This window comes from Schistocerca serialis, unplaced genomic scaffold, assembly GCF_023864345.2.
Source record: "Schistocerca serialis cubense isolate TAMUIC-IGC-003099 unplaced genomic scaffold, iqSchSeri2.2 HiC_scaffold_1402, whole genome shotgun sequence".
Taxonomy (NCBI): domain Eukaryota; kingdom Metazoa; phylum Arthropoda; class Insecta; order Orthoptera; family Acrididae; genus Schistocerca; species Schistocerca serialis.
Genome location: NW_026047628.1, coordinates 1 through 72089, shown reverse-complemented (window position 1 = coordinate 72089; position 72089 = coordinate 1). Strand labels below are relative to the sequence as shown.

Below are 72089 nucleotides of genomic sequence, written 5' to 3'. Positions count from 1 at the left end.
TCTACGAAATACCCCCTCTTGACCAGGTCCCCAAAACTTAACTCGTAACGAGATCCCTTCGAAGCAAATTGTTATAACGATCGTCTATAAAGGCTTTGTACAACGATAAGAAATGTTACAGTTCATGGAATAACAACAGATACGACCAACTTGTCTTGTTTCTTCTGTTTTATTTAACGTAACTTTGTTCACAGTTTTATTTCGCATTCACCACTCATTCACACTCTGATGTGGAGTATATGCGAGTGCCTGAACCCTAACTCCCAAGTTCCATCGAAACCCTTTGATGAACAGTTTAGGTTGCTCGACACCAACAGTCAATGATAATGATACAGTTTTTCTCCTTATCATAAATTGGAGCCCACTCTCCGCAATATAATAATAATAATAATAATAATAATAATGTCTCAATACTGCGTCCCTCGTGAGATGCGTATAGATTTATCCCGGAATTGACCACACTTCGCTACTCGCGATTTCGTGCAACTAAATGTCCTTTTGTTACTCTGATCGTATACCGTAGTTATTTAAAACTCGCCCCTATATTTTTTCACAACGCACAATTAGCACTTCTTTACTTGTTTATTTCTAAGAGTAAACGAAAAAAATGACGCTGTATCATCGGCTTCGTCGATATAAAGCAAAACACCTTAATATGCCCAATTTTAGGATCGGCAACCTGAGTCACTGATTTACTAAATATTATTTCCAATAACGGTAAACAGGTATCGCCGTTATATTTTAATTGTATTCAAAAGCATGTTATTATTATTATGACCGACCAAATCGTAACAAATCGCGCGGCGTGCATTTTTAACGATAGCTTTACACTCGCCCAGCCTTTATTCATGCAATATTATATATAAATATACAGACAGGACGGAAAGATCGATCTCTCTACCGTAACCAATACAGGCAAATACGCTATTCAAGTTCCGTTGCATCTATCTTGACTCGTATTGTTACAAAAAATTCCAAAGAGCGACCGATTGCAGCGTTGCCCACATAGAAGTCGGCATGGTGGCTGTTGTATTCAATCCCGATGCAATTTCTGTGTTTCATCGTCAATGTGATATTCCACGTGTCACGGTAAACTTGGAGTGGTGCAACGGAAGAAAATACGTCACTCCCACGAAAGGTTGCAAACCAGAGACCGTTGACAGGGTTACTCGCCTGGACAGAAGACTGCATGGTGCCTGTTGTAATCAATCCTGATTCACTTACAGTGTTTCATCGTCAATGTGAAGAACCAAGGGTGACAGAAAAGGTGCAGTGGTGCATCGGAAACTGTTGTTGCACTCACAGGAAAGGTTCCAAGCAGAGATCGTTTGCAAAGTTACTCGCCTGGACAGAACTCGGCATGGTGCCTGTTGTATTCAGTCCCGACGCACTTTCAGTGTTTCATCGTCAATGTGATATTCCAAGTGTTACGGTTAACGTGCAGTGGTGCAACGAAAGAAAGTACGTCACTCCTTCGAAAGGTTGCAATCAGAGACCGTTGACAGGGTTACTCGCCTGGACAGAAATCGACATGGTGCCTGTTGTAATCAATCCCGATGAAATTTCTGTATTTCATCGTCAATGTGCGGTTCCGAGGGTTACGGTAAAAGTGCAGTGGTGCATCGGAAGCTACCAATGCACTCCCAGGAAAGTTCCAATCAAAGAACGGTTTGCAGCGTTACTCACCTGGAATGAAGTCGGCATAGTGCCTGTTTTATTCAATCCCCATGCAATTTCTGTGTTTCATCGTCAATATGAGGTTCAGTGGGTTACGCTAAACATGCAGTGGGGCATCGGAAACATCAACTGCACTCCCAGAAAAGTTCCACGCAAAAAACCGCTTCCATCTTAACACTCCTGGACAGAAGTCGACATGGTGCCTGTTGTATTCAATCCCGATGCAATTTCAATGTTTCGTCATCAATGCGATTTCGAAATGTTACGGTAAACGTGCAGTGGTGCATCGGAAGAAAATACATCACTCGTTCGAAAGGATGCAATCAGAGACCGTTGACAGGGTTACTCGCCTGGACAGAAATTGGCATGGTGCCTGTTGTATTCAATCCAGATGCAATTTCTGTGTTTCATCGTCAACGTAAGGTGTAAGGGCTACAGCAAACGTGCAGAAGTGCATCCCAATCATCTACTGGACTCCCAGCAAAAGTTCCAAGCGGAGACCGTTTGCACCGTTATTTGCCTGGACAGTAGTCGCAATGGAGCTTGTAGTTTTCAATCCCAATCCCATTTCTGTGTTTCATCGTCACTGTGAATCTCCAAGGGTTACTATAAACACAGACTGTTTGCAGCCTTACTCGCCCTGACAGAAGTCGGCATGCTGCCTGATGTATTCAGTACCGATGTAATTTCTGTACTTCATCGTCAATGTGATGGTCCAAGGGTAACAGTAACCCTGCAGTGGTGCAATGGAATTAACTAATGCACTCATAGGAGAGGGTCCAAGCAGCGACAGTTTGCAGCATTTCTTGCTTGGAGAGAAGTCGGCATGGTGCCAGTAGTATTCAATCACGATGCAATTTCTCTGTTTCATCGTCAATGTGAAGGACCGAGGGTTACGGTAAACGTGCAGTGGTGCATCGGAAACTACTACTGTTTTCCCAGAAGAGTTCCAAGAAAAGAACCACTTGCAGCGATCCTCACCTGGACAGAAGTCGGCATGGTGCCTATTTCATTAAATCCCGATGAAATGTCTGTGTTCCATCGTCAATGTGATCGTAAACCTGCAGTTGTGGATTGGAAATAACTACAGGATTTCCAGTAAAGGTACCAAACACAGACTGTTTGCAGCGTTACTCGGCTGGACAGAAGTCGGCATAATGATTGTTGTATTCAATCTAGATTCATTTTCTGTGTTTCGTAGTCAATGTGAAGGGTTACAGTAAACGTCCAGTGGTGCATCGGAAACTTATTCTGCATTCCCAGAAATTTGCCATGCAAAGAACTGTTTCCAGCCTTACTCACCTGGACTGAAGTCGGCATGGTGATTGTTGCATACAGTCCCGATTTAAATTCTGTATTTCGTCGTCAATGTGAAGGTACAAGGGTAACGGTAAACGTGCAGTGGTAAATCGGAAACAGTTGTTTGACTCCCAGTAAAAGTGCGAAGCATTGATCGTTTGCAGCGTTACTCTCGTGGATTGAATTCGGCACGCTGTTGTATTCCATCCCGTCGCAATTTCAGTCTTTCATCGTCAATGTGAAAGTCATAGGGTTACTGAGAACGTGCAGTCCTGCATCGGAAGATAATACGTCACTCCTAGGAAAGGTTCCAAGCAGAGAACGTTGGCAGCGTTAGTCGCCCTGACAGAAGTCGGCATGGTGCCTGTCGTATTCAGTCCCGATGTAATTTCTGTGTGTCGTCGTCAATGTGAAGGTCCAAGGGTTACAGTAAACGTGCAGTGGTGCAATAGAAGCAGCTACAGAACTCCTTTAAAGGTTCTGAACAAAGACTGTTTGCAACGTTACTTGCCTGGACACAAGTTGCCATGGTGCCTGATGTTTTGAATCCCGATGAACTTCCTGAATTTCACCGTCAATGCGAAGTTCCAAGGGTTACAGTATACGTGCAGTGGTGCATCGGAAACAGTTTCTAGCGTTAAAAGGTTTTGCTTTTTTTCATTTAACCAAATATAACATTGATGATGGTAGTTTATAGCAATGTTTGCCGACAAGATAAATAATGCAACTTTTAACACTAGATTGCGTACTCACGGCAGTTCTCCTTGGCCGTTTTTTGGTACGACTTGGAAAGAGAGTTAATGAATGATCGCCGATGCGTCGGTTCTCGATTGTGTTCAGGAGACGTACAGATTGATTGCGCGAAAATAGTTTCTCAAATGACCTCTTAACCCGGATTGCTTTCACGCAATCAGACTCTTCAATGAAATTACCTAAGGGACCTGTTTGAATAATAATAAAAAACAATTGGAAATGAATGCAAAACAGTGAAATTTTGCAAAAAAAGTTGTCAGATCGGAAATTGAACACATTAATGGTCTCCCAAATACAATCGAGACACCGCGATAAAGAGCGAACCTGTAACAAAGTTCATTTAAACATAAACATTATTTGCGGTTAATTTAAAGAAAAGGATAAGCACAGATTTTCTGTACAGTGAAGCATCAATATATTCTCAAAGAACAAAGGCGTTAAACTCTAAACATTAACAAATTTACAATGAATACAAAACTTACATTTTTATGTTTTTCTCATACATGGAGGAGTCCAACAATGGCTGCTTTTGTATGTGTGATATTTTGTAAAAATTAAATGTCCTGGTGTAAGCGTAAGTATTTTTTATCGTCACAAGGTTTACAAAAGCGTTTTTTTTTCCTTGACGATAACGTGGTTTTTCACACTAAATGAAATATAACTTGTAGCGGTGCTACACAACACGTCTTAACAAGTCGGCGACCAAACATCAAAGGTAATGACGTACATGTTAACATATCGGCGACCGGAAGTACAACTAACTATAAAGACTCTAGAATTTTCCTAACAAATGATAAATTGTTCTTCCTTCTGTTTCGCAGCTTCTTGCTATCAAGCGCTGCGGCAATGATTTTAAATATCTGCGCCCAGCGAGTCATAGTGTTTAATAGTACCTTTTAAACGCTGGCCGCGCGTCTTGGTATAGGCGCACGTTATAAACAGATTTCGTTTCTTTACTCTCGCGTTGTCATGCTTAGTATCATTACAAACTACAGCTCGATGACTGTCCTTTTCTCATATGCAAAATGTCTGAAATCCAATAATATCACATTGCTTGAAGCGTGAGGAGGGACGACTCCGTCAGGATCATCGCGACTCACGCGTAGTCGTGATATTATTGCTTTCGTGAAACAAGTTAGTATTATTTGCAAAAATTTTTCACAACAGATTTTACACACTACATCAGGCAACGTGGTTAACATAGAGTATCAGGTAAGTATATTCGTACTACTGAAATTGATAGTAATTGGTCCATAGGGTAACTACATGACAATTGAACTGTGCTCTTTCTAATGTATTGTACAAGGATAACAAATGTTCATTTCTCGGTAAAAGATAATGAAATTAAGATAAAGATACACATACATAGATACATTATACATGACATAATAAATATTAAAAAATAACAAAGAAATAAATTAATTGACTTCGCAGGAAGTCTGGGTGCTGTGTGCACTTGTGGAAAAAATATGTTACAAAAAATTGACAGTCGTGTTTTACAATGACATATTACAGGAATACTTTTGTCCTTTTTCCGTCGAAGATTTCTTGCAGTAAATACGTATCACTTTACTTATTTGTGGCTTTCATGACCAGCAAAATAAATGTTTCACTACACTTGGGTAGGTATGAGTTGCACTGGGAGTGGTAGAACTTCGGGTATAAATGATAGCACTGCACTTGATTGGGGAAATTGATTACACTTTCACAGTGGAGGAAAACTAGGGCATCACTTCCACTGCGGAAGTTGGAGTAGTTGTCGGAGTGTGATGTTGCGTTGGAAATACGTCGTGGGTCAGGAACTGGAAGATTGGTTCTGCAACATGTTGAGACGTATGGTGGCGGTCTCTATTTCACTTGACACATGTCCGTGCTTCCATTTATGTTTTCGTACATGAAAAATACAAAAAAAAAAAAAAAAAATCTGTATTAGAATGTGCTTACTTACTAATAACTTAGTCTAAAAGAAAATTGGATTAGTTAAGGATAACAATTGTTTATGTACATAAGGTCTCATTCTCTTAGGAATGCTTAGTTCTCATATTTATCTATTTTTCTGGTTTTATTTGGTTTGACACGTTTTCGTCATTACTCGGCCTGGTCAGTAAACTCGGTAGCAATTGTCAAAATCGAGCTTAAGACTCTTCTGATTAGTGTCTTTATAATTTCGCAAGGTACATGAGTGCTTAATTCATTGCTTTATCATATTTTATTTTGAATGCATTTCAAACACATTTGGCATCCGCGCTCGTTGTGCAAAGAAAAATTGATTGTTGAGCGCCCAGCGTACACAGTGTTACGTCCGTTGGTCACAATCACGTGATATTAACTTGACAGTTCCACAACGCTAGCAGCAGTATCCTGAGAGAAGCAGAGCGTTTGGTTTCTACTAGCCGTGGTGCGAGTTTTTACACAGTTTTTCATCGACTCTGGATTACGGAAGCAGCCAGATGCGGCGACTCCCGCAGCTGTTTCGAAGAATGTGTCCGTGGAAAGGCGTACAGTACCGTTTGTGGTAAGTATAAAACTTATTCACTTTCACTCTTCGGTTTTCTACATCGTGGTTTCGAGGTACAAGTACTTATAACATTACTTCACACGCGGTATTTCACACGTGTCCTTGGAGTTATCACCTTTTCAGTTCACACGTTATTATTAATTCGTGTTCACATTTATTTGGCCGTCGTGTTAAGGTTCACACACACCACTTTTATACGTGTCCATTACTTACTTGTCTATAGTCGGTTCACACGCAGCAGCATATACGTGTCCATTTATTACTGACTGCATTATTACTACAAAGTACAGTTAACATTTAGTATACATATCATGTCTAAAAATTATTTACAAAGAAATATTTAGTCTCTGTGACTACAAGGCCCGGCGAAAAGCGTGTCTCTTGTTCGTAGTTTGTGCTTTCAAGGCACTTTAGGTTTACACTTTGTTCGAAATCTTGTTATTCTTTTCTTTTTACAATGGTTACTCTTTTATCAAGTTCAGCTCTTTTATTTTCTCTCTATTACGTCGTTAGTTTGAATACATAGTCAATGTGGCTTCGTTTACGTGATGAACAGTTCGTGTTCAAACTACCATTAGGGAAATTGGGAAGCTTGGTGTTCCCTGTCGTGCAATTGCACATAACAATCTTAATTGAACTCGCAATTTGCGGAGAATAAGCATAGCCCGTCGACAACCAATGTGTTACAACTATCCATTCGTATAGCCTGTATGTATCAATCATGCAACCAGCTTGTAAAATTCACTTCTCTACTGGATAACGTAGGATGGTAAGGGTACTGGTTAGAGGAAAACACAAAAGACTTTTATGGAGTGAAGAGATTTGAAGACACAGTGTTAATGACGTATGATATGATGAGCTTAACATAAATTATTATCACCTTAGTTTTTCATGACAAATAGTATAATTAAATCGATACAGTAGTTTCAGTGTCGTCTGCTCCAGCTCTCTAAACAATTTTCTATGCATATCTAAAATTACTTAAACCATGCTTTAGCAGTGAACTGTGTCTGTTAACTATCTTCTGTTCCATGTATCGTAAAATTGGTTTTCTAAAAAAAATTCGTCGTATCTCGAGGACCTGAAATAGATATTGCTAGTACTAAATTAGTTTATTTATAAATGATCTTGGTAAGTATTTCAGCTGCACTGTGCCGTAAAATTGATATGAGCGTATACGGTTTTCTCCGTATTATAATAAAATAATTGAGTTGCGCACTTCTTTCCTGCTACCTGGATCGTTATTGACTTACTTGATTCTTATATGCTAAGCTGCTGCTTTTTGCCTGCTGCGTTTCATAGGTGGTCTCATAAAATTTGTTGTCACACACTCCTTATGCATAACATAACATTTACCTCATTAGAGTAAGCGACCTTAATCAATTTTTTTTTTTTACCTACGAGCAATCATTCTGGTCTGAATGATCATTTTAATTTATTTCATTCAAGAGGAGAGAGCTTTGCTATACTTAAAACTAGTGGTAGCAGATGGCACTTAGCATGCCCCTACTATAATATTTATTCGTCAGCTCTTTCGGCTGTGGCCGTTCATGGCTCAATTAACTTAAAACTAACTTACATCTAAGGCAAATCTTGCTATCCTACAATAAATGTGTTTTGCTTCAGGTGCTCACATAAATTACTTATCTTGTTGTGGCAAGTCGACAGGGTGTTAGTCCTGTGCATTACTCTTACATACGTTGGTACTTCACACATAGTATGACAACTTATAGTGTGTGTATATTTTATTTTAGCAGCTTAACTTAACAGGTATTTTAAATGGTTGACTCGGTATTTCTTCAAGTCTGCGTGATGAAACAATCCTTTTATTCGTCCAGATACAGGGTCAGCTAATAGATAGCAACCAATGTGCGTGCGGCTTTCTTAATATAATATATGGTCCTTCATACAAGTGCTGCCACTTGCGGTTCTTATGATGAATCAAAGATGGTTTGAAGTGGGTCTTTAATAGCACCCATTCATTTATACGACACGATAAGACTTTGCTAATGTGTTTGTCATGCGCCTTTTTTCTTAGGTTGGCATGAGTGGTTAAAGATAGGAGAGCTTGTCTTAACTTGTCGTCTAATGTTATTTCAGGGTGTTGTAATTTTGGGATAGGGTCTACCCATTCATTCCTTTCTAGTCGTTTAGAGACTAGTTCTGATGGTGTGAAACCAGTTGATGTGTGAGGTAAATTATTAACAATCTCTTCAAAGTATGTGATGAAATCAATCCACCGTGTCTGCTGGTTTGGAATATACGTTCGTATGAAACGATTGAACTCTTTGAATACTCTTTCTGTGGGATTACTTTGCGGTCGGTACCGGGATATCAAAATTTGTCTGATGTTATTGGTTACAAGGAAATTTCTCCATCGTTTCCCCACGAAAGTTGATGCGTTATCAGATAACATGGCTTCAGGCTTGCCAAAGCGAGGAAAATAGTCTTTCTCAATACGTCTAATTAGTGGAAGTATATTAGATGACTTCATTGCATATAGTCTCACGTGTTTGGTAAAAACATCTAACAATACGACCAGATACTTCACACCTCCTCTTCCCTGAGGAAGTGGACCTGCATAATCCAAACTGACGATTTGGTTTGGTCCTTCTGTACGTATCGGGTTTAAAGTTAAGGCATTTGACAAGTTGAAAGGTTTCGCCTTTTGGCAAATGGAACAATTTCTTGATAATTGGTGCACCTTCTTGTGAAGATTAGGTACATAGCAGTATGTTGAAATCTTGTGTTTGCATTTTTGTGGGCCATAGTGACCCCAGGAGAGGTGAGTGTACCAAATGAGATGTTCAACATAATCTTTAGGAATACAGACACACCACCTTCCTGTCAACAGAGAAGTTTGGTGAAACAAAACTCCATTGTGTACTTTATAAAATTTTGACAACGAGTGATCAGGGTTGTTTTGAAGAAGCTGTTTAATTTCTAGCCAATTGCGATCTGTGTCTTGAAGAGTATTCATTTGACGGCAAAGACGCAAAAAGTAATTCCGATGTAGAGGATCTTTCATAAGAAGAATTTTGTGATTAGAAATCTGTTCTATTAATTCAGTAGGCTCCGGCAATCCTTCCGGCATACGAGACAATGCATCAGCAATAATGTTATTCTTGCCCTTTACGTAAATAATTTCAAAATCATACTCTTGTAGAAATAAACACCATCGAGTAAGCCGAGGATGATACAGTTTGCAAGAGAGTAAGAAGCTCAGTGCTTGATGATCTGAGTATACTCTGATTTTGTGACCATAAATATAGTAATTAAAGCGGCGAAAAGCCCACACAACGGCTAACCCCTCTAATTCGGTTACCGAATATGATCTCTCACATTCGGTTAAGACCCGACTGGCAAAACTGATTATTTTGACTTCCTCCTGCCCATCAGTTTTGTCTATTTGAAATAAACATGCACCTAATCCTTGAAACGATGCATCGCAAGAAATGCAGAAATCTAAACTCATGTTTGGATGACTTAGAATGTTACTCTTTAGAAGAGCTTCTTTGACCTTGTCAAAGGCTTTTTGGCTTTCAGAAGTCCACATCCAGTGGACGTTTTTCTTGAGCAAATTTAACAATGCAGTATTGTTCATTGATTGGTTCGGAATGAAGCGACGGAAGAATGAAGCTAATCCAATGAAACCTTTTAGTTACCTTTTAGTGCAAGGCACAGGGAAATTTTTTATTGCTGTTAACTTGCTGGGATCAGGTGAGATTCCTTGCGAAGAAATTATATGTCCTAAAACTTGACTTCTTTCTTGGCAAATTTGATTTTTGTAAATTTGCGGTAACACAAAAATCAGAGAATCTTTGAAAGATCTTTTGTAGGAGAGTTAAATGTTCTTCCCAGGAAGTCGTTGCGATCAGTAAATCATCAACATAGACGGTAACTTCCTCAAGTAACTCTGGTCCTAGCACATAATCAAGTGCTGCAATAAAAACACCAGAACTAATGTTGAGACCGAAAGGTACTCTACGAAAATGATAGGATCTGCCGGCAAAGATAAAGGCTGTGTACTTCCTCGGTGATGATGAGAGTTTCACCTGCCAATAGCTACTTCGGAGATCTATTGAGGATAAGAACCTCACACTATTGAATTTTTGTAGTTGTTCCTCCAGTGGTTCTGGTCTTGTGCATACTGGAATGATGATTTTATTAATATTCCTTGCGTCCAAGACAAGTCTGACGCTTCCATCGTGTTTGAAAACAGGTAACAACGGGCTACTGTAGGGAGAGTCGGACGGTTCTATGATTTTCACTTAAGCATTTTACGTATTTCTTGACGGCTTCTTTACGGGACTGCGGAACTGAATAGGTTGTTTTGCAAAAAGTATCATGGGGTTTCACTCTCATGTTAAAGTCATAATCTGCTATGATACCTGGTATTCTGGAAAAAATTTTCACAAATGTTGATAATAGGTCATGTAGTTCATACTTCTGTCTGTCGTCGAGTCCGTCTGTTTCCACAATTTTTATGCGTAGCTCACTCGTCGGCAGTTGGTAATAAGTCAGGGTCGTTGTTGACGTCACTGAACTCGTCAACCGCACGGTGGTAATGTTGCCTGTCAGAAAGTCTACGAATTTTCACTTTACGTTCCAGGTTGGTTATCCTGACTTTGGTTCTCATTAGATGTATGACCAGTGTCCTATCATCTAGTCTTAACGTGCACTTACCTTCAGATAAATCAATGATGGTACGATTTCTTTGTAGAAAGTCCATTCCTAACAAGCATGGCACTGACAGGTTCTTTACTACTAAAAATGTGCACTGTATACAGTCGAATTTAAATTGTATTGTTGCTTGTACTTGCAAGCTAACCTTCTGTACTAGGGAGCCTACTGTCCCGGATACAGTACATCCTTGTACAGGATGTGAAGGAATTTTTGTTACAGAGCACACCTTTTTATATACACACATAGACATAGCATTAATATTTGATGGCAATGATGGCAATGATTGGTATATCATAAATGTGAATCAGAGTTGACGCTTGTACTTGGTTTTCCCAAAGGTCGTTGTTTTCGTAGGTGTTCTATTCGTCTAACAGTTCGTCCTGTAAGTCTCTGTCGTCTTCGTATCTAATTACGTTGATATGTCTTTTAATGAAGTTGCCCCCCATTGGTTCCGCAGCTTCCCCGTGGAGGCCTAAAGAAGCTGCTAATGGTTTTCCGACTGGGGTGGAGCTGAAATGTCAGTTATTTTTACTTGACTAGTATTTTGCGACATACCAGGTCGAAAATTTGCGTTCGTATCCCATACGACTTGTGCATATCTTGATTACGTGTTATTTGACATCGCGTTTGGTGATTGGTTCGCCTGTGTGTAGAAAATGGTCGTATTTCCTTGGCTATTATGACTGGCGGTGTCAGGAAAAGCATGCGACGAATTGTCCTGACTATTGTTCCTGAACTGTTGGTTGGCTTGGTGAGGAAATGTCGCATTTTTCGGCTGTGAAAAATTCATTTGGTGAGAGGGAGTTAAGTGACTCGGCCGACTGTACTGTTGTGGTCTGTTATAATTGTTCCATTTCTTTCCCTTGTGACGATTTACATTATTCGTCTTATTGTTCTGGTACTGGTAATTACCGTTGTGATTTATCGGTGAATTACTGTATTGTTGCTGTGTGTTTTGATAAATCGGATTGTATCTATTCTGATGTGGATATTTGTTATATTGTTTTCCATTACGGCGGTTGAAACTGTTATGATTGCCGTAAGGCTGAGCGTTTGGTTGTCCCGTGTTATGTTGGTACGACATTCCATTGACGCAATTTGTTACGTGCTGCTGCGGAGCGGGCGGTCCATTATTGTAATTATTCCGCGCGCTCGCACGCACATCCTCGTAGATCATATCCAAATTGTCAAGTACAGAAAGAAAGGCTTCTGGGTCTTCTTCACTCACATTAACTAGTTTTTCTCTTATTGACACAGGAAGTTTTGACTTTAAGATCATGATTACATCTTTGGTTGAAATGGGCGTTTCCCAATACAGAATTTTACGTAGACATTTTTAAAAATAACGTCTCAAACCTCCTCCTTTGGTGTTGAAAGGTTCGGCGTTGTAAACCTCCTTTCGGAGTCTTTGTTGTATACCTGAAATCCAGAATTTATTCAAAAAATGCTTTTCAAAATCTGCATAGGTGTGACATTTGTCTATTATTTCTGTACTCCAAATTGATCCTTCACAGTGTACATAGCCTAAGATGAACTGTATCCGCTGCCTGTCGTTCCATGATTCTGGAAAAGCACCTGTGAATGATTTTAGAAATACCATGGGATGTATTTTTTTTCAGGTATAAAAGGCTGAAAAACTCTGTGTTTTAGCACACTCTCGTCTCGCATTAGTTCAACGAGTGTTAGTTGATCGGCATGACGACGTGACGTGACAGTTTCGTCACGCGTATTATTTACTGTTGGTGAGAATTGTACCTGACACTCGGGATATTGACGATTATCGTGTTCTGGCGGTAGCAAATACTCACTTTGATTGTCACATTGCAATTCCATAACTTGTCGTTTCAGTTGATCTATATCATTGCTTAGCTGACGTTTGCATTCCGGAAGATCGTGGCTAAATGACCGTCTGATTTCACCTAATTCACTGGTTAAAGTGTCAGCAGAAGTACCGGGAGCGGTTAAGATTTCTGCTGTAGCAGATTTAACCGTATCCTTTAGTTCAGCGTGTACCTTGCTGACAATGTACTGTTCTTTGAATTGCATCCACTCTTCAAATTCCCTATTAAGTGTATTGCTTATACTGGTGTTAACATCTGCGATCTTTTTGTCAATATTGACATCGGATATTTGCTGAGCAAGGTCTTCAACTCGCTCGCCAACGTGGTTGGCACCTTCTGTCAATTGGCTTACTCTCTTTGAAACATCACTGTAATGTTTCAAAGAGTCACTCGCAGTAGATTTACACACATCTATTTGGGAACTTGCTACCAATATTGGTCTCGGCGGATTCCACCATCGAAAGAACACTATCAATTTTTGCGTTTACGCTTGCGTTTAGCTCACTTGCGTAAGCAGTGGTAATGGCTTTAACTTTTTCCTCCATGGTGTCATTCTAATTTTTGATTTGTGCTTGGATGTCGGTAATAACAGAATTTATATTGTTGATTCGCACTTGAGTGTCCTCTATCCTTGATTCTAAACTGTTGAATCTGCTGTCACTATGATTTGCTAACTGACTGATTTACGTTTCAATATTGTCACTTTGGTTTGTTAACTGTCCCATTCGAGTGTCAAGATTACCCATGTGAGCTTCAATGTTATCACTCTTGTTGTAAGCTGTGCCATGTTTGCCTCAAAACTGGTTTTCATATCAGTAAACAATTTTAGAATATCTGACAGCGAGCATTCACGTGACTGCAACGCGGTCTGTGGCGCCGACAACTCAAGTGTCGCTTCGTCGTCTGCTGTTCCCTCACTACGAGATTCAGGTTTGTGTACACCCGCGCGCGGTCTAAGTTGCCCTGGTTGCCCATCAGCCATCGTAAATTTAAAGTTGTTACACTGCACGAGCTAGAAAAGATAGTTTTTTTTAATTATGATTTTTCACTTGTTAGGTGCGCCAAGGATTTCGCGTCTGATTTCTCAGATATTGCTTGCGCGTTATAAACAATTGAAACTCTGACACACGAAAATGCCAATATGGCAACGGGAGTGATAAAATAAATGAAAAACACTTATAGAGCGCGGAAACTGGCACAGATAGCGGCCAATGTGATTCACTAAAATGCACAACAATGGAAATTCTTGCTAACTATTTCTAACTATTGTAAGCGAAATGATGTGATAGAGGCGGATCCAATAGCAAAAGGAAACAGAAATTTGGAAATTAAACTGCTTGAGGAAAAGGAAAAAAGCGTAGAGAGTGAATGTCCCGAGCCGACTGAACGCTCGGTACGCAAAGCTTCAAACGTAATGAAAAATCGTACTCACATTAGTTGTCTTGCACGCTGCTATTTATTGCTGTTGTGGGTTCTTACTGCGATTTTCTGCATATGCGTCCCTTTTTTATCACTGGTTTTGACTTCAAATTTTCTCCAGCATGAAAATAAAAAGAACAAATTAGTTTTTTAGTCGGGACCCTGTTTGGGCACCACATCTAGCGTCAAAAAGGTTTTGCTTTTTTCATTTAACCAAATATAACATTGATGATGATAATTTATGGCAATGTTTGCCGACAAGATAAATAATGCAACCTTTAACACTAGATTGCGTACTCACGGCAGTTCTCCTTGGCCGTTTTTTGGTACGACTTGGAAAGAGAGTTAATGAATGATCGCCGATGCGTCGGTTCTAGATTGTGTTCAGGAGACGTACAGATTGATTGCGCGAAAATAGTTTCTCAAATGACCTCTTAACCCGGATTGCTTTCACGCAATCAGACTCTTCAATGAAATTACCTAAGGGACCTGTTTGAATAATAATAAAAAAAAAAGTTGGAAATGAATGCAAAACAGTGAAATTTTGTAAAAAAAGTTGTCAGATCGGAAATTGAACACATTAATGGTCTCCCAAATACAATCGAGACACCGCGATAAAGAGCGAATCTGTAACAAAATTCATTAAAACATAAACATTATTTGCAGTTAATTTAAAGAAAAGAATAAGCACAGATTTTCTGTACAGTGAAGCATCAATATATTCTCAAAGAACAAAGGCGTTACACTATAAACATTAACAAATTTACAATGAATACAAAACTTACATTTTTATGTTTTTCTCATACATGGAGCAGTCCAACAAACGATGCTTTTGTATGTGTGATATTTTATAAAAATTAAATGTCCTGGCGTGCGCGTAAGTATTTTTTATCCTCACAAGGTTTACAAAAGCGTTTTTTTTCTTGCTGATAACGTGGTTTTTCACACTAAATGAAATATAACTTGTAGCGGTGCTACACAACACGTCTTAAGAATTCGGCGACCAAATATCAAAGGTAATGACGTACATGTTAACATATCGACGACCAGAAGTACAACTAACTATAAAGACTCTAGAATTTTCCTAACAAATGATAAATTGTTCTTCCTTCTGTTTCGCAGCTTCTTGCTATCAAGCTCTGCGGCAATGATTTTAAATATTTGCGCCCAGCGAGTCATAGTGTTTAAAAGTACCTTTTAAACGCTGGCCGCGCGTCTTGGTATAGGCGCACGTTATAAACAGATTTCGTTTCTTTACTCTCGCGTTGTCATGCTTAGTATCATTACAAACTACAGCTCGATGGCTGTCGTTTTCTCATATGCAAAATGTCTGAAATCCAATAATATCACAAGTTGTGTCACTCTTAGCAAAGGTGCCAAGCATTGATCGTTCGCAGCGTTACTCTCGTGGATTCAATTCGGCATGCTGTTGTATTCAATCCCGTTACAATTTCTGTTTTTCATCGTCGCTGTGTTAGTGAAAGAGTAACTGTAAACGTGCAGTCCTGCATCGGAAGATAATACGTCACTCCTAGCAAAGGTTCCAAGCAGAGAACGTTGGCAGCGTTAGTGGCCCTGACAGAAGTCAGCTTGGTACCTGTTGTATTCAGTCCCGATGTAATTTCTGTGTGTCGTCGTCAATGTGAAGGTCCAAGGGTTACAGTACACGTGCAGTGGTGCAATGGAAGCAACTACTACACTCCCATTAAATGTTCTACGCAAAGTCTGTTTGCAACGATACTTGCCTGGACACAAGTTGTCACGTTGCTTAATGTTTACAATTCCGATGAACTTCCTGAGTTTCATCGCCAATGTGAAAGTCCAAGGGTTACATTATATGCGCAGTTGTAAATCGGAAACAGTTGTTTGACTCGCAGGAAAGGTGCCAAGCATTGATAATTTGCAGTGTTACTCTTGTGGATTGAATTCAGCATGCTGTTGAATTCAATCACGTTGCAATTTCAGTGTTTCATCGTCAATGTGATAGTCCAAGTGTAAGTGTAAATGTGCAGTGGTGCATCGGAAGAAAATACGTCACTCCTAGGAAAGGTTCCAAGCAGACAACGCTGGCACCGTTACTCGCCCTGACAGAAGTCGGCATGGTACCTGTTGTATTCACCCCCGATGTAATTTCTCTGTTTCGTCGTCAATGTGAAGGTCCAAGGGTTACAGTATACACGCAGTGGTGTAATGGAAGCAACTACTGCGCTCCCTTTAAAGGTTCTAAGCAGAGTCCGTTTGCAACGTTACTCGCTTGAACTCAAATCATCACGGTGCCTGATGCTGACGAACGTCCTGAGTTTCATCGTCAATGTGATGGTTCTAGGGTTACAGTATACGTGCAGTGGTGCATCGGAAACAGTTGCTTGACTCCCAGGAAAGGTGTCAAGCATTGATCGTTTGCAGCATTACTCTCATGGATTCAATTCGGCATGCTGTTGTATTCAGTGGTTAACGATATGTTTCACCTGTTCCAGTCCAGAAAACTTGTTTGTGTACTATATTGGGGGAACTTTGCTGTCTGCAAAGGTCTTTGTGCGCTCTTCAGCATACAGGGCAAGGTGGAAGGGATGGCAGCTGTTGAAATACAGGTATTGTTGGTGTGGTTAGTGAGTTTGATGTTCACTGTGGTGTGGATGGAGACGTCAGAGAGGTGGAGGTCAACTTCCTGGAAGATGGCATATTGTGTAGAGGAGGACCAGGTGAAGCAGATAGAGGAAAGGGTGTTGAGGTTCTGAAGGAATGTGGATAGGTTGCGTTGGTCCTGAGTCCAGATCACGAAGATTCATCGTCAATGAAGCTTAACCGGACTAGGGGTTGGGCGATGGGTCATTGAATATTTGTGGAATGACTCCATAACTGTAATATTCTAACAATTTGTATTCTAAGCATTTTTATAGTCATTGTATCTCAGTCTGGGAGTTATTCATTGACTTTCTGCAGTAAATTATAGGGTGACATTTGGGATTTCTCTGAAGAACCTAGAAAATTGCATACTTCTTGCAAAGCAGCATCAAACTTGATACCAAGAGAGTGGCCCCAGTTTCAAACAGAGGAGGGGTTTGACAGTAATTTAGCATAGCAGTCTTGATGATAACAGCCTTTTGCAGCTGTTGAACACAAAACATTGGTAATATTTTCTGCAACTTTTCTACAAAAATCATAATCACATTTCTCTGCCTTCTCAGGCACTGTGTGTTTCAGAGTTAATTGTATCATTGCCAGCGATATCTTAGTGAAACTCTTGTGAGTGGGTTTCAATAATCAGGAAAAGCGCCTAACACCAGCCAGATGCATGTCCAAAGATGTTGCGGAGGAATCCCATCACAGCACTGCGTAGCAAGAGAGACATCAGGCACACATTGAAATCTTGTGGTAGCATCATGTTTACTGCAACAAATAAACTACAGTGGTGCTATATTTTTCTTTGGTCATCAGCCTACACAGTTATAGATATGAAATGACAGGGGAAACTTTTACATGAGATCCCCTTCCACCTACTCCCCCCCAAGCAAAATCACCTCCCAAAAGTCTAGAAATGGCACTCATCAGCCATACACCATGAAGTGAACTGTCAATAACATAATTTTTAGCATTTTTATGCAGCGACAGCAACTGATATTGTTAATATAAGAACATACAGCCTACAGTTGCTGGTTAACTATAGCGTTTACGTAAGTTTCAACTTTAGTAATAACGTCTTCCTCAGAACAAAAATTTTTATTTAAATGTTTGCCTAAAACAAGCCATGCCCTAAGTCAACTTTATAAAACTTGATTCATAACCATAAGGTTTTGTTACTTCAATTAAACAAGCTGTAGCAAATTCACTTTAAGCCCATTGTATGGGCCTCGTCATGTGACTAGAGCCTCATCGTGTGACTAGAGCCCATACAATGGGCTTAAAGTGAATTTGCTACAGCTTGTTTATTAGAAGTGACAAAACATTATGGTTATGCATCAAGTTTTATAAAGTTGACTTAGGAGATGGCTTGCTTTAGGCAAACATTTAAATAATAATTTATGTTCTGAAGAAGACGTTATTACTAATGTTGAAACCTAGGTAAACGATAAAGTTAACCTGCAACTGTAGGCTGTATATTCTTATATAACTGTCAATAACCATCTCTGAACCACATCATTTACATTTACAACAGCTATGGCTTAAGTTACACAATCGAGTCAGTGCCCCCAACTAGACATTTCCATTTCAATCACATAAATTTTGTCATTAATATTGTCTTGTTAAAAACACAGAAGCAGAGTCTCTATTAAAAAGATATTTTTCCCAAACATGTTTGCAGAAATAAGTAAATTATTGTTGATGGCCTCTCATAAAGAATTTACATCATTGTACTATGCACCTGATAAACAAACGAATTCACAGTCTAAGCCACAACCCATTTCATTTTCTGTATCTCTTTCATTGTAACATTACTGGAAACTTATTACCTATAGATATACTCTCACTGAAGAAGCAAACACAACTTAATTGACTTTGCTTTTGCCTAAATGTGCACAGGCACAGGTAATTGTTGTGTGGAGAGCAGTTCTTGTACCAAGACATCAGATGACGGAAATTGGACTGATCTCTTCAATAACATACTGTTTCTCACTAGGAAGTGGCGCATCAACATGGAGATCTGTCTTGACAGTGATTCACACAGGGTGTATATGCAGAGGAGGATAAATTCCAGGATTATTCCCAAAGCTCCTAGTCAAAAACGCACTTTTTCCAGCGTGAAAATACACTTTTTCCAAGGTGAAATTACACTTTTTCCATGATAAGCGACAGTGTAGCTTCCTTCAGAGCAGTAAAAACATCAATTCTTTGAATGGTAAAGGCTTTATACACCAGCATCGAACTTTCCTTCCCGGAACTTTAGGGGAATAAATAAAAAAAAAAGAAACGCGTTATGAAAAGAGCTTTGATGTGCTGCACATACGCTGCATATTTTCGTATTACGAAAGTATAAATTCGAATTCCACCAAACACAGCACGTTAATTTCCGAAGCATTGAAATAGTAATCGCAGTGCGCTTTCGTAAGCCAATCATAGCTCATGTCACGTCATTTCGGCAGCCAATGACAGCAACCAGAGAATTGGATGCGTGATGTAGTCAGCCAATAGCAACATCACTGTTAAGTAGTGTAAATAACCAAACAGGAAAAGTTAATAGTTTAAATTAATGTACATCGTGTAGCTACAAGAAAAGCGAGCTTTCATGAATAATATTGATCTAGAAGAATAATAACCTACAAGAAAAGCTAAGCTTTCACATATAACATTGGTCTTTTTAGCGTTGTTACACTTTAAGATGTTGTTGTTGTTGTGGTCTTCAGTCCTGAGACTGGTTTGATGCAGCTCTCCATGCTACTCTATCCTGCGCAAGCTTCTTCATCTCCCAGTACCTACTGCAACCTACATCCTTCTGAATCTGCTTAGTGTATTCATCTCTTGGTCTCCCTCTATGATTTTTACCCTCCACGCTGCCCTCCAATGCTAAATTTGTGATCCCTTGATGCCTCAAAACATGTCCTACCAACCGATCCCTTCTTCTAGTCAAGTTGTGCCACAAACTTCTCTTCTCCCCAATCCTATTCAATACCTCCTCATTAGTTATGTGATCTACCCACCTTATCTTCAGCATTCTTCTGTAGCACCACATTTCGAAAGCTTCTATTCTCTTCTTGTCCAAACTAGTTATCGTCCATGTTTCACTTCCATACATGGCTACACTCCATACAAATATTTTCAGAAACGACTTCCTGACACTTAAATCGATACTCGATGTTAACGAATTTCTCTTCTTCAGAAACGCTTTCCTTGCCATTGCCAGTCTACATTTTATATCCTCTCTACTTCGACCATCATCAGTTATTTTACTCCCTAAATAGCAAAATTCCTTTACTACTTTAAGTGTCTCATTTCCTAATCTAATTCCCTCAGCATCACCCGATTTAATTTACTACATTCCATTATCCTTGTTTTGCTCTTGTTGATGTTCATCTTATATCCTTCTTTCAAGACACTGTCCATTCCATTCAACTGCTCTCCCAAGTCCTTTGCTGTCTCTGACAGAATTACAATGTCATCGGCGAACCTCAAAATTTTTATTTCTTCTCCATGAATTTTAATACCTACTCCGAATTTTTCTTTTGTTTCGTTTACTGCTTGCTCAATATACAGATTGAATAACATCGGGGACAGGCTGCAACCCTGTCTCACTCCTTTCCCAACCACTGCTTCCTTTTCATGCCCCTCGACTCTTACAACTGCCATCTCCTTTCTGTACAAATTGTAAATAGCCTTTCGCTCCCTGTATTTTACCCCTGCCACCTTCAGAATTTGAAAGAGAGTATTCCAGTCAACATTGTCAAAAGCTTTCTCTAAGTCTACAAATGTTAGAAACGTAGGTTTGCCTTTTCTTAATCTTTCTTCTAAGATAAGTCGTATGGTTAGTATTGCCTCACATGTTCCAACATTTCTACGGAATCCAAACTGATCTTCCCCGAGGTCCGCTCCTACCAGTTTTTTCATTCGTCTGTAAAGAATTCGCATTAGTATTTTGCAGCTGTGACTTATTAAACTGATAGTTCGGTAATTTTCACATCTGTCAACACCTGCTTTCTTTGGGATTGGAATTATTATATTCGTCTTGAAGTCTGTGGGTATTTCGCCTGTCTCATACATCTTGCTCACCAGATGGTAGAGTTTTGTCATGACTGGCTCTCCCAAGGCCATCAGTAGTTCCAATGGAATGTTGTCTAATCCGGGGGCCTTGTTCCGATTGAGGTCTTTCAGTGCTCTGTCAAACTCTTCACGCAGTATCGTATCTTCCATTTCATCTTCATCTACATCCTCTTCCATTTCCATAATATTGTCCTCAAGTACATCGCCCTTGTATAGACCCTCTATATACTCCTTCCACCTTTGTGCCTTCCCTTCTTTGCTTAGAACTGGGTTTCCGTCTGAGCTCTTTATATTCGTACAAGTGGCTCTCTTATCTCCAAAGGTCTCTTTAATTTTCCTGTAGGCAGTATCGATCTTACCCCTAGTGAGATAGGCCTCTACATCCTTACATTTCTCCTCTAGCCATCCCTGCTTAGCCATTTTGCACTTCCTGTCGATGTCATTTTTGAGACGTTTGTATTCCTTTTTGCCTGCTTCATTTACTGCATTTTTATATTTTCTCCTTTCATCAATTAAATTCAGTATTTCTTCTGTTACCCAAGGATTTCTATTAGCCCTCGTCTTTTTACCTACTTGATCGTCTGCTGCCTTCACTACTTCATCCCTCAGAGCTACCCATTCTTCTTCTACTGTATTTCTTTCCCCCATTCCTGTCAATTGTTCCCTTATGCTCTCCCTCAAACTCTCTACAACCTCTGGTTCTTTCAGTTTATCCAGATCCCATCTCCTTAAATTCCCAGCTTTTTGCAGTTTCTTCAGTTTCAATCTGCAGTTCATAACCAATAGATTGTGGTCAGAGTCCACATCTGCCCCTGGAAATGTCTTACAATTTAAAACCTGGTTCCTAAATCTCTGTCTTACCATTATATAATCTATCTGATACTTTTTAGTATCTCCAGGATTCTTCCAGGTATACAACCTTCTTTTATGATTCTTGAACCAAGTGTTAGCTATGATTATGTTATGCTCTGTACAAAATTCTACAAGGCGGCTTCCTCTTTCATTTCGTCCCCCCAATCCATATTCACCTACTATGTTTCCTTCTCTCCTTTTTCCTACTGACGAATTCCAGTCACCGATGACTATTAAATTTTCGTCTCCCTTCACTACCTGAATAATTTCATTTATCTCGTCATACATTTCATCAATTTCTTCATCATCTGCAGAGCTAGTTGGCATATAAACTTGTACTACTGTAGTAGGCATGGGCTTTGTGTGTATCTTGGCCACAATAATGCGTTCACTATGCTGTTTGTAGTAGCTTACTCGCACTCCTATTTTTTTATTCATTATTAAACCTACTCCTGCATTACCCCTATTTGATTTTGTATTTATTTTTTGCGTAAAAGGAAATTTCCGTGGAAAATAATACTTTTCAAAGAATCATTCGCAATATTTCGCCTCGACCTCTTCGACATGAGTTCGTTTCACCAGCTGCCTGAGAGCGCTAGAAAACAGGCGTTACTGCAGGTGGGCAGCTACGATATCTTAGGAAGCCCATAGACAAATATGGCATTAAGAATTCTTACATGACGTCATAAAGAAAGTAGGACATCGGAGGATACCTCAAGATCATGGGAATTTCGTAAACCGTACTAAAATGCGTAATTCGGCTTAAAGGACACATTCACATGTCCAGATGTACAATGAAATGGGCCACAACCTGATATTAAGCTTTTCAGTGAACTTTTCAGGTTGCAATTTTTCTTGGAGTACCGACACCATACTGTCTCATGTTTGGTTCTTTATTATGGCATAATGCCATATGTGACAGAAGATGAAAATGCGCACTTGAAATTCAGTGAGCAGTGATACTAACCAATAGTGTGGAATGACACATTTCGTTTCTCATAAATATACTGCAGCTGTGGAAAATATTAATAAAAGTCACATTTATTTAGCAAATCGACAAAAATAACTTTGTTGTTGTGTGAGGCCACTAATGCTTGACAGTAAAAAATGTGGAAATCAAATAAATTCAGAAAACTGAAACTAATAACATATTTTAGCCTTCCATAATTATGTGAATGTATTTTAATTCAATTGATAGCTCCCAGCCTCAGAAATCTGTTTTGTCTTCATTTGACATAATGGCTTCAAACGAAGATAAACTAGCAAAATCACTAAACGTAAACAAGGGTCACTATCCCCGAACCCATTATAACCCAAACTGCTCCGCACATGGGCGAATCTGTCCGCTTACGCGGGCAAAAACAATTTTTCTGGGTAGCATGACTGCTTTTTGCTACTGCTGCAGCCACACTACCAGTAGCCAGAAGCGGAAGGTACCGCTCATATGAAACTCAACTGCCCATGCGCGAGAGCCCGCTGGCAACTGCTCAAAACGAACTTAATGAAACAGTTATGACGTCACACTCATTGGAAGTAGTTGGTTGTTACGAAATATTCTATTATGTTCGTCCTAAAGCCTTTGACACATTTTGCTTTAGGCAGGCACTTGTGTGTGCACTGTGTTTTGTTTTTGTAAATGGCGCATTTCCTTTGCAACTTAACTTTTATTTTGGTTTTATTCTGTCGTTTACGTTTTATTGCTGCAGTATTATTCTGAAGTAGTGGAATACATTAAAATTCTTTGTGAGAGTATCAGTTCTTACCCGTCATAATTACAAAAATTTAACTCAAGACTAAAACAATGAAAAATTCCCAGAATTCCAAAAAATTCCAGGGTTTTTCCAGGTTTTCTCCTGGATAAAAGAATTCCCAGGATTCTCCCGAATTTCCCGATTATCCCAGAGTGTATACACCATGTTCACAGTGCCAGCCACTCCACCAACTGTTTATCTTCTGCAAGTCTTTCTGCACTTTGCTGCAGTCCTCCAGCTTCTCAGCCACCATACAAATAGTTTCAAATAGCTAATGAAGCTCCAGTTACACAGTATTTCATTCTGTTGCAGTTGCACGGAATTTCCATTTTTTTACCTTGTTTGACATTTTTTCCCACCTTCACTTGCATTGTACGGAAATAAAAAAATCCTTCATTCTGGCAGAAACAGCTGTGTCACACATGCCAGCTGAATAAAATGAGAAAAGGAAATCAAATAAATTGAAATAAATAATAGCCATGAAATCAAACTTACTGTACTTCAATTGCTGTTAAAAAAATTTTTACATGAATTTTTAATTTGGGGATAATTCTCAAACATACTGATGAACAGAGACTCATGAATTTCAATTAGAAAGAAAAGTTGTACTAACAAAATATTTTGTGTAGTGTAAGTCAACTTTTGGCAAATGAATCTGTCAATTTAATATGAGTTTCAAATTCATGCTCTGAACAGATTTCCTCTGAGTTATTTTCTTTACTAATCGCTCATTCAGTTTGAGGCAACATTAAGTTGGCAGCTACTCAGCCACAGATCTAATGGGAAAAGGCTCGAGCAATACTCTGTCCATCTTGATCGAGACCACATAGTAAGAGATAAGCTCCACTCTCAGCAAGTTATCCATTGCATGTACTGTCTGTTGGTAGAAACCTGATCGTCTGTCCTTATTTCTGCGGTCAATGGGACAAACATCTTCGCACAATGGAAAATCCATTACGTAATAATGACAATATTTTGAAAAGAGTAGTTGCTCCTCACCACATAACGAACATGCTGGATGTATGTTGTCTAATGGTGACGAAGGCTTGTTTGGCTGAAAGCTTTGCTTAGCAATCTTTTTGCTGTGCCTAACTGTGAATCAGCATCTCTACTATATTATGACTAGCAACTATTGTTTCATAATATTGTCACACATTAATCTTCCTTTTTTTATTGCTGTGAGATGACAAAGCAATCCAAGTACAGTTACGGGTACCACTATTTTAAACCAAACCACTGCTTTTATTGTTATAACCAGTGCTTGATTTTTAATGGTATACCGTACCGATACCTCTGATATAAAACCATTAAAGTAATGTTTTAGGACATTAATTAAAAAAAGACTCCCTAGTAGGACACAGGTCTTCATTTTGACAAATCAAGCACTGGTCATAACAGTTGCTACTTTTGCTTGTTCTATTTTTCAAGATAATGTCATATACAAAAGGTGAAAATTGAACATATCTAGAACAAATTGTTGTAAATTAGTGATCATTTTCATAGTCCATCATGTACTCTCACAGACTAATCAATCTGAAGTTACAGCCAGAGAATGGGTGATGTGGGGACAAGATCAAAGAAAAATTTGAGCAAATGACAAATAAGAAGTTGTGTGTCATTGGCTGAATGTGTTACATCTCGCTCACTATACCACACTCTAAACAGATATACAGTGAACCTTTGATGATGTTTCTAGTACAAATGAATATTCAGTTTTTCTTCATCCCATCCACATTCAGATTGCTGGAAGTTATGCAGTCAATAGACTGCTTCAGTAACATCTGACTGCAAACCCAGAATTTCATGGAATATTTCCTCACAATAAGAGAGAAATGGAGGTCCAAGTCCCAGTTTTGCAGAAATTTACATATGTCACTAATAGGTATTACATGAATTTTATCGCTTACAGAATCAGCAGACACAGGCATTACTGGATGCCCTTGGACAGTTCGTCCAGGATCAACGTGCAATGAAAAACGACGCGGCAGCCGCCTCTCCACCTGTAATGCAGCCACAACACGCAGTTGCACTGACCTTCAGACATTTGATGCTGCACTGGAAAGCTGGACGGAGTGGTCACGCCAATATGGATTCCATCTCGCCGCCTACAGAATTCAAGGTAACGAGCGGCAGCCATTTCTTTTGTTGTCCGTCGGAGTGCAAACCTACCGTGTGATAGTCAAATTATTTCCCCGACGCGACGTAGGAACTCTGTCCTACGAAGAAATTTTGTCTGCATTAGATGCATATTTCAAACAATCAGTCAATGTAGTTGCGAAACGGTATACCTTCTTTCCTACAAAACGTACGGCTGGTCAGACTAATCGGGAGTGGGTTGCAACCTTGCAAGGCCTTACTAGAGAGTGTGCTTTTGAGTGTCAGTGTGGACTCCCGTATTCAGATACTATGGTACGCGATGCAATTGCACAGAACGTTTCTGATGTTCGTATAAAGGAACAGATTTCGAAACTAGTGAATCCCTCCCTTCAAAAAAGTGATGGATATATTGGATCGGCAGGACACACTTGACTTTGCTCAGGAATCATTTGACACTTCGCCAGCCGTGTGTCAGGTTAACTGGCCCGCCGGTCGAGCTGCATGGAGCAGTAAACAGCCCTCGCGGCCGGCCGCGCTACTGCCGCCAGGCTCTCAGTCACGTGTGCCGCGCCGGCAAGCAAATGCAGTGCTCAAATCATGCCCGCAGTGCGCTACTAAACATTCGCGTGAGAATTGCCCGTCACGCCAAGCTATTTGCTTTTACTGTAATAAAAAAGGACATTTTCAGAGTGTTTACCAGAAAAAGTTCAGATCGGAAACTCAAAACCAATTCAGGCCCTTCGCTTCGCGCCGGAACCGGAATCGAACCAAGGATACTCAGGTTCGCGAAACTTCGCCCATGGAAATTCATGTCGTTCATTCCACGCCACCCAGTGCCACTCTCTCTAACAGTGACTGTGTTCATCCCACAAATAGTGTGCGTCGACATCGCCGGAACTCCACCCAAGTCGCAAGTGATTTTGTACCAGTGTCAGTTCACGTTGTGCGAGACTGTCGCTCGTGTCGTCAGCAGGACAATAAACTTTTTGTAGACTTGGATATTAACGGCAAAGTGATACCATTCCAGCTCCATACCGGAGCTGCACTTTCACTGATCAATTGAGACACTTACAAACTGCTGGGCACACCTCCATTGTGTGCCGCAAATGTTAACTAGCTATTCAGGTCAAGAGATCCTTGTGTTAGGACAGTGCAACCTTCTTGCGACATACAAAGGACAAACAAAACTTGTGTCATTTTATGTCCTTTGTTCTTCTTCTGCAGTGAACTTGTTTGGTTTCGATTCATTTCAGTTGTTTAACTTGTCTATAGTAAGTCAGGTCCTATCACTGAACCAGACTGTGCCTTCAGACAGTGTTTCTCGTCTATGTGAAGAATTTGCAGACCGCGGTTGCGCTAAGAACTATAAAGCATATTTAGAACTGAAAGTAAAAGCGCAACCGAAATTTTTCAGAGCACGCAATGTTCCCCACGCATTGCGTGATGAGGTCGCAAAAACATTACACGATTTGGAATCACAACATGTAATTGAAAGTGTGCAGGCTTCTCTCTGGGCATCACCCTTAGTAATTTTGCCAAAACCTTAGGGACTGAGACTTTGTGTGGACTTCAAGGCAACTGTGAATCCACAACTAGTGATTGTAACTTTTCCTTTACTCCGCCTGGAAGATCTTTTTGACAAACTGTGCCGGGGCACATATTTTTCGACGTTGGACCTAGCAGATGCGTACTTGCAAATACCGGTGGACGAAGAATCCCAGCGCGTTTTGGTGGTTAACATGCATTTTGGTTTGTATCAATTCAAACAACTGCCATTCGGGTGTGCATCCGCCCCTGCATTGTTTCAGCAATATCTACAAACTGTGCGTCGGTCCCTACTGCAGCAAACTATCTGGGCGATATTGTGATCTCCAGAAAGACGGAAGAAGAACATTTAGCCAATCTCAGAACATTATTTCAGGTCTTGCGACAAAATGGTCTTCACTTACGGAAGGACAAATGTGTGTTTTTTGCTAGTGACTTGCCATACCTGGGACATGTACTCAATGCCCAATGCATACATCCCAGTCCCACGCACCTCTGTGCCATACAAGACTTGCCTTAGCTGCAGAATTTGAAGCAGCTACAGAGTGTGCTGGGAAAAATCAACTCTTATCACCGATATGGGCCGCATGCCTCTTCCATTTCAGCTCCGCTTCATCACTTTCGCCATAAAGGCGTTCTGTTCGTCTGGACGATGGGATGCGAACACGCCTTTCGCCGGTGGAAATCGGTGTTGCTTCCCAATACTTGCCTTACGCCATTCGATCCCCGGAAGCCCCTTTTGTTGATGGTGGATGCATCGGATTTCGGGATCGGTGCTGTGCTTGCACACAAAGATGGCTCGCACGGTCGCCCTATTGCCTTTGCGTCCAAATTGCTCTCGTCTACGCAAAGAAAATATTCACAGATCGAGAAACAAGCATTGGCTCTCGTATTTGGTTTTACAAAGTTTCATGACTTCTTGTATGGTCGTCACTTTACCATAATCACAGACCACAAACCTTAGACATAGCTTTTTCATCCGAACAAGCCTTTACCTCCACGTACAGCGCAGAAATTCATTCGCTGGTCTATTTTCCTCTCACAGTACCACTACGGTATCTTGTATCAGTCCACTGCTAAGCACGTAAACGCCGATTCGTTGTCCCGTTTGCATGTTGCTGAGGATACGGCATTCGATTTTTCCGAACTTGCTTGCATGTTCATTGATTCGGAAACCGATGACGTGGTCGAATCGTTTCCGATTGATTTTCGTTGTGTAGCTACAGCCACAATTGCCGCCCCCGTCCTTGCTACCGTTCTGCATTTTGTTGCTATGCAATGGCCCTTGTCAAAGTCACCGATCAGGGACCCGTTGGTTCGCCGATTTTTTGCTCACAAGGAGAGACTTTTTGTTCGACGTGGTGTTTTGGTGTCGTGTTCTGATAATGATCAGTCCAGGGTCGTGGTCCCACGTTCGTTACAGTCCTCTGTCTTAAAGCTTCTCCACCAAGGACATTGGGGTATAGTGAGAACGAAACAACTTGCTGGTCAGCACGGTACTTGGTTCGGAATCAGTGCCGCGATTACGACCATGTGCTCTTCTTGCATGGTGTGTGCCGAACAACAATCAGCACCACCGCGGAAATTCTTAGCATGGCCAAAAGCCACTTTCCCTTGGCAACGCTTACATATCGATTTTGCTGGTCCATTCTGGAATGCTCGATGGTTGGTTGTGATAGATTCATTCAGTAATTTTCCTTTTGTTGTCCGGCTGTCTTCCACGACCTCATCTGCCATCATCCAAGCGATATGTGCTATCTTTTGCATTGAAGGTCTTCCACAGATAATTGTTTCCGACAATGGCCCACAATTCATGTCCACAGAATTTCAGTCATTCTGCAAGGCCAATGGTATTCAACATCTGACGTCCGCACCGTTTTCGCCACAGTCAAACGGTGCTGCTGAACGATTGGTCAGGACTTTCAAGTCACAGATATTGAAGTTGAAAGAGTCACATTCCCCTTGGTCTGATTGGCAGTGTGCGGGTGGCACAGCCTCGCCTGTTGTTAGGCTCCACACCTCGTCGCATACATCAACATGGGGTCCTCCCCACGGCGGGCGGAGGCCTTATGCCACAACCCTACGCTGATTTGCGGAGGAGGGATGTGGTGTCACCGCTGGACACCATACTTGCTAGGTGGTAGCTTTTAAATTGGCTGTGGTCCGTTAGTATACATCGGACTCGCGTGTCGCCACTATCAGTGATAGCAGACTGAGCGCCGCCACACCGCAGGTCTAGTCTAGAGAGACTCCCTAGCACTCGCCCCAGTTGTACAGCCGACTTTGTAGCGATGGTTCACTCTCTATATATGCTCTCATTTGCAGAGACGACAGTTTAGCATAGGCTTCAGCTATGTCATTTGCTACGACCTAGCAAGCCGTCATATTCAGTTACTATAAGTACTATCTTCAAGAATGTGTTCTGAACAGATAATATTGTGACTCATGTACCGTCAAGAGCAATGTTCATCATTAATGGATTAAAGCTAAGTATCAAACTAATTATGTCCGCTTTCTGAATTCTCATTCCTTGTCATGTTCCAGACCTCACGTCAGTATAGTTCTTCCCTCCTCACGCCAGCCTGCGTGAGCTAAACCGCGTGCATTTCGGCCTCCACTCGTAACGCGGTGTTGGCAGTTCTGCTAACACAAAAAGTAACATGAATTTTTTATGTGGAGTACACAACTCTGTTGTCAATGAGGTGCTAATCAACCTCAAATAAAGTATCTAAGAGTAAAAACTTCTGCATTTGAACAAATATTAACTTGTCAAATGGTGAAGCATATAATCAGCTAATCCGATCACATATTGCATCAAATTTTAATTGGACAGCTGGAGATAGTTACACTATTGTTTAACGACAGTCGTTTTATACGTGCATCTTCAAGGAATTTAGTATTCTAACAGGACCTTCACAATATATACATCTACTAATGTGACTTGAACTATCACAATTTCCAAATAATAGTGATTTCTTGCATTCACTGCCAAAGATGACATCACTGCAAAACAAATATTCATCCAAAGTAAACCGCACAAAATCTTCAAAATTTAACACAAAAACTTACAAAACTTAAAACTATTTGTGTTGTAAATTTCGTGTGACCCGTATATCTTAAATGAGGACCACAACACCAGTAACCCATACACAGCGCAAACTGAACACAATTTTCACTTGACCTACATAGCTACAACAGAGCCCTCAATATCAGGAACCCTTCATACAACTCTAAATCATGGTGTTGTAAATTTCACTTCACCCATGTAGCTCAAGCAAAGCCCTACATACCGCACTTTCACTTACTCTATCTAAAGCAAAGTCCACAGTACAACAAACCAAACCATGCTCACATGACTAATATCAGAAATGTATTCTAAGCAACGATGGTGTATCTATACCCATGATACCTACCATTAACAATCCAACACAATTACCAAACACTAACAAGGAAATTCCGGAAACTCACGAAAACTTGATCATTACCAATTTCAGTAGACAAAACAACTTTTCTCATTGCAACAAGCTACTCATAAATATCTGCATCTTCTTCATAACTGCCGAAGAAAAATAATATTAAATCTCTAACCACAAGAAACACATGGCACTAGCACCTGGCCTTGTGTGAATAACCTCACATTAGCATCAGTTAGCAAGTGGTGATGAGACAATGACTGCCGACTGTCAAAAAGCAGGACTAAGTTATCTAGAATGAAACGTAATTGCTGTTGGAACATTTGTTCAGAGTGTGTGTCTTTTTGGTACAGTCCAGAAAGGTCAGTACTGCCTGCTTTGCACTCAGAAATCTTTCTCACTGTACTGGTCCACAAACAGGACTGACAGCATACTTTTATTCTATCTTTCCTACAGCTTTTTCCTTTTAAGCAACGCAGTTAATATATAAGAATTGTCTCTTCTAACACAAATTCTAATACTTACATCCTAAACCATTTACTCCCTAATAGTACATACGATTAATAATAAGGAGTAAATAATATTATTTACGAATTTTCTGAATGTCAGCCGAGATATTCATATAAATCATTACCTGCTATTTCGGCATCTTGTTTTGCAAATGCAAATTTCCCGCAGTATCCCCAGTTTCGTGCATGCCTCTTCCCGTTTTTAGCGAGTTTCAACATTATGTACCTCAGTCACAAAAAAAAAAAAAAAAAAAAAAAATTAAACAACTCTAGTACTTAACAAGTCAACATGTTTAAACGAGACTTAACTCTGAATCAGCCTTCCTACAGTCATTTCAACAGTACCAAGTTTCATACAACACAGCTATGTACCTTTTCATGAGGTATGCAGCTATGAAACTAAATCGGCAGTTTATAAGGTTCATCAGTACAACACTACACTTGCAGCTTGAGTACATACGTCACAGTATTAAATAAATTCTATACATTTGTATTCTACCAGATAAATACGATATTCTAACCATAATCAGTTTAACCAACCAACTTACTTTACTCCTAGAATGTGAACGTATATTACGTTTCCTATTCTCCCTCCAACAATTTTGCATTCCTCCTTTCGTCCCCTAGAAAACAGAATAGCACAAAACCTATTGCTTAGTTACTATGAAAGTTCAGTGCAGGACCTACCGCCTGGACGAAGACAATAACAAATACAGATCTTTCTGTCCACTAAAAATTTCGTCTTCAAAGAAAATACTCACCACGCCTTCAACTAGATGTGGTAACTTCTGTGAACTTCGCCACTTCTCGTGTTTTGCTGTCGCTAAAGTGTTGTCTCGGAAGATGCAGTAGTTGGCGCAGTCCTTATATCCTCCCTAACAGTTATTTACTTGTAGTTCGGCAGGAGGCTGGTCCCCCGTACTTTAATGATAATCAACTGGCCAACTATCAATCACATCTTCATAGTTTCGCCATCTGTTCCTGCCAAATTTTCACCCACAATGTCACAATTTCGATTGGCTTCCGGTGGTGTAGTTGTGAGCTGGACAGTCAGCCCCCACACATCAAGCTGAACATACACAAAGCATTTCCCACTAATTTTTCAACCATGACTTCGCGATCACGTGACTGGATTTGGTGTTGCCAGCTCATGTTTTCCGCACTGTGATGGCGGTACTGTCGACTAGGTCAGTTTATCTCCAATGGCAAGGTGAACACACTTACAAGAAAAAATTTAGGAAGCATTTTTACCAGGACAACACCCTCAATGTATAAACTAAAGAAAAATCACCCTATGTCCTTCCACACCAACTCAGCACAGACTAAGTGTTTCCATCCATTTTTCCAGGTAAGGGAATAGCGGGGATATGATGGGTGTGTGGGGGTGAGACCGGTGAGGGAGAGGGGTGAAAAACCAGTGAACTCACTAATGATGTTATCAGGTGACCTTATCAGTTCGATATTGCCATATCCATGGTCGCCATTTCAAATAAATTTGGCAACAATGGAAAAATGGCTTTGTGTCCGTTTTGTTCCACTGATTACTTATACGTCTTCCTTGGGTTTCATGCTGAACAGTAGTGCCAATAGCAACAATGAAAAATTCTTTATGGGGCCAATACTGGAGGAGCTATCATTTGACAAGTTGTATGGAAGGATTTGCTCACTTCTGTCCATTTTTAACCACTTGAATCTCATTTCCCAAACCGATTAAGATGCTGCATTGGTTAGCACACTAAATTCGCATTTGGGAGGATGACAGTTCAAAAGCATGTCCAGCCATCCTAATTTAGGTTTTCCTTGATTCTCCTAAATCACTTCGTGCAAATGCTGGGATGATTCCTTTGAAGGGACATGGCCGACTTCCTTCCGCATCTTTCACTAATCCAATGAGACTGGTGACCTAGTTGTTTGGTTCCCTCCCACAAATCAACCAAACAATCATTTTGCAAATTGTTTATAAGAGTTCGAAATTGTGTGGTTCACTCAGATTGCATTCTGCCATACTGATTATGTACTCCAACAAAATCAGTCCAGTACAACAATGATTTGAAAATCATTGTAGCCAATTTGAAAAGCGTAACCTGAAATCTCACACTGGATGACGCCTTGTTGTCATATTATGTCCATGATGGTGCCGCTGCTTCTGATTCACCATGGAGATATGGCAGGAATTCGTAATTTTAGGACGTCACACATCGCTCAATTTCCTTGGGATGCAGGATTCCCATAATTGATCACCATGTTGACACCATTCCCATAAGTCAGTTACAGCTTTTATGTCTTCAACTGATGGTTTTCTTTGATATTTGTTATGATTATACAGTTGTTGGGCCCATGAGGAACAGAAATACACGAAAACCGAGTTGTTAACCACCACTACCTTATTTTCATAAGAACGATAGCAACAACGCGCTCGCTACGCCGACCAATCATAACTGTGTGTGACAGCTTACCATAAATAAATATAGATTCATCAAGACTCCATTGTGAGCCAATAAAGGCATAAATTCGACGTCAGACCACACAGGTTGAGAACAGTTCTGCCTGAGTCAGCAACCAGAGACATGACACTGATACTGTGGGTGTGGAGGAACTCTGCACCCGGCACATACTGCAACCGCAGTTTGTCAGCATTCCGAGGTAGCACCAAACATTAGTTATTTAAAGACAGAGGATCATATTGCCTCATTAATGATTGATGCACATCAAACCATTGAATTATAAGGCAAGTAATGTTCTAAAGACAACATTTAATGGAGACACTACAGCTACCTATTTATAAAGTTTTCATTATCGAGAGCCTTTTGACTTGATTTAAAGGACTTGTACACAATCTGTCTGTAAACACTCTTCACGCATATCATCCTTTCAATTATGTTAAAAATGTTATAATCGACTTGCATAATATTGATTTTTAAGTGGTTTGTGTTGTGAGTGGAACAACTCCATATAGAGAATGTATGGCATATTCCTCAACACCGCCAAAAAGAGTACTGTTTAACTCCCATCCTTTAGACTTTTTCGGCATTATTTTTTATCATTGATAGCATGTAAATGTTGAAAAGCACTCGGAAGAATTGGATAAAAGAGAAAAATTTTCATCTGGTCTTCACATATCCTAATTTTGTAAACACAGGCTAAAATTTGCCACTAAAAGTCGTTGCATTTTCTACCTTAAAGAAGGTCCATGCCTTGGAAAGTAAACTGATCATAAAATACTCCTATAAGTTGTGTGTTTAATCCATCTATCCAACAAAATTTGAAAGGCGGAATGTAATATAAGGTATAAATATGTTCAGTCCATATGTCGTACAGGCCTTCTTGGTTTAGATGAGGAACACAGTCTGTGTGAATATCAGAGTAGTGCAGATTTAATTACTTTAATGAAAAGTGGTAGTCAGTGGTGAATGTTAAAACAAAATATAAACGTGAACGTCAGGAAGATTCGCTTAAGCATCCACTGCCAGTAATAGGAAATGACGATAATTTCTTGTGTCTGAATAAGTTTTTCACCTAGCGAGTGAAAAACATCGCATGCGTCTACACAGTAAAATTTCCCTGTACTAACATCGTAACTACACTTACGATATTTGTTCCGCTACCCCAGGAAAAACATCGTAACATAACTAGCGATCATTATCATTGGTAAAAGAGCCCCTTAGCTGACTTACGATATTCTGAAGATTGCTATTGCTATTTAATTTTCAGCGCTAGGGATACGATAATTATACAGAGGAAAAGTACAGAGGCAACAATTCTGCCGAGCATCGTAACTCATTTTAGCCATTTTTGGACTTACGATGTTAATACTTGGAGCCGTCGCTATTGTCCTGTAGTTGCAGGATTCAAATATTCGAAGCAAATCCGAATTTTTTCTTCTAGCTGTGAAGTATGGGAGTTGAGGAAGGGTACTTGCCACATATCGAGCTCTAGACAATAGCTCAATCCAGTTTTGTGAATAACTGCATTTTGTAGAGAAGATATTTTCGCTGTTAACCTAGCACCAAAGAGGTGCTCCAGCCATTGTAGCCAACAGAACTGTATGGATAGGGTGGGTAACAATGACAGGATGGCAACCTATCACAGTAGCCTCCTGCCGATCTACAACCGAATAGCTAGAATGAGATTTTCACTCTGCAGCGGAGTGTGCGCTGATATGAAACTTCCTGGCAGATTAAAACTGTGTGCCGGACCGAGACTCGAACTCGGGACCTTTGCCTATCGCGGGCAAGTTCTCTACCAACTGAGTTACCCAAGCACGACTCACGCCCCGTCCTCACAGCTTTACTTCTGCCAGTACCTCGTCTCCTAACTTCCAAACTTTACAGAAGCTCACCTGGAAAACTTGCAGAACTAGCACTCGTGAAAGAAAGGATATTGCGGAGACATGGCTTAGTCACAGCCTGGGGGATGTTTCCAAAATGAGATTTTCGCTCTGCAGCGGAGTGTGCGCTGATATGAAACTTCCTGGCAGATTAAAAATGTGTGCCGGACCGAGACTCGAAATCGAACCTTTGCAAAGGTCCTGAGTTCGAGTCTCTGTCCGGAACAAAGTTTCAATCTGCCAGGAAGTTTCAATCGAATAGCTGCCGGGAGGAACATGAGGAGGGGAAATAATTTTATAACAACATCATATTAGAAAAGCGATCCACGGTCCCAGTAAGCCTATAAATCGCTACCCGTATATAAAGGACTCCTGTAGCGACATCATTGGGGAAGGAAACATACTTATTATATTTACGAGTCGCAAGTCTTATTTTAGCTAACAGAAACATGGGAATTACATCGTACAAATTTTTTTATAAATGTAGTGCTCATTATCTTACTTGACCACAACATCTCAAGACTAGAAAGAAAACTGACAAATCACTTCAAGTGCAGTCCAGCGCTATCTGCCGAGCATATTGTGTAAATGAATAATTGGCCACTTGGGATAGCCTAAAGCCACGACTTCCTGTCTCTGATCTCTCTTGACCATTGCTGCCACTGGCTGTGACACAAGGCAAGACAAGCATGTGTGACATGGACTACTGACATAGACTCCTTAATTTAAAAAATCCACTTTAATCAGTTTGAAATGGTTATATTGTTTTGTCAATACACTTTGAATTTCTCACGTGAATTGCAATAGAAACTGGACCATACATGTGTTTTCACATCGCTGAAGTATCGTTATTTGTTGTCAAAATCCTGTACAACACTATGGTATAGGTTACATTTCCTCTAAGCGTTTTCTAATCAGGAAGAAATATATGTTATCAGCTTAATATCTTCCATGTCCACCACCACAGGACTAGAACATTAAGTTCACTGTTGGTTCATGACAGAGTGAGAAGAACATGCTCCACCTCTGTCACAGAACGCCTCCCCACTTTCGAACTGTCTTAAAGTAAGCAAATGACTGTGTTACCTTTGAAGTCTTTCAAGACAGCAGCACAGAGGAGCTGTAAATATCAAATTTATACTACTATCACTTTATAAATTCGGTAATATAGCTGATTTGCATCTGATGAGCATCTCTCCCTGTGTAGGTGGGATATGGAAATCCCTTTAAAAGGTCTCACTGCAACACAAAAAACTCCTCATTAATCTCCGACTCTCGAATGACGTCTGTGGTACTCTTCCCTCGCTTTCATCAGTCATTGATATCAAAATGGTTGTCTAACTCATTAAAATAATGATGAGAGAGCCTTTGCATGATGAGTAATTTCTTTTTCTTGCTGTCGGGGAACCGTTACAGACGCTTCTGTGACGTCTCTTGAGGCTCCCCACAGCCTAGGTAGTCATTTCCACGGATACCGAAATGGGTGCTAGCCGCTGCAAAGTAGCTGAAGACATGCAACGCTAACGCTTTCTGACTCTCAATTGCCTCGTCACGCTTGTGGAATTAAATCACATAGAATTATGTTATACTGCTTCCGAACTAATCCTGCGGAGACCTGAGGAGAGTAGGATGTTTCACTCTCTTCTCCACTTCATTGTCGCCTCCCCCTCCCCACCCCTGCCCTGCCACTGGGTCGCATGTGAACAGCTGCCAATGCCACCACCAGGTCGCGAACCTCCGCCCTCATGTTAGGGCTCTAGCGCTCCCATCCAGCAACCAGCACTCGCCATGCCAGGCAGCTGTCAATGATTCCACTCCTCAAACGTTTTCCTATCTTTCTCAGAAGGAGTGGTCGCTGGAATGTCTCTGGGGTAAATACCAGGATGCTGAACAGTATGCTCCCCTTCATCCCTTTTGTTTTCGATATATCCCTCAAAGGCTGACCCAGTGAACAGTAGTAAAATACCTGTCTATTGACCACAACATCCCAAATGTGTACAAGTCTGCAGATCGAAGTTTCCCTCAGAATACAGTCCTATAGAAGTGTTCGTATTGGTTCCTGCCAAATTAGTGGACAGATGCTCGAACAACTCAAATTGGAATCATTGGATGGAATATGATGTTCTTCTCAAGGAAACTATTGAGAATCAACATTTGAAGCTGACTGCAGAAGGATTCTACTCCTGATAAACTTTGTGTACTGACTACAAAGAGAAAGTATGAGAAATTAGCGCCCATACAGAGACATATAGACAGTCTTTTTCTCCCTCACTCTGTTTGTGGGTGGAATAGGAAAGGAAATGACTAGTAGTGGTAGAGGGTTATTCACTGTGCAATGGCTTGTACGGTATGCGTAGAGATTTAGATGTAAATTTAGTCTACCTATTAAGATGTCAGTTCATGCCTTTATAGGCACACAAAACTCAAGGGAGAATCTTATCTCTTACTTAGAGCGAAAACAAAGGATGAAATTTCCGCTGCTTATTGTCTCTCTGTAGAAACCTTCATATTAGCCTCCGATTTTCGCGCTGAAATCACTTCACGATATGTATGTGAGAGATTATAATATGTTTGGCCACAATACTTAGAAGAAAACGTGTAGACCTTTCGGCTCTCCTTCCATCACAATATCGGTTACCCTTCCATATTCTCAGGAATCCTCCAGTCTTCGACTTATAGCATCTGAATCCACCTGATTTCGAGAGTAAGAGATTTCCCCCTCCAAGTTACAGACCCCTAATAATTGCCTCGAAATCTCAACAAGTTCTGAATTAAGTTAGTCATTTAATGAAAGAGGCCCCAGTTTCTGTTAACATTGCCGCCACAGTTTTTCATTTTAATATAAAAATAGTTCACAACCTGAAATTGTCTTTCATATTGTGTACATAATTGTTACAGTTTCATGTTTGGAATTGTATGTATTGTCTATTCCATGTATGAAATACATATTTAAAGTCTGCAGTTGAGAAGCATCAGGAGAGTGAACCAAGAAAAGGAATAATAAAAGCAATAACACCATAAGAAGTCGTAACTGTAAGGTATGGAGAAACAGTGTTTATCAGGCTAGAAACACGACAGTGTAATGTTGACAGCACAGTGTCTCCCTCTGCCGTTCTCTCTCTCTCTCTCTCTCTCTCTCTCTCTCTCTTTCTCTCTCTATTCCTCCTTATTTTTGTAATATTCAGCGGAGTAAGACTACGAACTATAAAAACTACATGAACGTAACCTGGTAGAGAACTCATCGACATTTTACTACATCTCTTTCTCCCGATATATCGGAAACAAATAGCATCAGCATTTAACATCGACCATATGTGGTGATCTCATTAAATATATATGTATTGGTCCACTGCAGCAGGCGACCAGTGATTGAAGTCGTTCCCATGCACCTGTGTACACAACTTATCTCCTTGCTGTAGCTCCCTACAAGTTGCAGTGGGAATAGAGTCAGCATGCATAACTGTTTCCAGACTTTTGAGTTTCTGTCAACTGCCGCACTACACGAGTCTGCAGACACATTCTATGATGTATCGGTGTCAGACATTGAAATGTTTCCAGACTTCGAGTTTTCACTATATCCTTCACATGCTGCACTCATAGAGTCTCAAATAGTTACAAAACGACTATTACTATATTTTCAGCTATGTAGTTCGATTAAATTCATGCTCATCCCATCGGAAATGGATGCATGTAGGTCACTGGAAAGAGGGAAATTAGTATAATTTTTTTTGTAGATTGATGTATATTACACGTATAAAATCAAACCACAGCTGGTTATGTTAGCAATATGAGCATATGGCTATAGAAGAAATGTGGAGAAAATGACATAAAAACGGTAAAAAAGTAGGAAAATTGAGGGAAAGCACATATAAACTCAGGGGGGATACGACAAAATGCGGGAAAATTGGGGGAAAAATGAGAGAGTACTTACATGGCTGTCTACTGCTGGCAAGTTCTTGTTCATGGGAATGAGTGTGTGACAGCAAAAGAGATATGAGAAAGAAATTGGAATGGAAGCATTGTGACACAGAGAAACAGTAGAATGTTTAATATGGATGACATAGAAATGTACAGTAACAAATTTATGTATGTCAGATCACAAGCCCTGGTGTGACCACAAACTTATCTGTAACCACCTATCTTATAGATTCTTATAAAATGTCTGGACATGTGTCTACGAAAATCTTTTACATGCTCTTTAGGTAATGAGTATTGTACTACCAGGTTTGGGGCTGCAATATTCAACTACTGAATGGATTGCATGTTTGACTCTGTGCAATACTGCTTAAGTGTTTTAAACTCTAACTAGCAGTATTTACAACGTGCTTATCTGTGTTTTCTACCAATCAGAACGTTATGAGGTTGGTAACATTTACCAGTACCTTATAGAACAGTTGCTGCATGGTTTTTTCAACGACATTATGCAGTATGTCTACTGAAGTGGTAGGAGTACCTACAAGTTGGCTCCTATCATGAATGATTTTCTATACAATTGTTCAGGGTGTGAGTTACAGTGCTACCTGCAATCGTTAACAGCAAACCTCTCCATACCACAGCCAAGAGAGAACTTCCAACGCATGTGTGACGAATCATGTCCACCAAAAAGATGGAAAACCTATTTCAGAATCCTCTTTTAGATGAACGAAGATGCACGTTAAGTCTGCAATTAGTTGGTTCAATTTTGGACACGAATCAAGTCGCTGTTTCATTATTACTATGATTGTGAGTCACTGACAGTTTTTTTTTTTTTTTTTTTTTTTTTTTTTTTTTTTTTTTTTTTTTTTAGGTACTGCAGTCCCTGTGTACACATTTGCTTCACAGTTGTGTGTGTGTGTGTGTGTGTGTTTGTGTGTCTTAATATTTGTCAGAAGAGATAGTATTCTGTACATGGAGTTAGTGCAGCATGTCCACTAAACCGATGGAAAACCTATTTTGGATCTCTCCTTCAGATGAATGAAGATGCGTATGAAGTACATCATTTTCCAGTCACATTTTGGACATGAATCAAGTCATCAGTTTCATAACTACTTTGATTCTAAGTCACTGACATAGCTTTGTGAGATACTGCTCATCCTGTGTGCGCATTTGCATGTCAGTTGTCCTGTTCACAGAGTTAGAGCATCTTGGTGCATAATTTCACATAGAAAGTGGAAGAGAAAACTTGCAAGGTGGATGTATGTCTGATGTTGGACATATATGTCCTGCAGTAAAACATGGAGAGCATTGCATTCTGCATAAATAATATTTCAGAAAACCATATGGCCTTAACATTATAGCATGTTTAAGTGCAGAACTTCATAGCCTTATGAGTGTCTGTGTTTATGTTCTACAGACATTTTTCTCTTGCCAGTACCATCGTGATACTGTCTCCAAACACTAGAAAAATAGGCCAGAATTTATATCACAATTGATTTACGTAAAATGTTTCAAACTCCATTCATCTGGAGCTCCATAATTCATAAACCACACATTTCTTGTTAACCGCCTGTTACATCAACATAGCACTCTCATATCTACTATACACCGATAGGAGGTGCTCAGCTCCTCGACATGCACACATCTGGAGAGGTCTTGTGCTCTTGGATGGGTGCTGAGAGTAGGATTGATGTGGAACACTCTTCGTTGAGCAGCAGTTACATACTCAGCTCGAGTTGGCTGTGATCCTTCATGAGATGTGGGATGTACTGGATATAATACCCTCCTACTTGTGGTCAATTGTAAATTCAATCGGCGACTGTGTTGCAGAGATGATTGGTCAAAGTCAATACAGGGAGCTCTTTCAATTTCCGACTTTGTCCTACAAATGCGAGAATACTTCGTGATTCCCATCCACATAGAGTAATATGGCAAATCGTAATTAAATCTTACCCAATTTGTGAAGTGTTTTGCCTAAGGAACGTAGTTTTCGCACCTTCTCTCCGCTGATGGTTATTTCCTACGCTAAGAAACAGTATTTGTGGCATGTGATGTAGGCAGTGTAAAAGGGTTCATGATATATCCATATTTACACGGCCCTCGCAGAGTAATGTTGGGGGTGGTTTTGCAATGATACCGAAATTGAGAGCCATGCTGCAATGTCATTGGCTGACAACATAGCGGCAATGACGTGATGAGACATTTTGTTGGTTTCTACAACTCGTCAAGGGTGGTGGTTTGGACCCTACATAACTGGATAAAATGTGTTAAAATTACGGAAAATGTGGTACAGTTGCGAAATTGATGGAGAATACGTAATCACTGTAGAAGATGAGACTAAATGTAGAGGTCGTCACATTTAGACAGCTATTTGGAAACATCGCACAACACCACAAACTCTTCCAGTTTCCATATATTGTAGTACCTTCCACATTTTTGTCAGTAAGAATCACCAACTCTGTCTCTTATTCCAACCACCCCATTTATTGTGGTAGCAGCATAATTTACATCATGCGATGTCTAGTTTTTTGTGTGAGAGCCAATGGATTAAAAACGTGTTAGTGTTGGATAAAACCTGACGTGGACCTCGAAGTTACGGTAGAAAAAAAACATGTATAGTTGTGTACAAAGCTTTAGTCATACATTGCTTCAATATCTTACAGCAAAAAACAATGTATCAATTTGCATATGAAACAACAACACAAGAACCTTCTCGTTATGATTAGTAGTCTGTGGGCTCTGGCTTCCTCCAGTACAGACGACAAAACTTTACTCGGATCCGTGGAAACGAGTTCGATCGCTGGCCACCTGGTCCAGTGGACCAATACATGTATATTTAATGGGGTCACCACAAATGGTCGATGTCAACAAGCATATCGTATTTGTTTCTGATATGACAGGAGAGAGAGATACGGTAAAATGTTATCGAGTTCTCTACCAGGTGACGATCATGAAATAGTTTGTAGGTTTACTCCAATGAATCTTACACAAATGACGAGGACAGAGAAGGGGAGAGAGAGAGAGAGATAGATACACTGTGCCATCAAAATAAAAATCCAAACACCATTACACTGTCGTATATTTGATGTCATAATCATAAGAATACGATAAAGGAATTACTACATGTACGAGGAGATATGTGTAGACTGTTGAATTTCTTTGTGTGGTCCATGCATACACCACTTGGTTGTGAATTTCCTCCTGTACATTAGTGTGCAATCTTTTTCGTTGTGGTAGCTCACTGTCTAGTCAGTGATGGGTGCAGGGCTAGACAGCCTTCTAACAAAGGGGCATAGAGCTCTTGGAATATGATGAGATTACGAGACAAACAGCAGGTGTCTGTAACTTGGCGGAGGACATTTCTTATTTTCGAAATCAGGTGTATCCAAATCCTGTTACTGAAGACTGGGGGATTCGTGAGAATATGACAGGTATCTCGAGAAGTGGCTGCAATGAGAAAATTAGGGGCTAATACAAACATTTCCACAGAGAGACAATCAGGAGCACAAGTTCTGTCTTTGTTTTCTCGATTAATTAGAGACGACATTGTCTTTAATTTTTTTTTGTGTCTGTAAATGGATGAACTGACATCTTAATATGTATATTAAAATTACATACACATCTATATTCATACATCACAAACCATTGTACGGTGAGTGGCTAAGGATACCCTATACTGTTACTGCTCATTTCCTTACCTACTCCACTCACAAACAGAGTGAGGGAGAAAAACATGGTCTACACGCCTCCATATGAGCGACTATTTTTTTGTCTTAGCTAATTGGTCTTTATGCAGAATGTATGTTGAAAGCAGTAGAATCCTTCTGCAGTCAGTTTCAGATGATTCTCAATAGTTTTTATTGGAAAGAACATCACATGCTCTCCATGGATTACCATTTCGAAAACACATAAACACATCTCAGAACGTTTTGGTTTGCGGAAGAGGAGAGGGAGAGCATATTGTTGATCATCCTGGTGTTTATCCCAGTGACATTTAAGCTCCCGCTCCTTATGAGAAAGATAGGACAAATTTTTCAGGTGTATAGTCAGCTGCCTGGGTTGTTGGACAGGAGCAGTTGACTCCTGTTACAAAGGCAGGGTTTCACAACACAGTGGTGGGAGTGACAGCTGTTCACATGAAACCCGGTGGTGGTGATGGGGGTGGAGGCGATGTGGCAGTGGTGAGGGGAGTGAAACATTCTGCTGCACCCATACATTCACAGATCTCAGCAGGACTGGTTTGGGAGTGGCATACCAGAATTCTGAATGACTTACTTCCACCAGTGTCGAGAGACAGGCAATCGAGAGACAGACCATAGTTAGAGTTGGACATCTTCAACTATTTACTACGAAATATCCTACACATAGCATTTGCAACTTCCAAATATTCTCAATACTGCATTTAGTTTCAAATTGACATATATTTAAATTCTGGGTGAAAATTTTTTTGAACGAGAATAACATTGCCAAAATGGGGTCAAGCTTGCTCTACTTGAATTTCTTTAAAATCTGATAGATGCTTCCTGATAAAATGTTAAGCTGGAATATCATACCTTAATGCACATTAAACTATGCAGGGGCTATATCCTCTATTTTGTTCACAATATATTTTGTAACTTAGTAATTTTTGTAATATTTTTTCTATTGACATTTTCAAATATTGCTGGCTGCTTTGAATAAGGTCATTTTTACCAGTGTGGTGATTGTGTCTGTAGCTGCCGTACAGCTATTCATAGTGTTTCAACCAATCTTTGCAACTGCTAAAAAATATCAGCTAAGTATCTCTCAGGATTTACTGTTAGATCACAATACTCACTTTAATAAATATGGAAAGTTTATATCAGTGAACATTTCTCTGCTACAAATAGCTACAAATAGCTATCTTGAATTACCCAGGTGTTCCTTAATAAGAACTGCAAATGATATGAGAATAGTAATGCCGGAGGCAGATACCTTGAACTACACAACTGTAGTACCTAAACTTCATACTGGGAAATACTAATGTTGTTGTGTGTGATGGTAACACTGTTTATATTGGCAACACTGTTTGGTGAGTATTTTTTCACAATTCTTTATGGTTTTGTCCTGTTTATGCCATGTTGTTGTTGTTGTTGTTGTGGTCTTCAGTCCTGAGACTGGTTTGATGCAGCTCTCCATGCTACTCTATCCTGTGCAAGCTTCTTCATCTCCCAGTACCTACTGCAACCTACATCCTTCTGAATCTGCTTAGTGTATTCATCTCTTGGTCTCCCTCTACGATTTTTACCCTCCACGCTGCCCTCCAATACTAAATTGGTGATCCCTTGATGCCTCAGAACATGTCCTACCAACCGATCCCTTCTTCTGGTCAAGTTGTGCCACAAACTTCTCTTCTCCCCAATCCTATTCAATACTTCCTCATTAGTTATGTGATCTACCCATCTAATTCTTCTGTAGCACCACATTTCGAAAGCTTCTATTCTCTTCTTGTCCAAACTATTTATCGTCCATGTTTCACTTCCATACATGGCTACACTCCATACAAATACTTTCAGAAATGACTTCCTGACACTTAAATCTATACTCGATGTTAACAAATTTCTCTTCTTCAGAAACGCTTTCCTTGCCATTGCCAGTCTACATTTTATATCCTCTCTACTTCGACATCATCAGTTATTTTGCTCCCCAAATAGCAAAACTCCTTTACTACTTTAAGTGTCTCATTTCCTAATCTAATTCCCTCAACATCACCCGACTTAATTAGACTACATTCCATTATTCTTGTTTTGCTCTTGTTGATGTTCATCTTATATCCTCCTTTCAAGACACTGTCCATTCCATTCAATTGCTCTTCCAAGTCCTTTGCTGTCTCTGACAGAATTACAATGTCATCGGCGAACCTCAAAGTTTTTATTTCTTCTCCATGAATTTTAATACCTACTCCGAACTTTTCTTTTGTTTCCTTTACTGCTTGCTCAATATACAGATTGAACAACATCGGGGAGAGGCTACAACCCTGTCTTACTCCCTTCCCAACCCCTGCTTCCCTTTCATGTCCCTCGACTCTTATAACTGCCATCTGGTTTCTGTACAAATTGTAAATAGCCTTTCACTCCCTGTATTTTACCCCTGCCACCTTTAGAATTTGAAAGAGAGTATTCCAGTCAAAATTGTCTAAAGCTTTCTCTAAGTCTACAAATGCTAGAAACGTAGGTTTGCCTTTCCTTAATCTTTCTTCTAAGATAAGTCGTAAGGTCAGTATTGCCTCACGTGTTCCAGTGTTTCTAAGGAATCCAAACTGATCTTCCCCGAGGTTGGCTTCTACTAGTTTTTCCATTCGTCTGTAAAGAATTCGTGTTAGTATTTTGCAGCTGTGACTTATTAAACTGATAGTTCGGTAATTTTCACATCTGTCAATACCTGCTTTCTTTGGGATTGAAATTATTTTATTCTTCTTGAAGTCTGAGGGTATTTCGCCTGTTTCATACATCTTGCTCACCAGATGGTATAGTTTTGTCAGGACTGCCTCTCCCAAGGCCGTCAGTAGTTCCAATGGAATGTTGTCTAATCCGGGGGCCTTGTTCCGACTGAGGTCTTTCAGTGCTCTGTCAAACTCTTCACGCAGTATCGTATCTTCCATTTCATCTTCATCTACATCCTCTTCCATTTCCATAATATTGTCCTCAAGTACATCGCCCTTGTATAGACCCTCTATATACTCCTTCCACCTTTGTGCCTTCGCTTCTTTGCTTAGAACTGGGTTTCCGTCTGAGCTCTTTATATTCGTACAAGTGGCTCTCTTATCTCCAAAGGTCTCTTTAATTTTCCTGTAGGCAGTATCGATCTTACCCCTAGTGAGATAGGCCTCTACATCCTTACATTTCTCCTCTAGCCATCCCTGCTTAGCCATTTTGCACTTCCTGTCGATGTCATTTTTGAGACGTTTGTATTCCTTTTTGCCTGCTTCATTTACTGCATTTTTATATTTTCTCCTTTCATCAATTAAATTCAATATTTCTTCTGTTACCCAAGGATTTCTACTAGCCCTCGTCTTTTTACCTACTTGATCCTCTGCTGCCTTCGCTACTTCATCCCTCAAAGCTGCCCATTCTTCTTCTACTGTATTTCTTTCCCCCATTCCTGTCAGTTGTTCCCTTATGATCTCCCTGAAACTCTATACAACCTCTGGTTCTTTCAGTTTATCCAGATCCCATCACCTTAAATTCCCACCTTTTTGCAGTTTCTTCAGTTTTAATCTACAGGTCATAACCAACAGATTGTGGTCACAGTCCACATCTGCCTCTGGAAATGTCTTACAATTTAAAACCTGGTTCCTAAATCTCTGTCTTACCATTATACACTCCTGGAAATGGAAAAAAGAACACATTGACACCGGTGTGTCAGACCCACCATACTTGCTCCGGACACTGCGAGAGGGCTGTACAAGCAATGATCACACGCACGGCACAGCGGACACACCAGGAACCGCGGTGTTGGCCGTTGAATGGCGCTAGCTGCGCAGCATTTGTGCACCGCCGCCGTCAGTGTCAGCCAGTTTGCCGTGGCATACGGAGCTCCATCGCAGTCTTTAACACTGGTAGCATGCCGCGACAGCGTGGACGTGAACCGTATGTGCAGTTGACGGACTTTGAGCGAGGGCGTATAGTGGGCACGCGGAAGGCCGGGTGGACGTACCGCCGAATTGCTCAACACGTGGGGCATGAGGTCTCCACAGTACATCGATGTTGTCGCCAGTGGTCGGCGGAAGGTGCACGTGCCCGTCGACCTGGGACCGGACCGCAGTGACGCACGGATGCACGCCAAGACCGTAGGATCCTACGCAGTGCCGTAGGGGACTGCACCGCCACTTCCCAGCAAATTAGGGACACTGTTGCTCCTGGGGTATCGGCGAGGACCATTCGCAACCGTCTCCATGAAGCTGGGCTACGGTCCCGCACACCGTTAGGCCGTCTTCCGCTCACGCCCCAACATCGTGCAGTCCGCCTCCAGTGGTGTCGCGACAGGCGTGAATGGAGGGACGAATGGAGACGTGTCGTCTTCAGCGATGAGAGTCGCTTCTGCCTTGGTGCCAATGATGGTCGTATGCGTGTTTGGCGCCGTGCAGGTGAGCGCCACAATCAGGACTGCATACGACCGAGGCACACAGGGCCAACACCCGGCATCATGGTGTGGGGAGCGATCTCCTACACTGGCCGTACACCACTGGTGATCGTCGAGGGGACACTGAATAGTGCACGGTACATCCAAACCGTCATCGAACCCATCGTTCTACCATTCCTAGACCGGCAAGGGAACTTGCTGTTCCAACAGGACAATGCACGTCCGCATGTATCCCGTGCCACCCAACGTGCTCTAGAAGGTGTAAGTCAACTACCCTGGCCAGCAAGATCTCCGGATCTGTCCCCCATTGAGCATGTTTGGGACTGGATGAAGCATCGTCTCACGCGGTCTGCACGTCCAGCACGAACGCTGGTCCAACTGAGGCGCCAGGTGGAAATGGCATGGCAAGCCGTTCCACAGGACTACATCCAGCATCTCTACGATCGTCTCCATGGGAGAAAAGCAGCCTGCATTGCTGCGAAAGGTGGATATACACTGTACTAGTACCGACATTGTGCATGCTCTGTTGCCTATGTCTATGTGCCTGTGGTTCTGTCAGTGTGATCATGTGATGTATCTGACCCCAGGAATGTGTCAATAAAGTTTCCCCTTCCTGGGACAATGAATTCACGGTGTTCTTATTTCAATTTCCAGGAGTGTATAATCTATCTGATATCTTTTAGTATATCCAGGGTTCTTCCATGTATACAACCTTCTTTCATGATTCTTAAACCAAGTGTTAGCTATGATTATGTTGTGCTCTGTGCAAAATTCTACCAGGCGGCTTCCTCTATCATTTCTTAGCCCCAATCCATATTCACCTACTATGTTTCCTTCTCTCCCTTTTCCTACACTCGAATTCCAGTCACCCATTATTATTAAATTTTCGTCTCCCTTCACAATCTGAATAATTTCTTTTATTTCATCATACATTTCTTGAATTTCTTCGTCATCTGCAGAGCTAGTTGGCATATAAACTTGTACTACTGTAGTAGGTGTGGGCTTCGTATCTACCTTGGCCACAATAATGCGTTCACTATGCTGTTTGTAGCAGCTTACCCGCATTCCTATTTTCCTATTCATTATTAAACGTACTCCTGCATTATCCCTATTTGATTTTGTGCTTATAACCCTGTAGTCACCTGACCAGAAGTCTTGTTCCTCCTGCCACCGAACTTCACTAATTCCCACTATATCTAACTTCAACCTATCCATTTCCCTTTTTAAATTTTGTAACCTACCTGCCCGATTGAGGGATCTGACATTCCACACTCCGATCTGTAGAACGCCAGTTTTCTTTCTCCTGATAATGACATCCTCTTGAGTAGAGTTTTCTCTTGAGTAGAGTTTTCTTTCTCCTGATAATGACATCCTCTTGAGTAGTCCCTGCCCGAAGATCCGAATGGGGGACTATTTTACCTCCGGAATATTTTACCCAAGAGGACGCCATCATCATTAACCATGCAGTAAAGCTGAATCCCTCAGGAAAAATTACGGCTGTAGTTTCCCCTTGCTGTCAGCCGTTCACAGTACCAGCACAGCAAGGCCGTTTTGGTTATTGTTACAAGGCCAGATCAGTCAATCATCCAGACTGTTGCCCTTGCAACTACTGAAAAGGCTGCTGCCCCTCTTCAGGAACCACACGTTTGTCTGGCCTCTCAACAGATACCCCTCCGTTGTGGTTGCACCTACGGTACGGCTATCTGTATCGCTGAGGCACGCAAGCCTCCCCACCAATGGCAAGGTCCATGGTTCATGGGGGGGGGGGGGGTTATGCCATAAAGAGTGTAAAAACAGTGGCGTTTATATGGTTTCAGAGCTCTCTTGTAGTCTTAATTTATTAGTTATGAGTTCCAGAGGGAAAATGTGATGGGATTTGTTATATAGAATTTGCAATCTCTTGCTTGTATGTATGAGTGTCACTCCAAAATAAATGTACACTATTTTTTTAAAAATCCATCTTTTATTCTACATGTTTGAAAGTTTTAGGAACAATAATTTCATTTCTCCACATAATTTCCATCCCTCTCAACTGCCTTATGCCATCTTGGAACCAGCACCTGTATACCCGCACGGTAAAATTCTGGACCAACCTGTCGGAGCCACTGTTTGGCAGTGTGCACAAGGGAGTCATCATCTTCAAACCTTGTTCCACGAATAGAGTCTTTCAGTTTCCCAAAGAGATGATAGTCACATGGAGCCAGGTCAGGACTGTAAGCCGGGTGTTTCAGTGTTGTCCATTCGAGTTTTGTGATGGTTTCCCTGGTTTTTTGACTGACATGTGGTCGTGCATTGTCGTACAACAGCAAAACATCCTGCTATGGCCGATGTGGTTGAACACAACTCAGTCGAGCTTGAAGTTTCTTCAGTGTCATAACATATGCATCAGAATTTATGGTGGTTCCACTTGACATGATGTCCACAAGCAAGAGTACTTCGGGATCGAAAAACACCATAGCCATATTTTTTCCAGCAGAAGGTGTGGTTTTGAATTTTTTTTCTTCGGTGAATTTGCCTGATGCCACCCAATTGATTGCCTCTTCGTCTCTGGTGAAAAATGATGAATCCATGTTTCATCACCTGTCACAATTCTTCCAAGAAATTCATCTCCACCGTTCTCGTACTATTCCAAAAGTTCGCTGCATACCGTTTTTCTTCTTTCTTTGTCAGCCACGGTCAGCATCCTGGGAACACACCTGGCAGAAATCTTTTTTAACGCCAACACTTCCAGTATTCTGCAAACATCTCCTTCCCCTATCCTGACGTAGCGTTACAATTTGTTCACTGCGATGGGTTTGTCAGAAGTCACCAATTCGTTAACTCTCTGCACATTGTCTGGAGTGTGTGCAGTACGAGGCCTGCCGCTGCGAGGACAATCCTCAATATTGCCGTGGCCGCTTTCATCACGTAACCTGCTTGCCCACCGACTAACTATACTGCGATCGACAGCAGCATCTTCTTACAACATTTTCAACCTCTTGTGGATGTTTCCCACTGTTTCGTGTTCACAGCACAGGAATTCTATGACAGCACGTTGCTTCTGACGAACGTCAAGTGTAGCACCTATCTTGAAGATATGCTGTGACAGCGCCACTCATGGGAACAGGTTGAAGTAAATTTGAAAACAAGCGGGAAGGATGTATCCACACACTGTAAAACTTTCACTCAAGGAGAATGAAAACTGTATTTTTACAAAAATAGTGTGCATTTCTTTTGGAGTGATCCTTGTATAACAATATTCTTCTGAAATAACGTAGCTTTGAAATCAAATTTCAACACTTTATTTCTCTTTCCTGTTTCACTTTATTTTTTATGGACGCAGAGTGGAAATATTTTTTTCAATTTTTGTCCAACTGAAGAGTAAGGAAAGTTTGAAATACAGAATACACGATATACTTCTATAAGTAGCCTTGATTCTTCATTTTTCCTGAGTGAGAAACCACTCATATGAGTCGCTTTATGTATACCTTCCTCACCAGTGACAACAATGATGATTCATGTTTGACATTGAATATCTCTCCTTCTAGATTAGATTAGATTAGATTAATACTTGTTCCATAGATCATGAATACGACACTTCGTAATGATGTGGAACATGTCAGGTTAATGAAAGATGTCTGTACAAGATATTACATTACACAAAATTTTGAATGACACTAATGTTTAAGTTGTTTTTTTCCCCTCCCTTAATTAATATCTAAAACTTCAGCCAATGAGTAGAAGGAGTTGTCATCTAGAAATTCTTTTAATTTATTTTTATATGTTGGTTGGCTATCTGTCAGGCTTTTGATGCTGTTTGGTAGGTGACCAAAGACTTTTGTGACAGCATAATGTACCCCTTTCCATGCCAAAGTCAGATTTAACCCTGCGTAGCGAAGATCATCCTTTCTCATGGTGTTATAGCTATGCACACTGCTATTACTTTTGAACTGTGTTGGATTATTAACAACAAATTTCATAAGTGAATATATATACTGTGAGGTTACTGTGAGGATCCCTAGATCCTTAAATAGATATCTGCAGGATGACCGTGGGTGGGCTCCAGCAATTATTCTGATTACACGTTTTTGAGCAGTGAATACTTTTCTACTCAATGATGAATTACCCCAGAATATGATGCCATACGAAAGCAGTGAATGAAAGTAGGCATAGTAAGCTAATTTACTATTTTGGAATATTAACAAACATCTGGTGATGGATCAGATGAAGAGCCACAAAAGTGAGCAAATGTTAATTTGAAACAATTAAAGCCAACTGATGGTAACAAAGTTCAGAGCTATTGTAGACAGCCAATGAAGGTGACGTTACTGATGTGCGACCCCTTAAAGAACAGAATTTAGAGACATAGGAGAAACACTTTCAAGGACAAGCAATGCCATAAAAAAATATAAACATTGATAACACAGGGATATAAATGTTTTCAAAATCAGATACCAGCGCAAAGACTCCTACATTTCATCCTGGGAACTCCATGTTCCAGGAGCTTACATGAAAGATCCATGTTGAGGAGACAACTGCAGAAGTAAATGTCATAAGAAGTTTGTCCGTGCAGAAAGGCTGAACATTATTTAAAGATATTATAAATTAGAGATGTATGCGAGGAAAAAGGCTTTATTTCTAGTAATTCAGGCAAGATCTTAAAAAAAAGTCTAACACAGGAGTGAACTGAAAAAGGAACTTCACTGTTACGTTCTACTTGCTGTGAAGAACAGAATGAATCGAAGTCTGCAAGGCCATGTTTCTGAATAAACTTGGAATCTGTTAAGGTGTTGTGGTTACAGTGATGAAGTAAAGAGCAATCGAAAACACAAGTGAAGAAAGCAGAAGAACCATCATCTAAGAAAATTTAGTTCTCCAGAAATTTGGAATGGGGTGAGGAATCAAGCTGAAAATTTTTCAGTGGCTCAGTCTTGCTACTTTCGCTCTACAAAAAAAAATCCTTAGATTGTCACTTAACATCACACTCATGTGCTCCCTGTACAAATCTGTGCATACAGACCGTATTTACAGAAAAACAGTTTCAGAGGATTATAGTCTCTGTTTTCGTCATCCCAAAGAAAGATCAGTGATGCCTATACATGGCCTAGAGTACTGCTATGGTCAATAACGATGCACTTACAACTAATTATAAAGCTCACCTTTTATAAAAATACAGGGCTCGAGAGGAGAAGAAACAAGAGATGGAGTGAGCCCAAAACTTATATAGGACTTTTGTAAGCTGCAACTTCTGTCTCCAGCAAGTTTCGTTGACAACAACTGATTCCATCAACAATGGTTTGTTTTATAAGCAGCGACTGAATTTTTTAAAATTTTACAGACAATGACACAAAGTCAAAACAAGAAGAGAGTTTCTGTGCTCGGAAATACAGAGGAAATGAGGAAGATGTGAGATAGCAATCTGTTTGTATGGATGTTGAAGTCTCTACCTGCAATGGTAAAACTCATTTCAACGATTGTTGTGGAGGACAGAATCTAAACAAATTTGTTGCTGCAATGTTCTCGCCTGCTATTCAGGAAATATCTAACCTAGAATTAACCCATCACTGGAAAATCTAACCTAGAATTCATTGATTTAAATTCATGTTTATTCATCACGGTGAAATGGAATGTATCTCATTGCATCTGGCAGTCACTACAGAATTTTAAAGAAGTTGGTAAAAGTGGACTGGCCTGCTGACTATTGCTGAAAATGCAAGAAGAAGGTGGTGACAAACCTTATATTGTTCGTGAAACAACCCGTGAGAATATTATCAACTGACAGTATCATGTGATTTGTTACATTGCAGTTACAAAAGAAGATGTGAACAGGAAACCAGTCAGATGGTTAAGACCGAGTGAGGTGGTGTAGTGGTTAACACACTGGGCTAGCAATTGGGAGAACGATGGTTCTAACCAGTATCTGACAATAGAGATTCAGGTTTTCCGTGACTTCCCTAAATCGCTCCAAGAAAAAGCCGGGATGTTTCATTTGAAACGGCACGGCCAATTTCCTTCCCATCCTTAACACAATCCGAGCTTGTGCACTGTTTCAATGACCTTGGTGTCGATGGGACGCTAAAACTAATCTTCCTTCCTACTTCGGATTGGAATGTCATAAAACAGCGTCCATTTGTTATGCGATTTAAAGAAAACTTTAACAAAGAGTTTAGGGCTCATAACTGTAACAAGAAAACAGAAACATCAACAAGATCTCACTGTCAAGCGCCTTGTACATGCCCGTCCTGCCTGTAACAAAGGAAAATTAGAACGACTTGATGTCCCTGTTCAGATCAGTGCTTCGCATACGGTACAGTGAAGATGTAAAATTCCAAGAAATTTCCAGACGCATTTCTTCAATAACAGCTATTTTAAGTTATCTAGTTGTTGTCCTAAAATAGCGATAAGGGTTTACCAAAGGGATAGAATATCTTATGGAATTTAATTTACGCATTAAATCTTTCCAATTTTCTTATACTTCTTATCTCACAGCCCACGGCAAAGTGCTTTGTCTTGGAGCATGATCTTTGGTTTAGCTGGTTTCAGTGTGTAGTCAGCTGCAACTTTGTGGATTTGCGGAAATTTGTGTGTGACACTCTCTAGGTAATCTATAAGCGTTTATAAACTGTAAGCAGGAATAACTGAAGGAATGTGTTTCGGAAGTAAATTAACATTGTACTTCATTTCCATCACAATAAGAGTTGCGTTTGATGAGTGTAATATTTCGCGAATGTCTTGTGACGATGCTGTGGTTGCTACGTTTGAGGCTGCTGTCTTTTTCTTTTAAAAATTTTAATGCTTACAGAAGGATGAGATTTTATTCTGTACTTAATTGTGTTCACATTACCTATAGTGTGCTTGGTAACTGTGTGTGAATTGTAATTTTTCATGTTATGTTCATAACAACCAAATACCTGAGTTGTTAGTGCTTGTTGTTTTGGGCCTGTCAGGAAAAATCTCTACCTGTATCTTCGTAAAAGAAACGGCTGAGTTTGTGACGTGTTGTCAGGAGCAGTTTGTCTATACAGTGATCTCCGTCATGTACTTCGTGACTGACGAGAAAAGGCCGACAGTGAAGTTCAAGCATTCGCTATGTTACTACGGTTATGTTGACCTACTTAACTGTAATAATGATTGTGATGATAATTTGCTGTGATTTGATGTAGACATAAAGCGGTTCCATATTTTAGAGCTAACGTAAGCATTTTTTCAAGTGCCCACAGTTACATCATTTCATAGTTTATGTTCACATGAAAGGAAATGCTGTAATTCTGTTGCATTTTGTTAGTGCCGTGCTTTGGTGACTCGTGTCATTAGTATTCGCCTAATCATGTGTAAATAAGTTTGTTATAGTGTGTGGTTTTTAATGGTGTTCTGTATAAGAATAGTGTAACATTATTTAGGAACTGGCGAAATATGAGGTACAGATTAACTATTATTTGTCTAACATAAAGCATTAGGTCCTACATGTCATCAGAACTTAATAGCTCATTCACCATAGCTACAGTTACCAGGAAGTCGTTCCAGTAAATCAGTTTTGTAAGAAAAAACTAACCAATGTTACACTATGATTGTTTTTTCTCTTCATGACCTGAGAAATGGAAATGAGTTTATATCACTAAACACACTTTTCCTCAGCTACCTTGAATCTGTTTCCTGCGTAATCACCCATTTGCTGCGTCCAATAGATGAATGAAAATACTGCCTTTGAGCTATACTTCATGGTAACAACGGAAAATGAGTACAACTGTTCTTATCTGATTGCTTTTCTTTTTCAGACTGTAGAACTGAAGTCATGGACCAGGAGCCAACTATGTGGATAAAAAATGAGGCAATGGATGAAGTACAAACTGAGTTACACTACATGGTAAGGGGCTTACTTGTATTTCTTGACAGTGTTTCATTAATTTCTGTGTGCAGCAGTATGGTGTGTGAGTACATGCAATTGATGCCATACTACTGGAAACATGAGTAATTCAATTTACTAAAAAACTGTTAATCTTTGTCTTAAATATGGCATTTTGCACAGTGCTTCGAAATAAGCCTTGTATTAAGCCTCACATAGAATTAAGAGTTTCAATTTAATGTTCAGTAAACATGGAAAACATATTTAATGCACAATACAATTATATGGATAAAGTAGTTGCCATTGAGTGAGTATATGCTGCTCTGGTAAGTTTCTTTAAAATGACAATCTTAATGTGCGACTTAAGAATAATGATGACTATAGTGAATGTTAGTGCTGCCATTAAATTTAGAACTGGTATTGGTGCAGTTAATGCATTATTGCAGTGTATTGTGGTATGGAATGACAACTGTAATTTATTTATTGATGATGTAAAATAAATTAACTGTAAAAAATTTTGAAGTGACATTTTTTTGTTACTAATCTGAGAAGTACGTTTTGTAGTACTATTAAGATTAAAAGTTGACTTTAAATACGTGAACAAAGTGTAAGTAGAACTGCCAGCAGTAAAGTTAAATTACAAATATCACATGGAAGCATAAATTGTTACACAGCCTGTAGATGCAGAATAAATTTGTATGTTGGCAGCAAAGTTTTGATGAAGCCATGGAGTTACATATTAAATGCCCGGGTTCGATTCCCGGCGGGGTCGGGGATTTTCTCTGCCTCGTGATGGCTGGGTGTTGTGTGCTGTCCTTAGGTTATTTAGGTTTAAGTAGTTCTAAGTTCTAGGGGACTGATGACCATAGATGTTAAGTCCCATAGTGCTCAGAGCCATTTGAACATATTAAATATTGACAGGTTTGTACATAGCCACTTTCTCCATTTGCTGCACATTGTTACACATATTGTTTGTGAAACTGCCAGAATGTTAGTTACTGGTGTAAACAATCATACATATATATGTCACATAAATTCTGGTGCAGTGCAACCATTTGTAAGGTATTCAGCTATAAGCAGGCAACTAAATTCACTTGGTACCACTAGTGTTTTTGTTCTGCCAACCAGAATTGTGAGTCCTGCTACAGTCAGGCAAACTACTTGTGTACTGTCTGTGCTAAACTATTCTGCTTCAACATCCGTCTTGAGTACAACTACAGAAGTACTATGATAGCATTAATGCAGCATTTGCATTTGAATATATGTGAGTGCTTCATTATAGTTTGTACAAAATATGCCAACAGCTTGCAGTTCATTTGACAAGCAGTATCACAACAATAATCCTAAACTGTCTCTGTGAGGGAACTGTAGGAAAGTAAATACACTAAATTTTATTAAATACAGTAAAAGAGTGGTTAGACCCAACATAGTTCAGGCTTTGGCTTTGACACCTGATGTAATAATGGTTTGGCACACAGTATATGTATGCACAACACACATCATGTGAATGAAAATAAATTTGCAGAGTCTTTGACCTTGGACCTGAACCTGAGAACTATTCAAAGGCTAAAAGGTTAAAATGTGGTGCTAGACTCCCCCCCCCCCCTCCCCCCCTTGAAAAATTGGATGCGATGAGACTAATCCATAGTGCAGCTCAAGGCATAGCCTGGGTTGAAAGGTGACAGTGTGGCTGTGAGCTGACAATGCCTAGAAATGTGAAAGCCAAGTAAAAGATGTGGTAACAGATTGACCAGTAGCACAGCCTAATGTTTACCAAAAAATCCAAATGGTGCCCAAAATGTATCTTTTATCCACAAGAAGTCTTGTCTTACATTGCGTGCTGTGTTAGTTGATGGACAGAACTTCCCTTTGACCTTTAAGGGATGCATGTAGACATACCAGTTGAAAGCCACCTTCTTTGCCAAATTAATTAAAGCTTAAATTTTAATTGGTGAACATTTTGGCATGCGCGCATGTTGGAAAGTAATGGCACAAAATTTTCAGTTGAAAATAATTGCTGCATCAAAATTAAAACAAACTTTATTAACATTCTACAGTCACCATGGCACTCAACACCTTTGTCCCAATGAGACACAAGGTTCTTGGTGTTGTCAGTGTAGAGTGTTTGACTTCGTTGGCAGACCCACAACCTCACCTCTGCTCACACCAATTCACCACTATCAAAGTGAAGGCCTTGAAGGTGTTCTTTAGGTTTTGGAAATCGTTGAAAATTCATTGGGTCAAACCGGGACACTATGGAGGATAATCAGTAATAATGAATCAAAGGTGTCATACCGTTGCAAGTGCAAAAAAAGTTGTGTATGGTCTGGCATTGTCATGATGTAGGAGAGGGTGTCCACACATGGCTGAAGTATTTGAGCTCTGTGTTCTGAGGGTTTTGTCACGTGCTTATAAGTTTAAACAACACACACCCATGTTACACACTGCATTTCAGAACTCTCCAGCAGAAGGGTGCTGCATATTGCAACAGCAAAATGGTAACATCAACAGAGTAATATGCATGACAACTGATATTAAGAACAGAATCAAAATTTTGGAGACATCATTTTCTGGTTCACCCTTGTAATAAATTGATGCATTTGACAGTTGCCTTGAATGTTGCGGAATGGTTCCCTTGGCATTGCGCAGCATCCATTTGGAAGTCAAAATACTAACTCCATATACACATCAGCCAAAACATTATTAAACTTATATTTTGGTAATTTTCACACTTGTCGATACTTGTTTTCTTTTGGGATTGCAATTATTATATTCTTCTTGAAGTCTGAGGGTGTTTCGCCTGTCCCGTACATCGTGCTCACCAGATAGCAAAGTTTTGTCAAGGCTGGCTCTCCCAAGGCTATCAGTAGTTTTAATGGATGTTGTCTACTCCCAGGGCCTTGATTCAACTTAGGCATTTCAGCACTCTGTCAGAATCATATCTCCCATTTCATCCTCATCTACGTTCTCTTCAATTTTCATAATTACGTCACCCTTATATAGACCCTCCATATACTTCTTTCACCTTTTTGCCTTCCCTTCCTGTGGTAATGCACTATGAATTCCTGTGACAACTTGATAGGAGCAAAACGTGAATTTTTCAGCTGGGTTGCATTTAAGATAAACAACCCTGCCTTGACAATCCAACACCAATCCACCACCACTTACAAAAACACACTCCAAAATTAAGTTCACTGAAAGATTTTTAATTACCATCCACTTCACAAACCAAGAAAATTTTCCAGCACTCAGTTTTGACTATCAGAGGCAACATGTGCCCCATGAGAGTTTGACATCGGGAGGACGGATGCAAACGAGGCAGTTCATAGGTATGGTGGAACACCAAATACCACAGATAATTGAAACGAGAAATTGAACTACCAGAGTTGAGGAGGGTGCACAGTGGTTCCTGGTTAAGTTGTACCCAAAGGTAAGGCACGGGTTCCCCTACCTCAGACTTCGCACAGAGACAGCACATTGGCAGAAGAACAGTACCATGCCTCTTCCATTCCTTGTGATGTCAGCCATTTGACTCCCCTTCCATGGAACCATGCATTGCTATACAAAATGCCCACCTTCAGTACACCAGAAACACAACCTACAGTTGTTCCTTATGGGTGGTCCCCTTTTAAATTGCTTGGAATCTCAATCCCCATCCTGATAATGACACTTAAACCCCATCACTGCTGGTCTGCGAAACTCGGACTTCAATAGCGGACCCCAAAGCCTCTAATTCAGTAAAAGATGTGCATTTACTAGCGAAGGTAATCCATGAACGGTCCTGTGGCTCCATTTTCTCTAATATATTGTTGAGTATTTGTATTTCTGTGACTTTCAATTCCAAGGATGGAATGGAATGAAGAATCTGCACTAGCCAAAAATGTTGATGCTTGAGCAGCGTCTTAATATGAGGTGACAATGTGAGCCCAACAATTGATTTCCACAACTGCCTCGATGTTGCACTTCTGTGTAAAATTTGACTTAAAACACAGCTTAACACAGGGGGTACAAGGCCTGAACAACATTATTGGATATTGCCAACGCATTGATTTGAAACACAAATTTGACCATGATCGACAGGATGGATCTCACCTGTCTTTAAATTCTAAATGAAAGTTCCAATATAGCTTGAAGCAGTAAAATTATTTGGTAAGGTAATTCCCCAAATGAATTCCCCTCTTGACCTCAAAGGTGTCTATAGAATTCCTACTACTTCCAGCAGTTATCTGTTGGTGGGAGAATCTTGTTCACCACATATTGCTCCTCATTTGTCTACATCAAGGCAGCTGGCACCACTCAGCAAGTCAGTCATCTGCCCCTGTAACTGCAGAGGTAATCTAACCTGCTCAGAATAGAGACTTCACTGTGGAATACCCAACAAGTGATTATCCCAATGGATAAATTGTGCCTGAATTGTATGTATTTGCTTATGGTGGGGCTGACTACTGTCTAAAAACTCTACATTCTGAAACTTCCTGGCAGATTAAAACTGTGTGCCCGACCGAGACTCGAACTCGGGACCTACATTCAGACACAAGGTTGCCATGGCCGGAGCTCAGTCAGCTAGTGCAACATATACCTCCCCAGTGCAGTTGGTACTAATCACCAAGGGGTTGTCCACACTGGCATGCAGATGAGCCAAAAGTTCGGCAGCACTGCCCTGACATGGAAGCTGACACACTTTTAATTCGTAGGTTAACTGTTGCTTCTTTAATAAGGACAAACTGGGACAGTCATGGGACCCCATGATTAGCAGTGGATACCTACGCGTGCACACACACAGGCGCCCCCCCCCCCCCCCCCCCCACACACACACACCTCATGGTAAATGACAGTATGAGGACCCCTTTCCCCTTTACTTCCTGGAAAATAATGATCCTCTGTTACCAACCAAACACGCAGCAGGAAAAGGGGAAATTAAGTGGAAGGACTGGAAAGATTGGGGTTCACATGAGTCACAATTGTTTATTAAGACGTATTTATTTAAGGAAAATAACCAAAATCAGATACATTAGCAGGATTACAAAAACTCTGAACTTTCAAATTTAAGACATTACATACTGTAGTCTAGTTACAATGTAAATGAGGCAAGAATTAAAGACAAAAGCTGTGTCTGACACCAGTTCTTCGAATTTAGATTCAAATTTCCATCTTCACAAACTGCAACTCAGAAAATGCTTCAACAAATGAACAACTAATTATTTGGAAACAGATGGCTCTTTAAGACGACACAGAAGGATAACTCATCTCAAAAGCTAAAAATGAATAGCTATACTGGAAGGCAGAGGAATTTACAGCTGCCTCAGGACCACTAGAGAAAGGAAATTCTTAAAATACACCTCCATGTGCATCTAGGTAATTGAATGAAGTAAACAGGTGCAATGATTTCTAGAACTCCGTCAGGCAGACAGAGCAAGTCTCTTTAAATCTTGCCCCAATGAACAGTTAATTAATAAGAGAATGAGTGTGCACAGATTGATATAACTGGCTTCAGACACAGTGAAAATTATATTAAGGTATACTGTAGAAAATGCGTAAGTGATTCAGTAAATGACTGCATGCAGGGCAGCTCAAGAACGCCATTTAAAAAGAAAAACCAATGATTAGTACTCAGAACTAACTTGTAACAATAAATAAATAAAAGGTGAGAAAAGGTCACCCCATGACAACTTTGAAATAACAAACAGTTGGACAATTAAATCTAGTAAGCAGTAACTTGCCTGATATGAAATAAATTTCTTTCACTCTCCATCTCACAGATGGCCAGTGAATGAACACACCAAAAACATTCAGAGCTCAGTAACACTTGACAGTTTAACACACTTTTTGCTTCTTCCAGCCCGTGAGCCTCAAATGTCTGGATGGCATCTGAATGACATGTGTGATACACGTAGAGCCGATCAGCATGTGGCCATTCTAACAGTGCTCGACGGCATGTAAAAGAAGGGCACTTGACCCAACAAACCCCCAAACATCAAAATGTACAAAATTTTAGTACAAATTTAAAACGGTAATTTACATAACTTAAGTGAAGGCAGCCCATGAGTAGCTGGATGTGGTGCATTCCATGGGGCTGACATACAGAGTCAATGTTAACAGCCACAGTATGATGAGCATGCCCTGAGTCCAGGTCCAAAAGTGTGTGCTACAACATTAGAACACTGGAGCAGACTAAGGAGCATCTAAATTCCACTGTCATTCTCACTTAATGCAACCACATGACCACAGTAGTTGTGCAGATCAGTGGACTCATCAGATGATTCTCATAAAAAAAACTTGGTCTAGGGCTAAACATGGTCACACTTAAAACAGTGTTTGGGGTTGCCAAATCATCGAATCCACTGCTGAATGTGGGGAATTGGATAGCAATAACAAGCTTTCCTGGTTGCTAGACATTACCCTAACCCCTTCCAAGGCAACGCCACAAGGTATTAAGTAATGCAACGCAACCCAATTCAGGCAGTTTTTCAGATGAGAAAGTTCCTTGCATAATGTGACTTCCACAGAGAACAGCAAACACAGATAGCCAATACCACACCAATGTACTGTCTTTCATTAACACCTGTGCCTGCAACTATTAACTCGACAGAACTTTTAAAGGGCTACCAGACACTCCATTCTGTCAATTTTGGCTGAATGCCAAATACTGTCTACGTACCCTGCATGGCTCTACCGTGCCCTATGGTGCCACAAGCTCCAAGCAAAAGAAGTGGCATACACCAGGTGCGGGTTGGGAATTCAAAGCAGCAGCCCCCCAGGGCTAAGATAGTAATAATATCATTATTTGCGCTAGTATATTAGTATTATTTTAGGCAGTTAATTAATACAAAGATCAATTAATAACATGATGTTGCTGTATTCTATCTATCTTCTGCCCAGCATCTCTCTTCAAGGCATACTTTTTGCATACACCATGTTGCTTCATTATTTTGTCGATATGCTCTTTCTTAAAGTTAAGTGGTCTACTAGGTTTCTATCAGTAAGGTGATTTCCAATCAAAAATTAATCTTTGGCTGCTAATTATCTAACATCCTCAACAGATACCAATATCAGTTTAATGATTTTCTTCCTATGCTATTATTGTTTCATTTGTTCCCATTCCAGCACTTACTTACATTACTGGTTTTTCTGTCATGATATGCTGGTGCTGCTCCATGAATAATCTTTCCCGACTTTGTTTCCTTTTGAGACCAGCAAGTAAAACCCATAATTCGGATCCATAGAATAAGACTGGTTCAGCCTGTAGCCTACGCTCTTTTTTTGTACTGTCAGAAACATGCTAGTTCCACCAAAAGGAATTGATGAAATTAGAATAGTAGTAAGTAGTGTGCCAAAGTAGTGTGTGTGTATTTTTTTATAATTTTATCATAAATAAGCATTCAGTGCATCAAGGTTTTGATGTAACTGTTCTAGATATTTTAGGATTCTGATCATAAAAGTAGTATGAGTGATGTGGCACTTGATAGTCCAGTTTCTGCTCCCCCATACGCTTTGTGTAAACTGTATTGTCATTTGATATGAACAACATTGATTTTATGAACAAGTGATTTCATTGTTTCAGGTGGTAGCTGTGTTATTTTATTTGATTACACTACCATTATATGCATATGAAGATAAGAGCTAGAAAATATGATTGAAAACAATAGCATAGGGAGAAGGCTGAAGTTGAAGATCATAATGAATTTTCAAAGGCATTGTCATTAATCAGTCTTACAATTTTTAGCTGTCTCCCATTGAAATATACCATAGTGTGAACTCGTCACACAGACATTCGAACACAAAAGAACAATACTTAACCAGAACTTCTATGTAGTTATTAAGTAGTATGACAGTTGGGCTTTATGTTTCTGATACATTTATATAATATGGGAGGACTCTGACTGCTTAAATGTACTTATTATAGTTTATTTTTACCACAGGCCCAAGTTTACCCATGCATCATGAATGTAAAAGAGGAGTTGGAGGAGAATGTGAATAAAGAGGTAATTTTAAAATTTATATGGCTGCATGGAATTAATCATTGCCGAGTTGTGGTGAAAACAAAGATAGTTCTCAATTGTGTGTGTGTAGTCACTTCAGCAGTCCTGTTTTTACTTTAGGGTAAGGATGACAGTGTTACAATATTACAGTATGCTCCAGGTTGGAAACGAGGAAAGAGGTAAAAAGAATATTTTGTTACACTTTGCCCATATGGATTTAAACATTATCTTTAAGCAGATGAACTAGTTTAGCTTGTGAATTGGTAGAATTGCTTCTTTATATTATAAGCGCAAATAAGAATTAAATGAGTTTGCATTGACAAAGTTATATGGTAATTGGTATCAAGATTCAAACCATGATTTCCTGTTTTAATGGGCAGTTCCCTTAATGGTTCCTTGTATGTGTACTCCAGCACTGGGTGTTTTTATTTGCCAGGTGATACTGCTGCCACAGTCACAGAATGATTCAAAGGAAGACTACACAAAGTAATGCAGAAAAAGCAGGCGATCGTAACATACTGAGTAGAGACTAAGATGTCTGTGCATACATTGCAGCTGGTATGGACAGGCAATCCTGTGAAGTACTTCTGAACAGTTTTCTGAAAGCTGTCATAAGCTGCTAGTTTAACAGCCCACACAAAGTTGAAATATTCTAGACCTTGTAACTATAAACAGGCTTGTCCTTACAGATGGTATCAGGACAGAGATGGGTTAGTGATCACCAATGTTAAATGAAGTTAATTAATCCTTCTAGAAGGCTAGAAGAATAGATTTGCTAGAAAGAACAGGTAAGTTATTGTTAGCATCCCATTTAGACAATTAGTGAATGTCATTTATTTCCAATATCGTTTACGTAGAGGAATATGGGCAAACATTAAATGGACTGAATAAGTATGTGGTGAGTAACTGGATTACAGACAGAAAAGACCCACTGTGGTTTAATAACAAAATTTGAAAATGCTGAGGAGGCAGACTGTTGTACAGTCAGTTCAAAAAAGTATTTACTGTGGGGACAGGCAAGAGTTAATGGAAATTCAAGTGTATGTAAAAAAATCTGTGTGTGAAGCATTCAACTACCACCAACATACATGAGCAACACATTTTACAGAGAACACGAAACATTTCTGGTTCTACATAAAATCGCTGAGTCAGACCTCTATCCAGGCGGTCATTGACCAGTCGGTGGCTTTGGAGGAAAGCAGATGAGGATCACTAACCCCTCTCTGTACTGGGTTGTAAAGTCTGTGCAGGAGGATCATAAAAACATGTTGTTTCACTGCCACACAGACTCCTGTATTGGACACACAGTAATAGAGTAAAGAAGCAACTTGAAGAGTTGAAAACAAAATAGTTGGTATATCCAAATGGAGTCACAAATCATTTGTCCAGAGATTACTCTACAGCATTGACCTATTACTTAGCTTGCATTTATTGCTAGTGTCTCGCCTAGTGCAAAGACCGAGGCAGCTGGGAAAAAGTTCAGGTGGCTTCTGTATATAAGAATGGTAAAAGAACGTACCTGGAGAATTACTGACCAATGTCATAAAGCTTATTGGCTCCAGAGTTCGTGAACAAATCCTCAGTTCAGATATATTTAATTTCTTGGTGACAGATCAGTTTCTATGCACAAATCAGCATGGATTTTGTGCAGTAATTATCTTGGTCTTCTGTCAAATTATATACTGTGAACCATGGATGACGAGCTGCAGGCTAGATTCCACATTCCTACATTTCCGGAAAGTGTTTGACACACTGCCCCACTGCATTCTATTAATGGAGCTATGAGCATATGGAATAGGTTCTGCAATACGTGAAAGGCGCAAAGACCTCTCAAGTAACAGAGGCCAGTACTTTGACCTCAACAGAGAGTGTTTCTCAGAGACAAGAGTATCATCAATAGTGCCACAGGGATGTTTTATGAAATGATCTGATGAGCAGCATTCTGTGTTTGTCTGCTGATGGCATTATGTGTGGGAAAGGGTCATCACTGAGTGACGACAAGGATACAAAATGACTTCGACAAAGTTTTTATTTGGTGTGATGAATGGCAGGAATAGAAATATTCAAGTGAATGCAGATGAGTAGGAAAAACAATCCCATAATGTTAGAATACTATGTTGGTACTGTACAGATTGACAGTCTGCTCAATAAAATGTTTAGGCATAACATTGCAAAGTGATAAGAAATGGAACAAGCACATAAGGATATTAGGATGGTGAATGATCAGCTTCTTTTGTATTGGGAAAACCTGTGGTTCATGGTGTTGTTGTACAAGGTGCCATCCACCATTCACCGCAGACGTAGATGGACAGCAGCCAGAAAGAAGCTAATAGAGTTGCACATTCCATGTTGTTGTTGTGGTCTTCAGTCCTGAGACTGGTTTGATGCAGCTCTCCATGCTACTCTATCCTGTGCAAGCTTCTTCATCTCCCAGTACCTACTGCAACCTACATCCTTCTGAATCTGCTTAGTGTATTGATCTCTTGGTCTCCCTCTACGATTTTTACCTTCCACGCTGCCCTCCAATGCTAAATTTGTGATCCCTTGATGCGCACATTCCATATGGAATACATTCTCATGCCTTTTAAGTTTGGAAAGCCCCTTTGTAAGGCAAATAAACTGTTGACTGGAGAATGTGACCAAGCCAAGGATCGGTCATCTGCTTGTGACATGAAACGAGTATATGACAGGAAAGTAAACATAAATTTAAACTAGAGGTAAAGCTGTCATCAAAAAACAATGGAGTTCTCTACCACACTCAGTCCTACTGACTACCATATGCTGTTGCCCTCATTCCACCTCTGAACTGGTTTACTCAAATACTTACAACCTACTTACTGTTCACCCGCAATCTCGCTGACACCCCCCCCACCAGCACTCTCGCTGACACCCCACCACCAGCACTCTCGCTGACACCCCCCCCCACCAGCACTCTCGCTGACGCCCCCCCACCAGCGCTCTCGCTGACGCCCCCCCACCAGCGCTCTCGCTGACGCCCCCCCCACCAGCGCTCTCGCTGACGCCCCCCCACCAGCGCTCTCGCTGACGCCCCCCCACCAGCGCTCTCGCTGACGCCCCCCCACCAGCGCTCTCGCTGACGCCCCCCCACCCAGCGCTCTCGCTGACGCCCCCCCACCAGCGCTCTCGCTGACGCCCCCCCACCAGCGCTCTCGCTGACGCCCCCCCCACCAGCGCTCTCGCTGACGCCCCCCCCACCAGCGCTCTCGCTGACGCCCCCCCCACCAGCGCTCTCGCTGACGCCCCCCCACCAGCGCTCTCGCTGACGCCCCCCCACCAGCGCTCTCGCTGACGCCCCCCCACCAGCGCTCTCGCTGACGCCCCCCCCACCAGCGCTCTCGCTGACGCCCCCCCACCAGCGCTCTCGCTGACGCCCCCCCACCAGCGCTCTCGCTGACGCCCCCCCCACCAGCGCTCTCGCTGACGCCCCCCCCACCAGCGCTCTCGCTGACGCCCCCCCACCAGCGCTCTCGCTGACGCCCCCCCACCAGCGCTCTCGCTGACGCCCCCCCACCAGCGCTCTCGCTGACGCCCCCCCACCAGCGCTCTCGCTGACGCCCCCCCACCAGGGCTCTCGCTGACGCCCCCCCCACCAGCGCTCTCGCTGACGCCCCCCCACCAGCGCTCTCGCTGACCCCGCGCCCCCCGACCAGCGCTCTCGCTGACCCGCGCCCCCCGACCAGCGCTCTCGCTGACCCGCGCCCCCCGACCAGCGCTCTCGCTGACCCGCGCCCCCCCCGACCCGCGCTCTCGCTGACCCGCGCGCGCCCCGACCCGCGCTCTCGCTGACCCGCGCGCGCCCCGACCCGCGCTCTCGCTGACCCGCGCTCTCGCTGACCCGCGCGCGCCCCGACCCGCGCTCTCGCTGACCCGCGCGCGCCCCGACCCGCGCTCTCGCTGACCCGCGCTCTCGCTGACCCGCGCTCTCGCTGACCCCGCGCGCGCCCCGACCCGCGCTCTCGCTGGCCCGCGCGCGCCCCGACCCGCGCTCTCGCTGGCCCGCGCGCGCCCCGACCCGCGCTCTCGCTGGCCCGCGCGCGCCCCGACCCGCGCTCTCGCTGGCCCGCGCGCGCCCCGACCCGCGCTCTCGCTGGCCCGCGCGCGCCCCGACCCGCGCTCTCGCTGGCCCCGCGCGCGCCCCGACCCGCGCTCTCGCTGGCCCGCGCGCGCCCCGACCCGCGCTCTCGCTGGCCCCCGCCCCCCGAACCCCCTGCGGGTTCGGGGGTAAGAATAGGCCCGCGGTATTCCTGCCTGTCGTAAGAGGCGATTAAAAGGAGTCTCACATGTTTCGGCCTTATGTGATGGTCCCCTCTCGGGTTTGACCTCCATCTATCTAAATTATTCCGAAGAGCGAGCCAATTGGGGAAGGGCGCCTTACATGGTGCACTGTATCCTTCGTGCAATTAGATCTTTAGCCGTCTTTCTCGTCGTTGCCATGGTGTCCCGCTCGTTTTCGATCTCTTGGGCGATTACCACGCTGCAGTCTGCAGTGTTTCTTTTAACTGCGACGACGACCTTGGCCATTTTTGCACCTAAGATCCAGCACGGTAGCCAGTCCGTTGTGGTGGGGCCGCCATGTACCCTCTTGGTTGTAGCCCCCTGACAACACAGGGATCGCTCTACTGATGCCTGCGCCGTTAACTCCCCACGTATGCCAAGGAGTAGATGCCCATCGCCCTGGGGCATCGGGACTCCCGGCAATGGCCATCCTGCCAGGTGGCCTTTGCCGTGGCTGGGTGGCGCCCGTGGGGAGGGCCCTTGGTCGGAGTAGGTGGCATCAGGGCGGATGACCCGCAATGAAGCGTGGTACATCATCTGGCTGGCGGCCAGCCGTCAGCAGTCTCTAAGCGTTCGAGAGCCCATTTTAAAGGTAACGTTTATGACCCCAAATCGTTCCCCTCCCTCGCCACACCATGGGAGGAACGACAGGCATTGCGTGACACTGAGACGTATTCGCCCAGATATCTTGTCTGTATCAGAGCTGATGGGGAATCTTTTCTATCCGTGAAGCCTCAGTTCTTTGTAGAGCATTTAGAGAACAAGTTCGGTGAGGTGGAGGGCTTGTCCAAGATGCGGTCCGGATCGGTGTTGATCAAAACGGCATCCTCCGCCCAGTCGCGGGCCTTACTCGCTTGTACTACGCTGGGGGATGTCTCTGTCACTATCACGCCGCATAAGAGTCTGAACATGGTCCAGGGCATTATCTTTCACAGGGATCTCCTTTTACAGTCCGACGACGAGCTGCGCGCCAACTTGGAGCGCCGAGGTGTCCATTTCGTCCGGCGCGTCCACCGGGGTCCGAGGGATCGTCAAGTTGCCACCGGTGCCTTCATCTAGGCCTTCGAGGGTGACACGTTACCTGAGAAGGTCAAGGTGATGGTGTACCGTTGTGATGTCAAGCCGTATATCCCTCCCCCGATGCGGTGCTTCAAGTGTTGGAAGTTCGGCCACATGTTTTCACGCTGTGCGTCCGACCTCGTCTGTCGCGATTGCGGTCGACCTTCCCATCCTGATCATCCCTGTGTGCCGCCTCCAATCTGTGTGAACTGTGGTGCGCACCATCCGCCTTGCTCGCCAGACTGTCCGATTCTGCAGAAGGAGCGAAAGATCATGGAAATAAAGACTCTCGACCGCCTGACGTACACTGAGGCGAAGCGGAAATATGATCGGCTTCATCCGGTGCGCATGACTGCTTCTTATGCCGCAGCTGTCACTCCTTCTACATTTCCATCCGCTCCAGTCAGCTCTCAGAGTTGAATTCCCACACCTGCCCCCTTGATGGTGGGGGGCACTAAACCTCCTGTTGCTCCTGCTCCATCTACTTCAGGAGCAACACCCCCCCAACCATCGGGGACATCAGTCCCCCCTTCCCAGCCGGGGAAGCGTAAGACTTCTTCGGCTACTCTCGTAAGGAAGGGGTCCCTTGGGGACCTCCCTTCCCAAGTTCCGTCCGGTACAAAGGCCGACAGCCGCAAGTGGCTTAAACAACCGCCGGCCCCTGGTCGTAGGGACAGACGGTCGTCGTCTGTCCCTGAGACCGACCCAGTTGCGCCCTCCCAGCCTGCGCCACCAAAGGCACAGCGTGAAAAGCAGAAGAAGAAGAAACTCCCCAAGGCTACCGACATTGCGGTGGCACCCATTCCACCGCTTCCTACCAGCTCTGCGTCTAAGGATGAGGTGGAGATTCTGGCGTTCGCTGAGGACATGGATCTCGCCAGTCCCTCGGATGCAGTAGATGGCTGTTGTCCAGGTGGTGACTCAGTAGCAGCAGGGGCCCCGGAGGCGTAATCTGCCTCCCCAGTCCCTTCACGCCTTTCCCATCCATGGCTAATAACATCCTCCAGTGGAACTGCAGCGGTTTCTTCCACCATCTAGCTGAGCTCCGCCACCTTATCAGCCGTCATCCTTTCCTTTGCATTGCTCTGCAGGAAACTTGGTTTCCAGCTATGCGAACCCCCGCCCTCTGTGGCTATCGGGGTTATTTTAAGAACCGGGCAGCTTATGCAAGGGTGTCTGGTGGCGTCTGCATATATGTCCTGAACTCTCTTCACAGCGAGTTTGTACCTCTACAAACAGCTTTGGAGGCTGTCGCTGTTCGGGTGTGGACGCCACAGGCTATCACCGTCTGCAGTATTTACCTTCCACCTGATGGTACTGTCGCGCAGCATGTCCTGGCTGCTCTGATAGCACAACTGCCGCCACCTTTTTTGCTGCTGGGCGATTTCAATGCCCACAACCCTCTATGGGGTGGGACTGTCTCCGATGATCGTGGTCGGGCCGTGGAGCATGTGTTGGCTCAGCTCGACCTTAGCCTCTTAAACACCGGTGCTCCCACACATTTCAGTGTGGCCCATGGCTCGTTCTCGGCCATCGATCTCTCTATTTGCAGCCCTGGACTTGTCCCATCCCTCCACTGGAGGGTGCATCCTGACCTGTGTGGTAGTGACCATTTTCCCATCTATTTGTCACTGCCACAGTGTCATTCTTCTGGCGCTTGCCCGCTGGGCTCTCCACAGGGCTGACTGGCCAGCTTTTACTTCCGCTGTAACCATTGCGTCTCCCCCACAGGGTGACATTGACGAGGTGGTCCGTGTTTTAACCACGTCCATCATTTCAGCGGCCGAGGCTACCATCCCCCGTTCTTCTGGCCTCCCTCAGAGGAAGGCTGTCCCCTGGTGGTCGCCGGAGATTGCTGAGGCTATTCGCGACCGTAGGCGGGCTCTCCAGCGTCATAGGTGGCACCCGTCTCTGGAGGCCCTCATCGCCTTTAAGAGGCTCCGTGCCTTCGCCCGTCGTCTTATTGCACGGCGTAAGCAGGAGTGCTGGGAGAGGTATGTCTCCTCCCTGGGCTCCTGTGTCTCCTCCTCGCTCGTGTGGTCCCGGATCCGGCGGATTTATGGATCCCAGACCCCTATGGGTGTCCCTGGGCTCTCCTTGGACGGCGCTGTCTGCACGGACGCTGCCGCCATTGCTGAACGGCTAGCCGCGCACTTTGCTCAGAGCTCTGCGACTGCATCCTATCCCCCCGCCTTTCGCTCTCTAAAGGAGCGAGCCGAGCGGACGCCGTTCTCATTCCACACGCGTCATTATGAAACATACAATGCTCCTTTCAGCGAGAGGGAATTCCTCGCTGCCCTCGCCGATTGCCCTGATACAGCACCAGGACCGGACTGCATCCACGCGCAGATGCTGAAGCATCTCTCCAGGGACTGCCAGAGACACATCCTCACCATCTTTAACCGCATTTGGAGCGAGGGCGTGTTCCCGTCGCATTGGCGAGAGGGTCTTATTGTCCCCCTCGTGAAGCCCGGTCCGGACCCACTGGCGGTGGACAGCTATCGTCCCATTACCCTCACCAACGTTTTGTGCAAATTGCTCGAACGTATGGTAGGGCGGCGTTTGTGTTGGGTCCTTGAGTCGCGCGGTCTCCTCGCTCCATCCCAGGGTGGCTTCCGTCGGGGCCAGTCTGCAGTGGACAATTTGGTGCGGCTGGAATCTGCTGTCCGTACGGCTTTTGCCCGACGTCAGCATCTCGTTGCTGTATTTTTCGATCTGCGGAAGGCGTATGACACCACATGGAGGCATCACATCCTCGCCACGTTGTATGGGTGGGGTCTTCGTGGTTGGCTCCCGGCTTTTCTTCAAACCTTTCTATTGCACCGCTCTTTCCGGGTGCAAGTCGGTGCCACCTCTAGTTCTTCTTATACACAGGAAAATGGGGTCCCACAGGGCTCGGTGTTGAGTGTGTCCTTATTTCTAGTGGCCATTAATGGTCTGGCTGCAGCCGTGGGGTCGTCGGTGTCTCCTTCTTTGTATGCCGACGACTTCTGCATCTCATTTAGCTCCACGACTACAGGAGTCGCCGAACGCAGGCTGCAAGTCGCCGTTCGCAAGGCAGCATCATGGGCTCTGACTCATGGTTTTCAGTTCTCTGCTGCCAAGACTCGGGTTATGCACTTCTGCAGGCGTCGGACGGTCCACCCTCATCCTGAACTTTACCTCGACGGCCACCTGCTTGAAGTGGTGGACACTTGCCGCTTCTTGGGACTCGTGTTTGATGCCCGGCTCTCACGGGTTCCTCATATTACTCAGCTGAAACAAAAATGCTGGCGGCACCTCAATGCCCTCCGCTGCCTTAGCCACACATCTTGGGGTGCGGATCGCTGCACGCTGCTGCGATTGTACAGAGCCCTTTTGCAGTCTCGGCTTGATTATGGGAGCCTGGCCTATGGGTCTGCATCACCCTCAGTGTTGAAGTTGTTAGACCCCATACACCACTGTGGGGTCCGGCTTGCAACTGGCGCTTTTCGTACGAGCCCCGTGGATAGTCCACTGGTGGAGGCCGGGGTTCCCCCGCTGCGGATTCACCGCCATC

General features: G+C 42.0%; 1 protein-coding gene and 1 long non-coding RNA gene across 2 annotated transcripts; one reads left to right on the top strand and one right to left on the bottom strand.

The window, feature by feature from the left end:
- The first annotated feature begins 53910 nt into the window (after positions 1-53910).
- On the top strand, positions 53911-63199 carry LOC126442762 (uncharacterized). Its single transcript, XR_007581633.1, has 3 exons — positions 53911-53974; positions 55150-55238; positions 63137-63199. It is a non-coding gene; the product is annotated as an uncharacterized LOC126442762 (long non-coding RNA).
- A 2708-nt stretch (positions 63200-65907) lies between these two features.
- On the bottom strand, positions 65908-67424 carry LOC126442752 (spidroin-1-like; the record flags this gene model as incomplete). The annotated part of the gene is made up of 2 exons (XM_050090780.1): positions 65908-65919; positions 66834-67424. Coding segments are annotated over 2 exons (603 nt in total), but the record flags the coding sequence as incomplete, so codon positions are not given.
- Between the last annotated feature and the right edge of the window lie 4665 nt (positions 67425-72089).